At 38.9% G+C, this 72,089-nt stretch overlaps 1 long non-coding RNA gene and 2 pseudogenes across 1 annotated transcript; 2 read left to right on the plus strand and 1 right to left on the minus strand.

Moving 5' to 3' along the window:
- The first annotated feature begins 884 nt into the window (after window positions 1–884).
- LOC138833448 (uncharacterized) lies at window positions 885–12,465 on the plus strand. Its single transcript, XR_011373918.1, has 3 exons — window positions 885–1,153; window positions 7,163–7,213; window positions 12,287–12,465. It is a non-coding gene; the product is annotated as an uncharacterized lncRNA (long non-coding RNA).
- A 2,398-nt stretch (window positions 12,466–14,863) lies between these two features.
- On the plus strand, window positions 14,864–14,963 carry LOC138833455 (U6 spliceosomal RNA; annotated as a pseudogene).
- A 48,756-nt stretch (window positions 14,964–63,719) lies between these two features.
- LOC138833443 (histone-lysine N-methyltransferase PRDM7-like) lies at window positions 63,720–66,612 on the minus strand (annotated as a pseudogene).
- Window positions 66,613–72,089: the final 5,477 nt, after the last annotated feature.

The following is a 72,089-nucleotide window of genomic DNA, read 5'->3' on the forward strand; positions in this document are numbered from 1 at the left end:
CAGACCATGAGTTCAAATCCCAGTCCTGGCAGAAAAATAATGGAACCTTTATAGTATGATTGGCCCAATTCTTAGGTATTTCATTATGCCTCCATTTTATGAATTTGATTGTTTAAATGCTTAATAAAGTATTAACTAAAATTGATTAGTGTCCTATAATATAATTGTGCATAATTTTATCATAGAATCATTCAAGGGCTGCCCATTCAATCATGACATACATAATATTCCATTGGGTATCATATAGATAGGAACAAGTTTCTTAGGATCTCCTGCCATTTGGAGGTGGCAGGATCACGATTCGAACTGTGGGCCCCAGCTCCCACCATTTCACTGCGAGAATAAGGTACTCACCAGTCTGTCCAAGAACATCAGCAAGACCAATGATTAGGCAGGCACCAGTGGATCTCAGCAGTCCTCCTTAATACTTACAAGGCTGTGAAAGGAGGATCATGGTCAAAGTCACCCAAGCCAAGAAAGTTCTTGAGACTCCTTTCCAACTTCAGTGCCAACATATCAAGTGTGGAGGGCCAGCCTTGAGCAAAAGCAGCTCACAGACTGTGTCCAGATCTTGAGTTTAAGGACCAGGATTGGCAACAAACAGACATACACAACAATCTGTGCAGCCATCCAGCTAAAGCAGGTTACTCTTTTGTCCCCAACTGCATTGGACAGAGTTCCCTGGGAAAAAAGGCTAGGCGAGCCGCTGTCATCTTGCTCTGCCCATACTGCTTGCATCACAGGATTACAGCCACACCCCATTCTTTCATATTCCTTTCTGACCAATGAGATACAAGAATGGTGACCACGCCCGCATTCCATGATGCGGGGGAGCACCAGGATTCCCTCTGTTTGTTTACAACACTACCAGAAGTTGAGGAAGGTAGAGGTGGTTGAGTGATCAGCAAGAGACTTGAGGAGAGTTTGGAGTATAGTAGGAAATTGATGCTCCCACCAGCACCCCACCTCCCTCCCCACTTCTTGCGGTGCTGGGTTTCAAACCTCAGGCAATGGAGCACTGCCAGCAGTCATAAGGCCCCAACCAGGTCCCTGCCCCTGGTCTTCTGCTCTGGGCCCATGTATCCACAATGCCACCTCCATCACTGCTCTTCCCACCTGGCACAGCTGCCAACAGCTTCTCTGAGCAGCACAGGTGAGTGGCTGCCCCAACACTACCCCTGCCGCTGGTCAGACACTCCACTGGGGTCCCCCTGACCCCCTGCTTGTTTCCTCTCCCTGGCTCTGAGGAGCCACCTTTCTGTCTTGGGCATTTCTGAGAAAGAGACTCAATAGAGACTCAGGCTGTGCTGGATCAGGGTACTCCTATCTGTGACAGGTATGCTCCACCAAGCATGGTCCTCTGTAGTTGGGATGGTAGACATGTAGCGCCATGCTCAGTTATTGGTTTAGATAGATTATCCCAAACTTTTAGTCCATGCCAGCAGATTCTTGACCACAGATGAAGTTCTGGATAGTGCCGAAACCATCAGACTTCAGTCTCCTCAGAGGACAGTTGTGAGGAAACAAGGGATTTATACAGAGGGTTCTGTGGAGCATGGCTAGGCACAGAGGGAGCATCCTTCAGATAAGGTTCTCGGCAATTCTGTGAGCATATGACAGGAAGATACCCGGAAAAGGCTCAGGTGGGGTCTGTTATTAATTGTGCAACAGGTGTGGGATTATGAAACAAAACATGGCTCTCATCATTACCCTATCCCCATGAGGAAGGGGATCCTTCACTCTGTTGAGTTTTGCAGCTGAGGAAACAGATGCACGGAGAAGCTGGGTGACCTACTTATGACCTCAAGGTCACAGGAAGCTCAGCCTGACTTCTCTACCATGCTCCTTGGGACAATGGGTGCTATTCAGTCCACTTGATGTGGTGGGAATCACTTCTTGTCAGTTGTGGGTCTTGAACTCTAGGCCTGGGCGCCGTTCCCAAGCTCTTCAGATCAAGGCTAGTGCTCTACCACTTGAGCGCACTTCCGGTTTTCTGGTGGTTGTTTGAAGATAAGAGTCCCACAGACGTTTCTGCCCGGACTGGCTATGAACCATGATCATCATATCTCAGCCTCCTGTGTAGCTAGGATTAGAGTTCTGAACCACTGGCACCCAACTTAAGCATAATTCTGATTTTCTTTCTTCGTCTCTCACATAGTAACTGGTTGAATGTTTTCTGGATGAGGTGGCCCAGTGTCCCTATGTGCCTGGAACCCAAGGTAGCCCTCTCATTCAGGAAGTGGGCTGTGGGTCAGGAGCTGTCTAGCTCAGACTGTTGAAACAGCTCCATGACGTAAGCCCCTCTGTGCCCTGGCTAGACCATGATGGTTATTCATTTTCCATCCAACCTTTCTGGACTTATTGTATTGTATTGTTTTTTACATCATTTTCTAGCACCTGGCCAAAATTATGATATAGTTATGGAATGAAAATGTAATGCCATCTTAAGAAAGTCATTTAGGGCTTTGTGAATGTGGCTTCATGGTACATTGATTGCCTAACATGCATGAAACCCTGGGTTCAATTCCCCATTACCACATAAACAAAAAAAACTGGAAGTGGTGCTGTGCCTCAAGTGGTAGAAGGCTAGCCTTGAGCAAAAAAAGAAAGACAGAAAGACAGAAAGAAAGGAAAATAGAGAAAGAAAGAATGAAAGAAAGAAAGAAAGAAAGAAAGAAAGAAAGAAAGAAAGAAAGAAAGAAAGAAAGGAAGGAAGGAAGGAAGGAAGGAAGGAAGGAAGGAAGGAAGGAAGGAAGGAAGGAAGGAAGGAAGGAAGGAAGGAAGAAAGCCCTGGGTTTCCCTTATTTGCAATAACTAGTGTATGTCTGAGTCAAGCAGAAATGATCAGATAAGTTGCTGTTAGGGAAATGAACCCTAAGATATGTATTTAAATGTTTTTTTCTTTCATGTGATTTTTTCTAACACATTTACAAAATTATTTCTTGGTTGTTTTGTATTTCCCTCACCCAGAGTATAACCCTTGCTTTCACTGTACTTGATAATGATATAATTTGTGGAGGGGAAGGGAAAAAACACGTCATTTAAATAGGGATACAGGTGGACCCATTGCAACAATGAGATATGCAAGTCGTTATGTCAAAAACGAACTTTACAACTTTGGTGGGGGGGATGGGAAGGAGGATTGGGTCTGGGGGCAGGTGGAGGATGGGAGGGGGTCAGAAGGGGAACCAAAGGAGGAGGATACAATGCTTGATAAGAAATGTACTCATCTTGCCCCTGTAATTGTAACCCTTCTCTACAGTATTTTCACAATATAAAAGAAAAAACTAGTAAATGCAAAATAAAGAATCCCTACTTTGAATATATAATTGCTCCTTCCAAACTGAAACCTGACAGTAGTCCCTAATTCATGAATTTTACTTATAATAATGTTTTGATAAAAAAAGGTTTGGTCATTAGGTCACAGCAATTAATGCCAGTAATGTGCTTAGATTTCAGGTGAAGATTAATTCTGGAAATTCAAAGATTCCAGGATTTTGTGTGGTCACTGCTAATCACAAAGAGAAGTGTAATCTAAGTGACATTTGGAAACCTTTTTGGTCAGTGACTGCAAAAAAAGGCAGAGGCTAATTAACAGTTGTGACACAAGAGAAAAAATAACTCCAGATGGAAGGAATAAATGATAGTAACTAAGGTATATCAGAAATTGTTCTTGAAAACAATTTTGGTTATTGAAGAACTAGTTTTCAACTAGGCTTATTCCTCATTGCCTTTAGCATTCTAAATCTCTTAGGCTAGTTATTAATCTCTGTGTGATAAATGTATCTCTTTCTATGCTGTTCTTTCATACTCGATATCCTTTGCTTTCTAAAAATCTGTCTTTCTATATTTCTCTATGAACATTTCCTGATACTAAATACACCAATACAGATGGTAGAGGATGTTAATGGAGGGATCCCATAGCTAATGAGTCATTAATGTAACAGAATGGAAAAGGAGGACATATTATTGCTACCTCAAATTTTCTGAAAAGCTGCAATGGCATCATTTGGTTCAAATTTCCATTGTTTGTCTACATAGTGTCATTCAGTGCACATAAATGCAAATATGAGCCAGGTGCTGGTGGTTCACGCCTGTAATACTAGCTACTCAGAATGTTGAGACCAGAGGATTGTGGTTGAAAGACAGCCTGGTCAGGAAAGCCCATGAGACCCTTATCTTCAATTAAGCACAGGAAACCCGGAAGTGGTTCTGTAGCAAAAGTAGTAGAGCACTCAACTTGACCTGAAGAGCTGATGGACAGCGCCCAGGATCAGAGTTCAAGCCCCATGACCAACAAATAAAGTGAAAGATGACTTTGTTTCCCCCAAAGGAACGACAAAATTAATAATTTTCCCAAGCAGAAAAATAAATTCCAAAATGATTCAATGCACCTACTTTTGCTGAATTACTTACTTTATGGCTTCTTTGCTGGACATATTCTCTACTTTTAAAAATAGTCAAATATTAGCTTTACAAAAAAATTCATCAAATATTAGTTATTTCAAAAGAGAAGTCTATTCAGTTGATGTCACTTAGCTTTCTTACTATCTTAGTTCAAAGCTAACCCAGGCAGGATAGTCTCTCAAATTCATTTTTAATTAAACACCAAAAAAGCACAAGTAGAGTTTTGGCTCAAGCAGTTGAGTACTAGCTTTGGGGGCAGGTGGGCAGGAAAGAAAATTGTTCAGGGACAGGGTCCAGCTTCTGGGTACAAGCCCCAGAACCAGCACAAACGAACCAAACAAGCAAACAAAAAAACCCAGATATTTCTTTGGGACCCTCCTTAAAGGAGTACTCAATTGATAAGAGGCTCCTTTTGGTGATCATACTCACTGGATCCTGCTTTTCTGGAATCCTTATTGCTCTGGAGAACTCAGGACCAGACTAAAGAAATTGATAACTGACTCCTGCAAATAGAGATTCCTCTCAGGGGTGAAATATCCATCCATAAAGCATTTTAAACCTCCATGTCTTTGTTTCTTTGCAGTAGAACACTTTTTAAACAACGTTATTTCCTTTTGTTCTATGATGGCTTTCAAATGGCACATTATTTTTGTAATACTCTCAACTAGAACTTTACAGAAAAGTTTTATATGAGTAAAGAACATATTCGAAAAAGTCAAGAACAGAGTTTCCTTCAAGCCTTGGGATTCTTTTCTTGTACAGTAAAAAGGAAAGCACAAGTTAACTTGAACTTTGTCATTCCTCTATGTTCCATTCCTCTCCTGGGATCAGTTTCCACATCCAGTTACCATTACTTCCAGTAACAATTGATGGTGCTGCTTGAGGTATAATAAATGTTTACTGGCTTCACTGAAATAACACAAGGACACCTTTGGACATGAGGTAACACGTGTTTCAGACAAAACTTAGTAAAGAGAAAATATGAAAATTATATTGCTTATAAATATATTATCCATGAGTATATTGAGTTCAAACTTTTTAAGGTCTCTGTAAGTTAAAGTCAATTGTAAATGGGAAGAAGGTTCTCAGATCATTCCTTTTGTGAGTGTATGTACAGCACATTATTTCCCGTGTATATGCATTAACAGTAAGGGAAACTATAGCAATAATAGGAGAAAGAGAAGTTCTGTGTTAAAGAATATGGGTTCAATACACTATAGAAGACTCTACAAATAAGACAACATTGAAACAATAAAGCCAAGTCCAGTATGTAGATTTATGGGAGTGATGTAGAGAAAGCATTACTCCTAGGTGGAACACGAAGTATGAAGCCACTCCCTTTCTAAATCACACTTGTTAATCACACAACTCTGTAGAAAGTAGAATGGAAGTATAATTCTGGTTCCAATGCAAGTCAGATATAAAAGCATGGACTTAAATGGAAAAAAAATCCATCTTGAGAGAACAGGGCTTATACTAGCAATGAACTGCTGGCTAAGATGATATTTCTTTTTCTTTCCTTATATATTTATTGTTGTTGGTGGTGGTCTTGGCACTTGAACTCTGGGCCTGGGCACTGTTCCTCTGCTATTCAGCTCAAGGCTAATGCTCTACCACTTGATCCACAGTGCAACTTCCAGTTTTCTTGTAGTTAATTGCAGAAAAGTGTCTCCGGTACTTTCTTACCCGGGGTGGCTTTGAACCCCAATCCTCAGATCTCACCACCACTCAGCTTACGATCACATTTCTAACAGTGTACACTCAGGATATGTAATGGGTATATTAATCTATCTTTATTTGAATTCTTGAGTTAAAAACCTCGGCTACAGCATAGACTTTACACTCACAAAAATGTTTATAGCTTAAAAGTTGATACTTCTGGAGAAATAAAACCTAAGAATGTAATGGAGTCTGGGAAGTTCAGTTTGCAACCAGCTAGGCTAGAACAGTCTTTGCAACAGTACCTATAATTGAGGAGCCAAAAGCTGTATTGGAAGAATGGCTCAGGTGATGGAATACCAGTCATGAGCAAGATTTATGAATAAGAGCTTGAGGCTTTTGTGTACATATATACAAACATACACATACACACAGAGGCACTTATATGTGCACACACAAATGCACAAATGAAATGACTCTCATAATATGTAGAAAATTACAAAACAATAGAAAATATGTCCTGAGTAAGACTAGAATTATGTGATAATTTTTAATATTAGAAAGTCCTCAAGTTACTTTTTTCAAAAGTGTTTGAGAATATTACATAGGTAGGGACCAGAGATAGTAAGAGAGTCAAGTAATCATTATTAAAGGTATCGGATCCATTGAGGAATGAATCAGAGACCCCGCAGGTGCATCTGAAAATGTTCATATCCTGTGTCAAATGTTAGAAAATATTTGAAAATAGTACAGGAACAGTCTGAGCAGTGTAGTGGGTAATATCACTGGAGAAATTCAGAATTGGTAATCTGTATTTAGATTAAATAAAACAAGAAACTATGGCAGGGCAATGTGATATAAGCCTAGAATTCTAGCACTCAGACTAAAACAGAAGATTGGAGAGTGGAATTACATAGTGATACCTTCCCTGGACCAGGTAGTATAATTTTGTCTTAATAAAACAAACCAAACAAGAAAGGAATACACAGTTGGAATGCTGGGCTAATTTTGTCATTTTTTGCGAAGTCAAGTTTCCTATTGAAATGCAACTCATATATAATCCTCACTTGTGTTTTAAATTCTCTCTCCATTACAGAACATTCCTAGATGCAAAATGACTCATGATTACCTTCCAAAATTTGAGAAAGTAAGTAATCATCATTCTGTTGGATTCCAAAGAAATGATAAAGGATTACAAAGGCTTAAGCCTGGAGAAATAGCAAAGTTTATCTAATGTAGGACTTTGTAAATGTTGCTAAATTAGAATTGAGATTTAAAATAAATATTTTGGTTTTGTTTGTAATTTCATATTCTATTAGATATTTCAAAATTATTTTCTTTTTTTGTCAGTTGTGTGGCCTGAACTCTGGGGCTGCACACTGTCCCTCAGCTCTTCAGCTCAAAGCTAGTACTCTACCACTTGAGCCACAGCACCACTTCCGAGTTTTTTCGCTTATGTGGTGTGGAGGAATCGAACCCAGGGCCTCATGCCTGTAAGGCAAGCAGTCTACCACTGAGCCACCTTCCCAGCCCCAAAATTATTTATTATTTTTTTTTTTGTCGGTCGTGGGGTTTGAACTCTGGGCTTGGGCGCTGTCCCTCAGCTCTTCAGCTCAAGGCGAGCGCTCTACCACTTGAGCTACAGCGCCACTTCCGGTTTTCTGGTGGTTTATTGGAGATAGGAGTCTCATGGTCTCTCCTGCCCGGGCTGGCTTTGAACCGCGATCCTCAGATCTCAGCCTCCTGAGTAGCTAGGATTACAGGCGTGAGCCACCAGCGCCCGGCTCCCAAAATTATTTTTAAATAGATGGTTTAATTGACAAATTCACAAATGATTCTTGCAGTCTACTTGCCTAGAATATTCTTTCAAGAGAGATATAATTAGAAATTAGTTAATAGATAATTCCAACAATTCATGTATAAAATGATAATGTGAATAATGTAGACAGAGTTGCCAAGAAATGCATGATATTAATTTATAAATTTATCAAAAGCAATTTTTTGAAGCTTTGGTATAGCATAGTATGAGGAGAATAATTGTGTGACATCTTTTTCTTCTACCTATGTAACACAGGAAGCAATTCCCTTAATTATGTGCCTCTGTATACAATGAGAAAAATGCTAGATTGGGGGTTTGTTTTCATTTTTTTGTTTTATTGGTTTGTCCTAGTGCTTGAACTCTGGTCCTGGACACTGTCTCTGAGCCTGTTCATGCTCAAGGCTTGTGCCCTACCATTTCAATCTCAGTGCCACTTGTGTCTGGCTTTTGCTGAGAAGTTTATTGGAGATAAGCATCTAAGGAACCTTCCTGCCTGGGTTTGCTTTGAACTGTAACATTGCGCTCTTAGCATCCTGAATATCTATGGTAATTAAAAAAAAGTATAAATATAAATAATATTTGCAAATGGTCTGATCTCAAGAATACTAGGGGTGGGAAAATGATGCAACCCAGTTTATTGTGGTGTTCTTTCCAGAACATGGAGGGCATCACATTAGCAGAGGTGTAGTATTTTTCACAATAAAGATAAGCTATTAGTGTTGTAAATTAAGGGAACCTTTGAGGTGCACCCTACACCTTGGAAACTGTTGGGATATGATGACTTTATGGCATAAGTCTTCGGATTGATGGTCACATAAATAATAGCTTACCCTGATAAACAATTGCTTACTCTTGAAAAATTAATTATTACAGATGCTTCATAGTTTTATCCTTTACCAGAATGTGGCTATTTTTCTGTTTATTCCTCAATCTGTAGCAACCCATTGGAATATGAATCTATTGCAGAATTACATAACATGCAAACAGGTATTCTTTTGAATCTCTCAGGTAGGAATGTTCAGAATTTGAAAATGAGTAGATATTAGTCATAGGAATTTTGAAAAACACATATATTCTGTCCTCTTAACAACTTATTTACTTTTAAAAGTTATGGGTTTCCATTGAATGAAACTGTTTACTGTTTTTGTATGAGAAAGTTTAAATTTATTCTTTTTTCAAAATATTGGCAAGTATATTGTGAAAATATTGTCTAGTTGGATAACATTCAAGTTGATGGCCCTCTGATTAAAAAGGTGTAATTAATTCAAATTTAATGCCAAATAGTATTGATTTTTAAAAGTTACTAAAAATAATAATATTTACTATACCAATACAGTGAAATTTTATTTCATGTCGCTTATTTATTTAATTTAATTTTCTTGTCAAAGTTATGTACAGTGGAGTTACAGTAATTGTAAGGTAGTGAATACATAACGTTTCAAACTTGTTATCCCCTTTCTCATTTTTCTCAGTTTTACGTCACCACAATACCCCTCACAAGTTGTAATGTACATTTTCATCATATTGTCTTGAGAGCATTGCTATTGCATTGGTTTGCCCTTTGTCGTATTTCTCAACATTTTGTTGTTCCTATTCCTTTCCGTAATTAAGGTAAATGTATACCAGTACACAGGGTATCCAAATCAAATACAGCAGGGAATAAACCATAGGGAAAAATGTCAAAAGAAAATAGAAGTCACATAATACATTAAAAACAACAACCGCAAATAAAAATCTCTGTTTCCATATCTTGGATTTTATTTTGCTTAGCATCAGCATATATGGTCATATATATAACATAACAAAGTCCCTGGAAAATAATAGTTGCATGGACATGATATCATGAAAACAACATTTTAACTGTTTAATATGGTAAAGATGGAATTAGGATTGGTGAATTCGCGATTCTGTTAAAGGAATTTCAAAAGAGTTTTAAAGTTATGACAGGTAAATTTTAATTGTTCAAACTTTTTAACAATTTAGCCTATTAAAAAAATAAAATTGCCTGGGAGAATAGCCTTTCATGCAAAGAAATCCATGGAGACTTAGCTGAGAGGGAGTGATGTGGGTGAAGATGGCTCTTTTTCACACTAAACAGACAAACCTCACAAACCTTGCTGTAATTCCTGTAGGTTACCTTGAGAATTTTCCTTACCCAAAAAATATACTCTTACTGTGTGAAACAAGGTTGTAGTGGAATTTAAATTCAAAGTTCTTTAAAAAAAGACATCAAAGCCGGGCGCTGGTGGCTCACGCCTGTAATCCTAGCTACACAGGAGGCTGAGATCTGAGGATCGCGGTTCAAAGCCAGCCCGGGCAGGAGAGACCGTGAGACTCCTATCTCCAATAAACCACCAGAAAACCGGAAGTGGCGCTGTAGCTCAAGTGGTAGAGAGCTCGCCTTGAGCTGAAGAGCTGAGGGACAGCGCCCAGGCCCAGAGTTCAAGCCCCACGACCGACAAAAAAAAAAAAAAAAAAGACATCAAAATTGTGATTTGACCTTTACTTACTAAACAGTAATTCTCTGAAAAAGATAATTGTGTTCAAACTATTTAGGGGAAAGTGCCCTCCACAATGAAAGAAGATATTGGGTTTACACTTTTCTGTTTATAATACTTTCCACAATGTCTTTGCATATAAAGCACTGAAACACAGAAAAAAAATCTGATTGGATACTTCAAACGAATGATTTCACATTTCTAAGTGGCTCAAAAATATAATATCATTATTAACATGAGACTGTGAAGACTTCTCTTATTACATAAGCCAAAAAGTTTTGGGATCAGAAAAGAAGAGCAAATGGAAAAAGTAAGAAAACAGTATTCTTCGAAGCCCTAGATAAGCGTATTAGCTTCAGCAATGGAGGGAGGCCAAAACTTTTTAAAATAGATTGTCTTAATATTTTACCTACATAAAGTGGTTTTACAGAGCCTATTTGTCTCACTTCAATGCACACTAGATCGAATGAAGACATAAAAATAAGTTCCACATCCAAATAAAATAGTTTTAAAAGAGAAACCATGAAGACGTAGCAGTGGGGGAGGTCTTATAGTCATTCCACTTCACTAGACTTTAACCCAAGAAGCTGTGATTAATTGGAAATCAGGTAAGAGCTAAGAGGAGGACATAGAAATAGGTCATCGAAGTATTGTCCTTTGTAACAGACACTGTCATCCAAGGTATCGGTGATTTAACTCTATTCTTCTCCATACATCTTGTTAAGCAAATGCAAGACCAAGAGAAAAATAATCTATTGAAGTAATTTTGAAAAGAATAACTTCACTGTTCCTGATATGGTATCTAACGAGAGTCTTAAGTGAGAAGATAAAAGTGGAGTATTCTTCGGTTTCCTCTAAGCATCTTGTTAGCAAATTATATCTTTGAGGTTAGAAGTAATTGAACCAAAAAGTGGTGGAGTACTTATTTTTGTGGGCACTTTAGACATAAGAATACTTTCAAGGTAAAAGAAAAAACAGTATAGCTAAATATTTGTGATCACAGCTTCTTGGACTGTTTTTTTGGAGAAAAGGTTTTACCTGAGAGTTTGTCCTCATTATCATAGATGTTGGGTTTTCGTGGCAACCAAATGCAAGAGGGAAGTTTAATGGACTCGCTTGGACAAATAAACAGCATAATAGAAAAAATGGCAAATAATCTTTAGTGAATTACTTTGACCGATTATTTTGCCAGAACAAAGAAGGAAAGATATAATTCAAAATCACTTGACTGAAAAGTATGAAAAAGAGTAGTAAAGAGAGATGAGAGAAAACATAGAGGACTGTTTTCTCTCCAACAGAGTAATGGGTTTTGATCTTGTTTCTTCCATTCTATATTCACCAGCTATCAAATGTATCTCAGGACTGGAATATCCAGTTCAGACAAAGAGATCTCCCATTAGAAAATATTTGCTGCAGATGTAGGTGATTTATAACCTTAGACAATCTATTAAAATCTGTTCAAAATTCTCCCCTACCCCAAACTGCCCTCTTTGAACAGTTGGTTTGCTTTTCCCATACTGCCCTTGATTAACTATTTAATATTTTGAGAGGTCATATTCATACTCTGTAGAGTTTGCTGTTTGGTTGTGATTTTTATGTGTTTGATTTTTGTTGTGCTTTTAACTAAATTTCAAAAGGTTGTGCAATTGTGTTACAATTAAATATGTCCATGTAATTGTCCAATGCTCCTGGATCAGAGTCACTCCTTCTATCATTCTCAACCAACTCCTTCTCCAAGATTTATTTCAGATTTACCACTTCCTTTATCACATGTGTACATTGAGTATTCTAGTTGTGCTTGCCACTTTTTCATTTTTCATTCATTCTGTTTTTACTAATATTCTTCTCTGGTTTCAACTTCTTGATAGTCATTCTGTTAAATTGTCTGTTCATACTTTGACAGGTTTATATACATTCTATGGCATTTCAATCCTGCATATACTTGAACTGATATCAGCTTATATTTCCATAATTAATCCATCTGCAATAACAATTTGCAAGACTGGAGACGTGAAGCACCTAGACATGATTTTATTCTCATCCATTTGGAAGATTAATCTTTATTCAACAAGAAAGTTTAAAAACGGCTTAGAATGTTTTCCTAACTACCAGTTTTTATAAATGGCTTTGTACAATGGTTTGTGATTATTTTACTTTACATGGGATAATATTCTCTACTACGTATAACTTTTGGGAAAAGAAGAAAACTAAAATTTATTACTGTGGAGGAATATGATAGAAATAGAAGACAGATTTTATGTTTGTCACATCTCTCATGAGTACCCATATTCAAGACTTAAAGTCAAATTTCTTAAGGAAAACATCAAACAACATGATAAGGCAACTATTCGTGATCTTTTAAAATGTACTTTATTATTTGATGAAATTTACTTTATTAGCTAATGTTTAGGCTTGAAATATGGGAGGCTGATCTAGGTAACACATTTCTGGAAGGCATCTACTGAACAACACAAATGGTCGGGGCTACTATTTCTATAATTTAAGGAATGGTTGAACCTGTTTGGTATTAGTGCAGGATAATAAATCAACTCTATTGTAACTTGTTCCTTCCACTTGAAAAACTTGTAATGTTACTAAGTATCTAATCGTCAAATGTCATTTTGGCGAATGTGCCTTTAAAAAGTTTATTTGAGGGGCTGGGAAGGTGACTCAGTGGTAAAGCACTTGCTGGCATGCATGTTTTTCTGAATTATATTTGACTTCTAAGTCAAGTTTTCCTATCCTTGGTAGAAAAATTATGGATCTATCCTTCCAGGAACTATTTTTTGGCCTATTTATACTGGACTGAAATCTTTCATTAATCATTAGGAGAGGGGTATTAAAAATATTCTTGTGACATTTGTGATCTTGTTCACTAATATGGGCTGGTCATCTGTAAATTGAAAGTGTGAATTACAGTAGTTTCTCTCAGATTTTGTGATCTCATCTTTCATTTTAAGTTGCCTTGCATTTCACAATTGCTTACTGCTAAATCCTGTGTAATTGGGGCCCTGAATTATTATAGGAAATGAGGAGTTGAGATGAGTCTTCAATTACTTTCTGTTGGCATGTGGCATGGGCCTAGGTGTGAATACTTGCCCTTCTTATCTGATGATACAGATAACTAGGACCTAGGATCCTAGGACGTGTGGATCCTGTAGAAGAATAATACCTTTTGGACATCATATCAGCAAAATTTGGGTATGATCAGAAATATGGGGAAAACCATTCTGAGTCCAGCGAGTTAAAACAATATACAGAGCAGCAGAGTAAAATCCCTTACAGATTAAAGGAAAACAACATTTTTTTTTACCATGTGAATTCAGGAGACTAAGAACACTTAGAAGGTATCACAAGTTTATATCGAAGACATTGCAATGATACTTCTTATATTCTAATAAATATTCTAAACCTAATTATTTATATTCCTATCTATTTATTGTAATAAATATCAAATTATTTGTCAAATTATCGATTAATTCTAGCAAGTTTCATTGTGTGAAACATAAAATTAGCACATATAAATATAAAATATATAACTGTATGTAATCTAAGGAAATGTTTTTCATTGTTCTGTTGTGGTTAGGGTATCAAAGGCAACTCTGTTTTACAGTATTATTCCATTATCTCTACCTCAGAGTTTGGTAGAGTTAGACCTAAAGCTTTACCATTTGTAGATTTACAGCCTAGAGGCAAGAGGAAACACTGTGATTAAAACATTACCAATTTAAGGCCTAATATCAAGGAAAAATATGGACTTCTCCTGGAGCTATGGAAATATTTGGCGATAGAAATTCAGTAGTGTAAGTTCCTGCCTGGTTGGATGGTAGACAAGTCAGGACATTAGGTAATCATGCATAAGAACAATTTTTTTTCACCTTCTTGGCTTTAGCTACTTTTGAAATGGTAGGTATAATAAACAATTATATTTTGATAAAATACTTTCTAGTCAGAACTGTTTATTTCTCTCTGATCCCTTGTAACTAAGATTAGTTTTTTTTTCCAGTAAGATAATCTTTGCTGTCAGGGTAAGATATTCTGGTTGGTCTGTTACTACATGGAAGAAGGGTAAAGGGTCAGTAGACATTTGTGCCAGAAAGACCTCATTTGGGAAATTTTAAGCTGCAAAAGTTTAGAAGTAGCTCTTCAGCAAGGCTTATTTTGAATCCATTAGCTCCACAAAGTTAACTCAGTTGATAAATAAGTACTTGAAAAGCCATATCTTTGAACCAAGCTATAAAGGCTACAAAATATGATGAAATTTAAAATGAAAAAGACTTAAAATAGTCATTGGCAAATAATTGCAAGTGTGAGCAATCTACCGAACAATATGTTTTTTCCACTATACACAGAATTTCAGAGAAATAAGATAAATAGCATTGTTAGTAACAATAAGGTTTCCTTGTTACAAATAGGCAACCAAGGATATATGCCTGTATAAAGATTACATCATTAACTACTTAAATTTACAGGATACTACATGCTTCGGCAGCACGTATACATAAATTACAACAATATAGAGATTAACATGCCACTTGGACCGGGATGATATGAAAATATGCGAAGTATTCCATATTTTTCATCCTTCAGATGCAAGAAATGAAAAACAGTTATTAAAAAGTTGATTACAAAAATACAAGTGTAACAACACATGCAATTCATATAATTAAAAGTTAGTTTTTTCACAATGATTTATTTTCTCTTTTCCATTTTTACTATTCTAAATTATTCTAACTGGAGAGTAGAGAACTGATAGAAAGCAGAGGAAAGATTTTCCTGTGTATTAAAAGGTACAGACTGAAAATGAGGACCAATGGTGTCTTCATGTACAGCTTATTCTAGGAATGAGAAAATAGGAAATAATACCTTCTATGTAAATGATTTGGGAAATGGCAGAGCAGAAAGTGAAATGATGCAACCAAAAATATAAAAGCAAAATAATTTAGGATAATTATGGAGCAATCATATTATCTATGAGAACCATGAAAGAGAGAGAGGAAGAGAGACATGTGCAATGAACTAACTAGCCACAAAATCCATGCCTCTGATCAATTTATAGAGCAAACAATTTTATTTTTAAAAGAGATGGAAATAGAATTTATAGTGTGTCTCTTTATGATGTGCAATGTAATGTATTGATATGCATTGTGTTGATCACTTTTCTGTTACTGTGAGGAAAATACCTGCAAAGAACATTTCTAAGGAGGAAACTATTATATTGACTCATGGCTTAAGAGAACACAGTTTAAGATAAAGTGTCTCCATTGTTTTTAATTATATTTTTATTATCTTAAATAATTGTACAAGGGAATTTCCATTCAACAAATCAGTTTTTAAGTACAATGGATCTTTACATAACTTCACCACACCCTTCCAAATATCACCCCACTTTAATTTTTTCTACTGTCATACTATCTGTATTGAATATTATGCCTTCACTCTTTTCCTCCATAACTCTTTTTAATCCTTCCCTTTGAATTCCCCTCATATCTTAAGTGATAGTTTCCTGGTATTCATTTTGTTGGATTAAAAATTCAATTTTATAAGAAAATACACCTTTTAAATTCTCTGCAAATAGATTGCTTTGGTTGATATTGTTGTGAAAACTTGTATAAAGTTCTATCTTCCAAATATAAGACAGAACATGGGTCCTTTGTGTGTGTGTGTCTCTGACTTAGTTTACTTAACATATTTTTAGATCTATCCATTTCTTTGCAAATAATGTAACAGTCTTCATAATGGATGGGTGCAATACAATTGTGTATATGTGCCACACTTTCTCTAACCATCCCTCTGCCAAAGGGCATCTGGGCTGTTTCCATAAGTTTTCTACAGTGAATAGTGCAGCAGTGAACATGGTTGTGAAAGTGATTTTACTGTAACCTTTTGGAAGAATTCATCACTATCTTTCTGGGAACAATCTTCTAGGCAGTTTTCCAGAATAAGCACATCCCTCTCTTCATCTCCATTAGAACGTATTGCAAATCCTCAAAAACACACTACCCCCTACAGGTCACAATAAGCTAAAACCACATGGTGCCCATATTTTTTCAATAGTGTTTTTCATAATTGTACATATTATTTAGTGAGAACTTTCTTTTTTTTGGTTATTTATATTTTATTTATTTATTTTAATTTAATTTTATTTTATTTGTGAACATACTGTACAGAGGAGTTACAATTACATGGGCAGGATAATGCGTTTAGTGAGAACTTTCTATGAACTTTTCTAATGTGGGAATGAGGGACATGACAATAGTGTAAAGGTAAGAAATATGCAATTTAATTAGCTATTATCATATTTAAAATCATTTTCAGCTCTAACTCATAGCCTCACTTACTATTATTTTAATCTTTATTTGATTACTTCATCTATCCTCTAACTTATAACAAGTGAGTTAAATGCGAAGGCAGAAACTGTGGTTTGATTTTGACACTCATGTGTGAAGATGCACAACAAGGGCAAATAGATGAATTGGATTTAATAGTTATTATCCATTTTGTTAAAGTAGAGATGATTTTGCCACACTGATTCTCACAATTCATATTATATTGAACAACAAGAAACGTGTGACAATTCCCTGTGTTTTGCTCCTTATTAACTTTTGTTTCCATTTAATTTTATTTTTATTTATTTATTTTTCCTCTGTCGTGGGGCTTGAACTTGGGCCTGGGTGCTCTCCCTCAGCTCTTCAGCTCAAGGCGAGCACTCCACCACTTGGGCCACAGTGCCACTTCCGGTTTTTGAGTGGTTTATTGGAGATAAGAATCTCTCTGACTGGGCTGGGAAGGTGGCTCAGTGGTAGAGCGCTTGCCTTGCATTCTCAAGGCCCTGGGTTTGATTCCTCAGCACCACATAAGCAAACAGAAAAAAGCCGGAAGTGGCACTGTGGCTCAAGTGGTAGAGCGCTAGCCTTGAGCTGAAGAGCTGAGGGACAGCGCCCAGGCCCAGAGTTCAGGCCCCACGACCGGACTCAAAAAAAAAAAAAAAAAAAAAAAAAGGAATCTCTCGGACTTTCCTTTCCTGTCTGCTTTAACTTGCAATCCTCAGATCTCAGATCTCAGCCTCCTGAGTAGCTAGGGTTACAGGCATGAGCCACCGGCGCCCGGCTACCATTTTATTTTATAATGAAGGATTATTTCACAAATCTATTGTAGATACAAAAATATGTTAAATATTTCTATCCGTATGCATTGATATATACATACACACATATATTACACAGGTTATAAAGATAATATATAACTTCTGGAACTGCACAATTTACTAAATTATTAAAATCATTGATGGCTCATGGCTGGAATCCTGGTTACTCAGGAGGCTAAGATCTGACGATTGTGGTTTGAAGCCATCTTGGGCAGGAAAGTCCATGAGCCTCTTATCTCCAAACAACCGACAGAAAATCAGAATTGGAACTGTGGCTGAAAGTGGTAGCGTGGTAGCCTTGAGAGAAAAAGCTCAGGGACATCACCTAGGCTCTTAGTTCAAGAAGTGCAATCTATCCCAAAAAATCTATTTAATTTACCCCTGTGTAAGTAGAGTATTTCCGTCACCCAAGTGCACATCCATACCCATTTGCAAGGTAACTGTTTTGTCTGAAGTACCACAAAACATTATCACTTAAGTAGAAAGTATTGCAATGTGGGTTCATTCTATCTCTCTCATGGATTTTTCTCCACTCAAATACTCAAATCTTACATTTATTCCAATTATTTAAAATCATAGTTTTTTCTTTAATACCCATAATATTAAAGTTTGAATTGAGTGTCTTGTGCCCCCAAAATGGTTGTTCTTAACACTTTGTCATGTCCTCAGACTTAAATTATCCTGATTATTTTTCAGATAGAATCTGGCTTCCTACTTGTATCTGATTTTGGGCTCAGTACACTTTATGTTATTCTTCCTGGAATTTAAAATAACAGGTGCATGGCATTGTCTACAGATCTTTCTGTCCAGTCTGGGTTTTAAGCACTATCCTTACAACAGTTCACTCCCATGTAGTCAGGATATTCATAAGCTTGTCATAGTTTTTTTTTATTTGCATTTTCTGCAGGTTCTTGAGTACTGAATTAATTTGTGTTTTCTTGGGTTGTTTTGTTTGATTTGAATATATGGATTATTGTTCTTCAATTTTCCTTTTGTTTCTTTCACTCATGTTCTTACCTAAAGTGCTGAGAAACCAATTCTTCTTTCTCAAGATAGTCAAGATGAATATTATTTATTCCAAAGAAATTTCAGTAATATTTAAACACCTCATACCTGTGAATAGTATACAAATGCTAAGTTCTGAGAAGGATCTTTTTATTTGCACAGCAGTCTTTGGCATACACAGACAGATCATGAATTTTATGAAGTTAGTAAACTACAGATGCTCGCCAGGTGGAGAAAAACCTATTATTAATTGTTTGACAGGGTCTTCCCTTCTCGTGAAAGAAATATGCTGCTTGATGCAGGATTACACAAAATCATTTTCCTAGGAGGAACCTAAAAATCATCTAATACAACAGACTTGAGAGAGATGAATTGACTTCCTGAATAATTTACTTTTGGGTCAAATAAAAGCAGACTTCCAAAGAGAGGGTAGACTTTAGAGAAACATGAGTTGTATGTAAATAGGTGCTTAGCTGATTTTGTTAATTTGTGAACTAATACAGGGAAATAAAGTACAGCAAGGTTAAAATTAAAGAACTTCACATTGAAATACTCATTTGTGTGTGTGTGTGTGTGTGTGTGTGTGTGTGTGTGCTCATGCATACATTCATTATTCTTGAGGCTTGATACTGAGTAGGCATTATTCTTAACCTTCTGTGCCCAAAGGTAGTGTTCTACCACTTGAGCCACTGTTCCACTTTTGGTTTTTTAGAGATAATCGCATGTATTTTCATGATTTGACTAGCTTTGAACAGTGGCCTTCAGATCTCAGCCTCTTGAGTAGCTACCTAAGCTGATTCAGCCTCTGAGTAGCTAGTTAAAATTCTGTCTGTCCTCTATGCTTCACTGCTCTTTTATTCTTTTCCTGAGGTAATCACAAGCGTAAGTCATGTATATGTCTAGTTACTTTAAAAAATACTCTTACTGCTTGGCACCAGGGGCTTCCACCTCTACTTTTAACTACTGAGGAGGCTTGAGAATAGAACCAGGCCAAAAGTTTAGTGGACCTCCTTCTCAATCGATAGCTGGGTGCATTGGATCATTTCCACCACACTGCACTATCTACAGGCTAAGAATGGAAGAACTGCGGAATCCAGGCCAGCCAAGGTAGGAAGCTAGACAAGTTGGTATGCAACTCTGATGCCATTGATGATGGGAAGGCTAAAATGACAGATCAGGTGCATGTTCTTGTGGAAAGGGAACCCCTATCCTAAAATTAACCACTGATATGACGCCTGCCTAGCAAGAGCAATAACTCAAGTCGAAATCCCCACAATTTCCCACAACCAAAATAAGTATATACATTAACATACAAAAACTTAGTAGAATCTGTTCTTTGCTCTAATATCAGCTTTATCTGATTATCATATGATGTGACAGAATAGGTTCTTTATTAAACTTAAGATATATTTTAAAAGACCTAGAAAATTCTTTCTCACTTATTAAGTGCAAATGTATGGCAAATTGTCTCATTTCTTACATATTTGACTATCACTATAAATTCAGCTTATGATTATTATGAATAGTAACATATTCTGATTTATTACTTTGTAACAGTTTTTACACTTTTTGCTTCTCTACTGAAGTTTAATTATTAAAGTAGCATCATCAAAATATATTCCTTGGGTACTTAGTGCAGTTTTTTACAAAGTTTTTAACCAATGGTTTATATGAATCCTTAATTCGTATATTGTTTGGTTTATTTTTAATTTCAATTTAATTTTATTGTAAAGGTAATGTACAGAGGGGTTACAGTTACATAAATAAGTACATTTCTTATAGAAGGAACATTGTTATCTCTTCCATCGATTTTTTGTATGCTCAAAAAAAGAACTACTGATTCTTTTGCTGTTGCTATTAATCAATTGGTACTTTTTCTTTCTTTGTTCATGCATTTTTATAAGAAAATTTATATGCAGAGGGTTTACAGTTACTTAAGTCATCTAAAGAGTACACTTCATTTTATTTTCTAAATTTCAAATTTTGAACTTAAATATTTTCTTTTGTTTCTTTAGGGTAATTCTTTTTTCAGAGTTGTAGGTTTAGTTAATATAATTTCTTTGTTTTTTCACATGTAAATTATTCAGACACATATATTTTGCTTTTAAAATATTTATGATGTGAATATTTAAAATTATTTTTTGAATTTTTATACGGTTGGTAAATTTAAATAAATTTATTTCTTATAGTTATAAACATATTTGTCCAGGTAACAAATGCTGTATTTTCAAGAAGCACATACTTTATTAAGAAAAGTTACATTACCTGGTGACTTTTTGGAAATATTTGTACTTAAATTAAAAAAAAAAGTTTGAGCTGGGCATGGAGATTTGTGGCTGCTATTTTCTAGCTACGGTGGGAAGTGTAAATAGGGTTTGTAATTCGGGAGAGACAGAGCAACTATAATACCTTATTATAAAAATATTCAGAGTGAAATGATTAGAGATATAGCCACCCCTAGCGAGATATAGAGCACCTGGTTATAATATTCTAAATCTTGAGTTAAAACACCACTAACATCAATTTTTTGTCAAAATAAAAGGATACATGTTTCAAAATGTTTATTATTTAAAACTTATTTGAAAAGGTTCTCATGTCTTCTATTGCTTAATTTTCAGTTTACTTAATCTATAAGAATCCAAGTGTATTGTGATTATTTTATTTCTACTAAACATTTAGATAGTACGAGAAATATTCTTATTTCATATATTAACCTACATTTTCTATTTGTGATAATTTCCTCTGTTTAATATGATAATATCAATATTCCAAATGTGTGTATGTGGTGTGTGTGTGTGTGTGTGTGTGTGTGTGTGTGTGTGTTCATGTGGTTTTTGTGTGTGTGCTTTGTGTGTACTTTGTAATGCTTAGGAGATCACACCGTTGCTTCACATATGCTTGGCCAATGTTTTACCACTGAGCTATACTGTCTAGTTATAATCCAAATAGTGTTTTAATTTTGACTTTTAAATTTTCATTCCTAGTAAGTTTTTTTTCAAAATTATATATGACAAAATGTGATCCATCTTCTATCCATGTTAGCAATTTTTATTATTTAGAATATTTCCACTGCTTTTCCATTTCCAAACTCTTGTGTTTTTAATTGATAAAGGATTTACTGCTTCTTTTCCATCTTCATTCTTTTTCCCTTTAGAGTTGACCTATTCTTTCTCTTCCCCAGATGTCAGGCCACATTGAGGCTCCTGCAACCCACAGCCTTGCTCCTAGTATAGTCATCAATAGGCCAGTGTCCCAAGGATCCAACACAGACTTCTGACTTGGGTAAATAAAGAGGCTGTGCTTGAGTAGCCCACAGTCAGCAGTCAGCAGTCCTGGCACATGGGCATCTACTAAGGCCACCCTAGTAGCTATGGAGACTCCGACCTGAAGAAAGAGGCAGGCACACCCATGCATGCTGACTTTGGAGAAGCTCCTCTTCCAGGTGTAGCATGGTGACATTTGAAGCAGAACATGGCAGTGCACACACTAGTAGATCACAGCACACACTAAAACAACTTGGTAAGCAATGGTCCTGTGCTCAGAGAGCTGACAGAGGCAGGAAATCAGAAAGAGGGAGAGAGAGAGAGAGAGAGAGATGGAGAGAGAGAGAGAGATAGAACTCAAGGCTACCTCTGATTTGTACTGGTTTCGATATCCTTGCCGAGAAATGCATATTTTCACCAAGAAATAAAAACTCCTAAGTCTAACTCTGATGGAGTAGCTGAGATCAATCTAGACTTCCTACCATAAACAATCACAAAAGTGGAAGTTATGTGAAAAAATATATGTATATAAATGTATATATAATATAAATATGTAGGCATATATATGTATATTCAAATATACAATGTGAATATGTATTTTATGTACAATGTATAACATACAGTGATTAAAAAAAAAGAAATACATAGTATTTGAAGGAATAATGACCAAAACCTTCCCAAATTTGATTGAAAGCATGAACCCTTCTATGCAGGAATCTAGCAGCTTAAAGAAGACAATTAACATAATTACACAGGTCCACACTAAGACACATTCTAATTAAACAGTCAAAGACAGGAAACCTCCCAAAGCACAGAGACACAACTCATCACACAAAGGATCTTCAATCATATTATGACAAATTACTAATCAGACACTAGATTAACAATTAGACATCAAGAGCAACAAATTTAAGGTGTTAAAAGGACATATCTAATACCAACCTTTCTAACAAATATATATACTTCCCCCAAATGTGAGAAATGAGCTAAGTAACTAACGATAGCTCAGGCATATAACCTTACCTACTCCGGAAAGTGAATTGTGAGGATTGTGGCTCAAAGACAGCCTGGGCTGGGTGCTGGTGGCTCACGCCTGTAATCCTAGCTACTCAGGAGGCTGAGATCTGAGGATCGCGGTTCAAAGCCAGCCAGGGCAGGAGAGACCGTGAGACTCCTATCTCCAATAAGCCACCAGAAAACCGGAAATGGCGCTGTAGCTCAAGTGGTAGAGCGCTCGCCTTGAGCTGAAGAGCTGAGGGACAGCGCCCAGGCCCAGAGTTCAAGCCCCACGACCAAAAAAAAATTTTTTTAAAAAGACAGCCTGGACCTTGTCCCCTCAGGAGCAAGTTGTAGGAGAGCTGTCCTTGAGAAGGACGGAGATCTTCTTGCCATGTCATTGCTGGAACAAATATAGGATAAGGTGGCCATCAAGAATGGAGGCTATTGGACAGTGTCTCCACAGAAGCAATTTATGAGATTCAGGAGTCCTCTACAAGATCAGAGGACTTTGACCACTGTCCTAGTAGTTTCAGGAATGGCATAACAATGACCAGAGCAACCTCAAGCCCACATGGAGTCCTTAGCAACAGTCTTTGAAGCTTATGGGCTAGAGTATCAATGCTGGCAAGCTATGATTGCTCCATTTTCTCTGACTTCACTGGCCCAGACTCTGATTGGTCCATTTCTTCTATGATGTCACTATGATGGGCTGTGATAGCTCCGTTTTGAGAGGTCATGCAGGGTATATAGGAAGCCACTGTGCTCCAACCTATGTCAGTTAACACATCTAGGAGCTCTTGATTGGTGAAACGCTGGACTGATTCAAACAAAATTCATTATTTTTCTGATTTTGGGGGGATGAGTTGTCGTTTGGTTTTGCTATTTCTTTTTTTTTTTCTGGGTTTCCATTATTTTATTTAGTTGATTTTAGGTAGACTTGCTACCCACCATCATAGCAGAAGAATGGAAGAATACAAAGAATCATCCTCCATATTCTTGCATGAAGAGATCATCAATCAATACCAGATGAAAGAGGTCATCGACCATGATACCAATAGACAAGTGAAGCTGGCCATCCACACCTCACACACATGGAAGTGGCAGTTAAAATACTCCTGAAGGGATGAAAGGTGACCACTTGTTGCTTGTTCCTGTCTAGCAAAGCAACACGTGGTGGTAATCCAAACATCTGGTTGATTGTGTGCCTTTATAAGACCTGCAAATCCCTAGCTAGGGGCTCTCCTCCTAGGCTCCACTGTGTAGCAGTGTAGGACAAGGCCCAAGCTGCAGCCCATTTAAATAAAAAAAGCTGTAGAGTCTGACTCTCGGTGGTTTTTTTGCTGGGAGTGTCCTGCAACCATGGCATAACATATTAGTGGGGTTCATCTCGGATAACCCCCAAAGACCCCCGAGACCTCAGACTCCAAAGGTAAAACAGGGCTGTCTTTGTTAATTTGTCTTGTCCTCTCATTTGTCTGTTTTACTTTCATTTTCCCTTGTGAGGATATCCCCTCAAATTTGTAAAGGTTTGTCAAAGTGGACCCACTTGCACGACAACCCTGGAGGAACTGGGAGACATCCCAGATCCTCTTCTGGGGAGGGGGTAACCCTGCTGTGTGGAGCAGGGGTCCTTGGAAGCCCACTGTGTGGGGCGGGGTCCTTGGAACCCCGCTGTGGGGCGGGGGGGTCCTTGGAACCTTGGCATGTGAATTGTGGGGTGAGGATTGGTTTGGTGTTGGGCCGGAACTGACCAAGAGAGCCTCCTAACAGAGGCCCAACTCGCCCACCATGGGACTGCTTCTTCTGCTGTGGGGCATGGGTATGGAACCCCGCCATGACAGGAGTCAGCAGACCAATTTGGGAGATCTCCACTTTGTAAGCTTTTTTTTTTTTGTAACTGTCAGGCCTGCATGTGTTTTGTTTTTGCTGTTTATTGTTTTTTGGACTTTATGACTGACAGGACTGGAAACCATGGGCAACACTCCATCTAGCCTCCTAGACTTACAAAAAGAAACTAAGAAAGAGGAAAAGAAAGTGTACCCCCTGGTTTTTCAGGGAGATAACTTGGAAGAAGAAATGTTTCCTCACCCATGCTCCCCTTCCCAGGTTCCTTTTGCAGAACCTGAGAATTATCAAGAGGAGGAGGGAGCTATAGAACACTTGGCACCTGCCCTTAAAGTTTTTGAGGGGCCAGTCACTCAACGCTGCAGTGGGATCACGCCCCATCCAATGCAGCTGATTTTTCCTTACATGCCATAGGTACTGTGGATGTGAATGGTCAACAGCAACCCAATAGTGTCCATTTTCTACCAGTGATCTATAAAATCGGTGCATCCAAAATGCCCCCTTTACTGAGAAACACCAGGATTTAATTCGTTTGCTTGAAACTATTCACTTTACTCATCAACCCACTTGGGATGATTGCAGTCAGCTTTTACAGGTTCTTTTTACCACTGAAGAGAGAGAACGTATCTGAGAGGCGGCCCAGAAACATATCCGTGGCCCCACAGGAGAGCCCATCAAGGATATCCTGCCCTGATCGCTGCCTATTTTCCTGAGATCCAACCAACATGGGACTACAATATAGTTGAAGGTAGGGAGTGACTCCTCATCTACCACCAAGCTCTGTTGGCAGGTCTCAAAGCAGCGGCTTGCCAACCTACTAATATGGCCAAGGTTTATGATGTAAGACAGGGAGTAAGTGAAAGTCCAGCAGCATATCTTGAGCGTCTCATGGAAGCTTTTAGTCAATATACCCCATATGAACTTGAGACCAGGAGTCGACACAGATGATTATGTTTGCCTATATAGATCAAGCTGCACCAGACATAAAGTTGCAGGCTCTAGACAGCCTTGGTGAAAAGTCTATTAGGGATCTAGTAGCCACAGCAGAAAAGGTTTACAATAAGAGAAACAGAGGAGCAAAGTCAGGAAAGGAAGGACAGAGAACGTAAAATGGAGCATGAAAAGAGAAACTGGGCCAAGGAAAATATGACAGATTTGTTGGACTCGCCACTATCACATGCTGTGCATACCAGGTTCACAGATGGCAGCAGTTTCATTCGAGATGGAAAAAGGTACGCAGGCCCAAAAGTCACCACGGACACTGTAATAGTGTGGGTAGAAGCACTGCACCAGGGAACATCTGCCCAAAGAGCAGAGCTAGTGGCACTAACAAAAGCCCTACAAATGGGAAAAGGGAAGAGACTAAACATTTACACAGACAGTCGGTATGCTTTTGCCACCATGCATGTCCATGGAGCCATTTACCAAGAGAGGGGACTGCTGACAGCTGAGGGAAAGACTATTAAAAACAAACAAGAAATTTTAAGCCTCATCTGGGCCTTAGGGGAAACAGCAAATATTGCCATTATGCACTGCCCTCACTATCAAAAGGGAACTGATTCAATAACCAAAGGAAATAACTTGGCTGATCAGGCAGCTAAGGAGGCATCCCTCCAGCCCAGAGCAGAAGTAGTGACACTAGTAGAACTAGGGCCACAAGCTTTGCCTCCTGAGCCTCAGTATTCCCGAGAAGAATTGGAGTGGATAAAGAAAATTCCCAAGGCCTATAAACCCCCGGGCAGAGAAGGAAACAAAGACTGGTGGAAAACTGGTGAGGGGAAACTTACCTTGCCAAAAAGATTGGGCAAGGGGATTCTTAAGAGAATCCATCGGGTCTCTCACATGGGAACCTGAAGAATGCAGGACTTGCTCCGACACTCAGAAGTAAAAATTAGTCAAGGGAACCAACTCATTGAGGACATTGTTAAAAATTGTAAAGCCTGTCAGCTCACCAATGTCCCCAATCAGCCGGTTACAAAAGGAGCTTGCCTCCATGGAGATAGGCCAGGTGTGTATTGGGAAGTAGACTTCACAGAAATTAAAACTGGAAAATTTGGATATAAAAATTTGCTAGTTTTTGTAGACACCTTTTTCAGTATGGGTTGAAGCCTACCCAACAAAGCATGAGACCACAAACGTCGTGGCTAAGAAGATCCTGGAAGAAACTCTACCCAGGTATGGCTTCCCATCCCCCAATGGATCAGACAATGGACCGGCCTTTGTCTCAAAAGTAAGTCAGCAAATAGCTGTGGCATTGGGGACGGATTGGAAATTGCACTGTTCTTATAGACCCCAGAGTTCAGGGCAGGAATGAATCAGACTCTAAAAGAGACCTTAACTAAATTGGCCTTGGAGACTGGTGCAGACTGGGTGTCTCTCCTTCCTTTTGCCTTGTTTAGAATAAGAAATTCACCCTATCGGCTTGTCTTTAATTGCTTGCTAATTTGGATGATACTAAATTTCTGTGTAAGCTTGACTATTTACAGCTGGTGCATAAGAGTATGTGGCCCCAGCTTAGAGCATTATATGATTCTGCTTCTATTCCTACCCCACATTTGTTTAAACCAGGGGACTAGGTGTTTGTTCGAATGCACAACTTGCGATCTCAGGAGCCACGATTGAAGGGACCTTACATGGTGCTACTGGCTACACCCAGTGCCCTTAAGGCGGATGGCATTGCTGTTTGGATCCACTGCTCCCATGCCAGACCAGCTGACCCCTTTTCCCTGGATGACCATGGGGAAACATGGGAAGTCTCCAAGCATCCTACCCAATCCCTCTGCATACGCCTCAAGAAAATAAAAATGGGCTGATTGTTATTGGTATACTCATTCAAGATCAAGTGCTGTTGAAGTTTAGTTTTGGGCCAGAGCCACAAGATTGTGGCTCAGGACCATAAATCAAGGGGTAGGGGGGAAATGAAAGGTTAAAGTTTGAGACAGTGACCACTTGTTGCATGTTTCTGTCTAGCAAAGCAACACATGGTGGTAATCCAAACACCTGATTGATTGTGTGCCTTTATAAGACCTGCAAATCCTTAGCTCGGGGGTCTCCTCCTAGGCTCAGCTGTGTCAAAGTGTAGGACTAGGCCCAAGCTGTAGCCCATTTAAATAAAACAGCTGTAGAGTCTGACTCTCGGTAGTCTTCTTGAGGGGCGTGGGGGGGTGGGATCCTGCGACCATGGCCTAACAGCGAGAGTCCTCCAGTCATCAGTTAAAGAATGAGGTGGACATTTTTAAGAAGGTATGGCACAAACACACCATCATGTTGTACCAGGTGATGGAGAAGGAAGAGTATGTATATCTCATCAATGGAACTGGCCAGTAGGGGATACCTTCTGGGGTGGATCTCAAAATCCTGCCGCCTATATGAGGATGAAACCAAGAGGCTCTTCACACAAATTGTAAGTGCTGTTCACTACCCACACCAGAACAGAATCACACACTGAGACCTTAATTCCAACAATACTCTGTTGGATACCAAAGGCAATATCAAAGTCAGTGGTTTTATCTGAGCATCTGGTTCACCCTGGGGCAGTTGCTATCAAATGTATGTGCTGCTGTGCTATTCCACCCCCCTAAATTTTCCTGGAGGAAAGAAATGATGGCCGGGTGCCAGTGGCTCACTCCTATGATCCTAGCTATCCAAGAGGCTGAGGTCTGAGGATCAGGGTTCAAAGCCAGCCCAGGCTGGCTCTATCATCTGACCAGAATCATACTGATACTAAAGACTAATTTGAGGTGGAGATGGCAGTGGATAGAGCTGGCTAGCAAATAGTTACAAATCTTCTCAGAATAAGCTGCTGAATGTGGGCCCAGGAACAGAGCAGTTCCAGACAAAGGGGAGAAGAACCCTAAGAGATATCAAAGATAATTTCACTTGAAAGCCAGAAGGCCCTGTTATTGAGATGGGAGAGATTTGTAGGTGGTGTACTAAAAAAAAGAGTTGTAAGTGGGATCCACGAATTGAGATCAAAACACTGTTTGCCTAGCAAAACCCTCAGTCCAGCCAAGAATACAAGTGCAACAACTGCCTTAGATTTCCTCAGGAGGAATTCCAGCCACGGGGCACCTTGTACTGCAGTGTAAACTGAATGTTGTGGTTATCAAAGTATGTAATTTTTGTGCATACAAAAACTACTTTGATTACACTTAAACTACAACCTAGTCATTAAAATTTTTGTTTGATTTATTTATTCTATGTTATTTAAGATGCAGTCTCATTATGTAGCCAAATCTGATCTTAACTTCATAATTCTACTGCTTAGTCTCCCAAGTGTTGTGATTACAGGTGTGTCCCTCTTTGTTGTCCATCATATTTTATCTGCATGCTTACTTAACTTTCAATACTTTATTTTATCCCTTGGCAGTACTGCGGTTTTGATTCAGAGGCTGGTGCTGTGCAACCTAGTGCTCTACCCCTTGACCCCTGCCCCTGGCCTTACTCTTCATTTTACTTTAGATTAGCTCTTATTGTATTATTTTTTGTATTGTATTGTATGTGCTTTGGTCAGAATCAGACTATGATTGTAATGTATTTTCCTGCTGAGAAGCTTTTTTGTCCTTTTTTATTTTTTGTAAATATAATTTTCCTTCTTAATAAAAAGAAGGTACACAGAGGTGTTACATTTATATAAGTCATTTTAAAATTCAAAACCTTATTTTAGAAGAGTAAAAATGCATATAATCACTAAATTTTATCTCTAGAAAAAATGGCTACTAGATTAAATGTTTTTGGAGGCTAGGTCAGTGGCATTTAGTATTGTTCTCACTTCAGTTCTAGAAAATGCTACATAGATCCAGGCCTGCGTGGCCTAAATCAAAACAAGTAAAAAGTAAAAAAAAAAAAAAAAAAAAGATTCTTTTGGGCACATCTGTGGAAGATTTGAAATACATTTTATTGACCATTTGTACATTTCTGTGCTGATGAAAAGTGATATAGCAATTATGGTACAATATGACACATTCTTCTAACATAACATAGCATTACCACATTACCCAGCAATTCCATTGCTCATTGCATAACCAAAGGAACTGAAAAGAAAAAAACTAATAGCTCATATGCCAATAATAGCAGCAAAGTTCATAATAGTCAGAAGCTGGAATTTCATGGAGAGTCTATCAGATAAACAGGTTTACAAAATATGAGGTATGCATTAATGGATTATGACATCCACAAAAATGCTGCAATTAATATATGTCTGTCACGGATGGACACAAAAATTAATCTACTATTTATGGGAAACATTGACTAAACCATTTTATAAGAGAAAATGGAAGATTAAAATTTCTGGGGCAGGTCATTGGGGTGATTATTACTTAATGATTGTGTGGATTTCATCAGTATCAAAAAGATAGTTCTCATATAGAGGTAATGGTGTGGATATAATTAATGTCACTGAATTTTATACGTGCCTAGTAAGCATGAAGCCCTGCATTCATCCCCAGCACATCCAAAAAATGCTAAATCTTCTTTCTGTTACCTACCTTGAGTGTTAGGTGCTTTTCTAATGTTTTGATTGTATTCCTCAGAAGATCTCTGGTGGATCTCTGATGTTTAGTCATGCTTTACAGATAATCCATTATTTTAATATTAAATTTGAATTTTTAAGGAAACCTCATTATTAAAATGAGGGCAATGCCTGGAGATCTAACTCAAGAGGCTAAAACAGGAAGACTCTTACACAGTCTAGGCTGCATAGAGAGGTCATGTCTAAATTTCCATGGTAGCTGCTGAAACTGGAGGGACAATTATTTGTAAGTAATTGCAAGTGATAGATAAGTGAGAGATAAGTTTCTGATCACATTATATTTTGGTCATGTCAGCTTGTATTTAATATTTACATGAATTTTTAAATTTTTCCCTTTTCCCTTACTCTCAGCATGTCATTTTGAAACTTTATACTATGTTCTCATTTGCTACGTTTAAAAAGAAACATAGTTTTCCTTTGTATCATATTAAACATAGTTTTTGATTTTTTTCTATATTATACAACTACTATTATTTACTTTTGAAAATGTTAGGGAAATGAACCCGAAGATATGTATTCAAATGTTTTTTTTTTTTTCATGCGTTTGTTTCTAACACATTTATAAGATGATTTCGTTGTTGCTTTGTATGTCCCTCCCCCACAGTATAACTCCTGCTTTCACTGTATTTGATATCGGTATAATTTGTGGAGGGGAAGGGGAAAAACAAATCGTTTAAATAGGGATACAGTTGGAACTATTGAAACAATGAGATGTACAAGTCGTTATGTCGAAAAAGGAATTTTACAACTTTGGTGCAGGGGAAGGGGGGTAACGGGGAGGATTGGGTGGGGGAGTGGGGGAGGATTGGAAGGAATGGGAAGGGGAAGCAAAAGAGGAGACTACAATGCTTGATAAGAAATATACTCATTATCTTGCCCATGTAATTGTAACCACTCTGTACAGTTTGTTCACAATAAAAAATAAAAATTTTAAAAAATGAAAATTTTTATGTTTTTTTCTGCATGTAAGGACTGGCCACTGTCTCAGAGATTTTTCTCAGTTCTGCCAATTGAGCCACAGATAAACTTCCAGCTTCATTCTTTTGACAAGTCTCATGCGAAGCCCAGCACAACTAAGGAGGCTGAAATCTGATCTTGGTCTGAAGCCAGTCTGAGCAGCAAAGTCTGAAATTCTTATCTCCAATTAATCACCAAAAAGCTGTGGGTAGTAGAGCTCTATCTAGCCTCGTGTAAAACAGGGCAAATTCAAGCCCTAGTATTGTAATTACATTAACAAGTCTCATGGACTTTCTTGCGTGGGTTGGATTTGAACTACAACCCTTAGATTTCAGCCTCCTGGATAGTTAGGATTTAAAGGCATGAGCAATGAACCGCAGACATTTTAATTTTTTTTTTTTTTTGGTCATTCGTGGGTCTTAAATTCTGGGTTAGGTGCTGTCTCTGTGCTCTTCAGCTCAAGGCAAACAGTCTACCACATGAGCCATAGAACCACTTACAGTTTTCTGGTGCTTTATTAGAGATAAGAGTCTCACAGAATTTCCTGCCTGGGCTGGCTTAGAACTGTGATCCTCAGATCTCAGCCTCCTGAGTAGCTAGGATTACAGGCATGAGCCACTGGTGCCCATCTTATTTTAATATTTTTAACCAGCTCTTTCTTGCCTTCAAACTCAGTACTTTTTTATTTTGTCCAGTAGACCTGATCTTTGGGCTACATTGCTGTTGCTTAGTTATTTTGAAAGGGGGTAGGAGTTGAACACACTGTCTTTGTGTTCTTCAACTTAAGGCAAATGCTCTACAGTCAGGTTATCTGGTGGTTAATTGGAGTACAAGAGTCTCATGAGCTTTCCTGACCAGGCTGGATTTGAACCATGGTCTTTATATCTCAGCCTCCTGAGATTACAGTGTAGAGCCAGCAGTGCCCTTCTGTTTCTTAGCTTTTTGACTCAAGGACGATGTTTTACAAATTCAACCACAGCTTCACTTCTAGCTTTTTTTTGTTTATATGACATAAGTTTCTAATGTACTTTTCTGGGTAGTCTAGCTTCAAACCGTGATCCTCAGGTTTCAGCTTCCTGAGGTGCTCCGATTACACACATGAACCACAAACCCACTGGTCATTTAAAAATATTAATATGTTTTTTCCACGTTATCTTGTTAAAATTTTCCTTGTTATTTTTTTTTTTTTTGGGTCCAGTCGTGGGCCTGAACTCTGGGCCTGGGCGCTGTCCCTCAGCTCTTCAGCTCAAGGCTAGCACTCTACCATTTGAGCCACAGTGCCACTTCCGGCTTTTTTCTTTTTGCTTATGTGGTGCTGAGGAATCGAACCCAGGGCCTCATGCATGCAAGGCAAGCGCTCTACCACTGAGCCACCTTCCCAGCCCTCCTTGTTATTTTTAACTTTTGTATATGTTCTAGTCCTGGGACTATATATCAGGGCCTGGATACAATGCCAGAGCGTTTTTTCTTCAATACTAGTGGCTTTGCACATAAGCCAAAGTATAGCTTGTGTCAATACTTTTTTTGTCTTTGTGCTTGAACTAAAGCCTTGGGTGCTGTACTAGAATGTGACTGCCCAGTTTGCATCTTGGGCCACAGCTCAACTCCAGGTTTTTTTTAACTCTTGGTAGTTAATAGGAGATGATTCTTATGCAAAGCCCAGCATGAATCAGTTGGCTGAAATCTGAGGATCACGGTTCAAAGCCAACCATGGCAGGAAATCCCATGAGACTCTTAGCTCCAATTAATCACTGAAAAACTGGGAGTGGTAAAGCTCTATCCTTGAACAAAACAGCATAAATTCAAGCCAAACATAACACACAGATGCACACACAGAGAAAGCCTCATGGACTTTCTTGCATGGGGTAGCTTTCAACAATGATTCTCAGATTTCAGCCTGTCTTCATCCTCTCTCCTTTGAAAATTTTATGGGTCCTGTGGCTTGACCTCTGACTCTGGGGCCTATATCTTAGCTTTTCCACTCAAGATTGGTGCTTTACCACCTCAGCCATAGCTCAAGTCTTTGTGCTGTGTAGCTGGGGATAAGAATCTCAAGCATGTTCTTTCCTAGACTAACTTGACTCTGCAATTGTCAGTTGTCAGCCTCTTGTGTAAAAAGGATTACACATATAACCATCAACATTTGGGTCATTTTAAAACATTAATATGTGCTTGCCTCCACCTGTTTTTCTTTTTTTTTTCTTTTTTACTTGTTCTGGGAGTGGAAATTGAAGCTCAGATGTTGTCTAAGGGCATATATGGGACCAACCATAACATTTGGCTTTTGTGGGGAGGTTAATTGGAGAGAAAAGAATCATGTATAGCCAGATTCAGGAGGCTAAAAATTGAGGAGAGTCCATGACACTCTTTTCTCCAATGAACCACTAAAATCTGAGAGTTGTAGATTATTGAGCAAAATAGTGCAAGTTCAAGCACCAGGATTGGCACACACACACACACACACACACACACACACACACACACACACACACACACACACACACACACACACACACATGTCTTATGAACACCTATACTTGAGCTGAGCTTTAAACAGTATCCTCAAATTTTAGCCTAAGGAGCTAGAATTACAAATATGAGTTCCCAATGCAACTTCTGTTACTTGGTCTTTCTTGTCTTCCTCTACACTTTTTTCATTTACTTCATTGTTTTTGTTTGTGTTAGTCCTGGAGCTCGAACTCATGCAAGTATTGGCCTGACTCAGGAGACTGAAATTTGGCCATCATGGTTTGAAAGGAGCCTGGGCAGGAAAATCAATGAAATTCTTATCTCCAATCAATCAACAAAAACCTATCCCCAGAGTGGCCACCACAAACAAAACAGTCTCCTGGAATTTCTTGATTGGGTTTGCCTTTACATAAGATCTTATATTTCAGCCTCCTGCATTTCTAGAATTACAGACATGAACAAACAGTCCTGGGTTCTCTACTTCCAACCATTTAATTTTCTTATTGTGATGCTGAGGCTGGATCTCTGAGTCAGGGCATTGTTGCAATTGGTTTTTCATTCAAGGCTGTTGCTTTACAACTACAACCTCAGTTTTATTTCTGGATTTTTTGCTGGTTAGTTGCAGACTTATGCACTTCCCTGTACAGGCTGGCTATGAACAACAACCTTCAGATTTCAGCCTTGTGACACTAGGATTACACAAATTGACCAAAATTTCATGTATTGCTCATTTTGAAACATTAACTGGATTTTCTCACAACATTTTTATTCTTTTTCATAATCCTGAGGCTTGAACTCAGGGCTTGAGCACTGTCCCTGAACTTCTGTTACTCAAGGTGAGAACTCTACTACTTGGGCCACAGTGCCACTTTCAGTCTTTTCTATTTATGAGGTACTGAGGAAACAAACCTAGGGATTCAAACATGGTAGGCAAGCACTCTGTTACTAATCCACATTCCCTGCCATTCTTAGACCTTTTTATTTGAATTTTTATTTCCTTGTGTATGCTGGTCCTGGGTCGAAAAATCAAGTGCAGTCCCAGAAGTTTTTATTCAAGATTAGAACACTAAGACATGAACCACTGCATAACTTGTGGCTATTACTTTTTGCTTTGTTGTAAGTAGCTACTTAGATTTGAGTCCATGAATTCTCCTACCAGGGCTGGCTTTCAAATGTGATCCTCATATTTGAATCTCCCAAGTGGCTACCATCAGAGGTGTGTGCCACTTATGCTTAGCTCATTTTCATCTCTGAAATTGTCTGTTTCTTATCCTACCTTCTCTACACTTATTTATTTTATACTTTGTGTGTGTGTTGGTGTATATCAAGGTCTGGATGCTGTCCCAGAAAAGATTTTCTCATTTCTGCCATTGGAGCCACAGTTCAATCACCAGGTTTTATTTTTCTTCTTTTTGGTGGTTAATTGGAGATGAGAATCTCATGTAAAGCCCAGAAAGACATAGGAGGCTGAAATCTGAGGATTGTAGTTGAAGCCACCCTTGGCAGGAAAATCCATGAGACTATTTTCATCAACTAACTACCAAGACGCTGGGAGTGGTAGTGCTCCTACATGAATTCAAGCACAAGGTTGACACACACAGATAAAAAGCCCCATAGACTTTCCTGTTTGGACTGGCTTTGAACTGATATCTTCAGACTTCAGCCTCCTGAATAGCTAAAATAATAAGCAAGAACCACCAGTCCCAGGCTTAAATTTCAAATGGTAATTTCTTCTCTTCTTTCAGTTTTGTTTTTGGTTGACTTAGGGCTGAATTGGGAATTGTTTCCCAGGTTTTTCACGGAATTTCAGTACTTTACCACTACTATCACACCTTCATTAAGCTTTTGCTGGATACTTAGAGATAAAAATTTCAGTCACTGCCCTACCCAGGCTGGCTTTGAGCTATGATCCTCATATTTCAACATTCTTAGTAGCTAGGAATACACACATAAACCAAAGGCTCATTTTGAAATTATAATTTTTGCTTTCTCCCATATTTTATAATTTGTGGTCTTTTTTCTTTCTTTTGGTAAGTGCCTTTTTGTAAGTGAATAACTAGGAATAAACATGAACCAAAACCCATACTCATTTTGAAACTTTATGTTTCTCTTTACCCATCATTTTTAGTTTCTGCTTTTTTGTTTTTTTTGTTTTTTTAATGTGTGTCTAGATTTTCAACTTAGGGCTTAGGTGCTGTTCCAAGCTTTCTGTTTAAGACTACGACTCAACCGCATGAACCAAAGCACAGCTTGTAACTTATTTTTGGTGCAAATTAGATATATGAGTCTCATGGACTCTCCTGCCTGGGCTGGTCATGAACCTGTGATCCTTAGATTTCATCCTCCTGACTACCTCGTATAACATGTGTGAACAACAAATGTTTGATTCACAACTACTGTCACTGACTCTTCCTTTTATACTTCTGTTCTCCTTTTATTTCTTCTGTGTGTGTCCTGTGACTTGAACTCAGGGTCTGGGTGCTGTCCCGGAAACATTTTATCAGTTTCGCCAGGAGAACCACAGCTCAATTCCAGGTTTTTTTCTGTTTTGATGATTAATTAGAAATGATTATCATGTAGAGCCAGACCTAATTCATGAGGATTCAATCTGAGGATCAAATTTTCTACCAGCATGGGCAGGAAAGTCCATGATATCTCCAATTATAACCACTAAAAAGCTGAGAATAGTAGAACCTTAAGCAAAACAGTACAAGTTCAAGCAACAGGTCTCACACACAGACACAGACACACACACACACACACACACACACATCTTATGAACTTTCCTACATGGTCTGGCCTTTATTATCCTCAGATTTTAGCTTCCTTTGTAACTAGAATTAGAGTTATGAGCCATCAATGATTGGCTGATTGGCTCACTGAAGCCTCGGTTATTGGTTCTTCTCTTCTTCTACCCTTCTTTACATTTAATAATTTCATTGTTTTGGGTGTGCTGCTCCTGGAGCAGGAACTCATGCAATTCCTTGTCTGTTTCAGGAGGCTGTGGTCTGACCTTCATGGTTCAAAGCCATGTTGAGCAAGAAAGTCTAAGATCCTTACCCCCAATTAACTTCCAAAAACCTGGGAGTAGTACAGTACTAGCCCCAGGATGGCCCACAAACAACTGTCTTCTGGACTTTCCTGCTTGGATTGGCCTTTATACTGGATTCCCATATTTCTGCCTCCTGAGGTTTTAGAATTACAGGCATGAGTCACCAGCACCAGGTTCTCTTCTTATAACTATTTTTATGATCCTGAGGCTGGATCTCTGTGCCAGGGTACTGTTTCATAGCTTTCTCACTCAAGACTGGTGCTTTACAACTCCAATCACAGCTTCACTTCTGTTTTCTTGTTTGTTTGTTTTGCTGGTGATTTGATGATGAGACACCATAACCCTCAGATTTCATCTATCTTTGTATCTAGGATTACACAAATGAAACAAAAATTCATGCTCATTTTGAAAATTTAGTTCGATTTTCCAACACATATTTTAATTTCTATCTTTTCTATTTCCACATGTATACTGGCTTGGGGTTATAAATCAGAGCCTATGTATTGTCCCAGTAATTTTTTTCTCGTCTATCTTTTTTATTTATTTATTTTTCTTTTTATTGTGAAAATGCCGTATAGAGGGCTTACAATTACATGAGCAAGGTAATGAGTACATTTCTTATCAAGCATTGTTGCCTCCTCCTTTGTTTCCCCTTCCCATCCCTAGCCATCTCCCCACCACACCTCCATCGCCCTGAAAACCACCCCCCTGCACCAAAGTTGTAAATTTGTTTTTCAACATAACATCTTGTATATCTCATTGTTGCAATGGCTCCACCTGTATCACTATTTTTTTTGCCCATCATGGGGCCTGAACTCTGGTCCTGGGCACTGTCCTTCAGCTCTTCAGCTTGAGGCTAGAGCCCTACCATTTGTGCTACAGTGCCACTTCCGGCTTTTTCTGCTTATGTGTTGCTGAGGAATTGAACCCAGGGCATGATGCATGCAAGGCAAGCGCTCGACCACTGAGTCAGTTCCCCAGTTCAGTCCCACTATATTTTTAATGCTAGACCTCTAATATGTGAGTAATAGCACAATTTGTGGCTTTGTTTTTAAACTGTATTTGCCTAATTAGAGTTGAGTCCACGGACTCCCCTGCATTGGCTGGCCTTGAACACTGATCCTCAGATGTGAGACCCTTGAGTAACTACAAGAACAAGTGTAACCTATTTCAGTTTTGCTCATTTTAAGCTCTGAAATTGGCTTTCCTTTTTCTTCTTCCACCTTTCTTTTCTTTTATTTATTTTATTCTTGTGTACACTGTTCCTGGAGATTGATCTAAAGGTGTCGGTAATGTCCCAGAAATCATTGTCTCATTTCTGCCATTGGTGCCACACGTCACGCTCCAGCTGGGTTTTTTTCTTCTTTTGGGGGGTTCATTGGAGATAACAGTCGAATGGAAATAACAGAATGATTCAGGGAGCTGAACTCTGATGATCTAAGTTTGAAGCCAGCCTGCATAGTAAATTCCATGATACTCTTTATCTCCAATTAGCTGGCAGTGATTCCACTAATGAGATTGATAAAACTCCAGCCTAGAGTAAAGTAGAACAAATTCAACCCACATGACTAGCACACACAGAAAAATGGCCAATGGAATTTCCTGCTGGGGCTTACCCTTAAATGTTATTTTCTGACTTTATCCTCCTATGTAATTAATACAACATGTGAAGGCCACCAATGATTGATTAATTTAAAACTCTGTCACTCACTATTTCTTCTCTTCTTCTACACTTTTTATTTCTTTTGTGCTGTTCTTGAAGCTCGAACTCGGGGCCTTCGTGCTTGTCTTTTTATATGTTTTATATAACTTGTTTCAGTTTTGTTGTTCTAATGTTACGTTTGTTTATGTTGCTTTATATAACTTACTTTTACATCTCACAAAAGTAACTTTTAGCTTGGTACTGGTGGTTCATGCCTGTAATCCTCCTCAGGAGGCTGACATCGAGGATCACAGTTTGAAGCCAGCACAGGCAGAAAAGTCTGGGAAATTCTTATTTCCACTACACTACCAAATATACAAGAAGTGGAGCTATGACTCAAGTAGTCAATTGTTGCCCTTGAGCAAGAGAACTCAGAGCTCTGAGTGCAAGTTCCAACCCTGGACTGGCACAAAAATAAAACTTTCATTACCTTATATTATATTAGGATTACTGATGTCAGAATCAAGTCGTAGTTTTAAGGACCAACTTTTGTAGCAGGTGCTACTTTTGATTTTTTCCCTAGGAAATTTTATGCTTGTTTTTTCCTTGCCTTATATTTGCATTCCACTAATGACATTCTTATTTTTTGTTTGGAGGGACATTTCCAAAATTCAATGACATATAAAAAAGCATGTCTTGAATTTTTCTTTATTTTAAATAGGAAAGGGAAACGCTGATTCTGAATCCAGCAGAGAGTGAATGATGGTTTGATTGCAGAGCTGTTAAATCTATTCCTGGATGTGGGAGGCTGCGATTTGCAGTGCTTTGGTGGATGAGTTTTCAGGCAGCTTCACAATAATCTTCTATGATGTCACAGTCAACGTTGCCATTACAACAGATAGGTGTCAGCCACTTATCTCACCCTTACATGGACTTTAGATACACAAAGTAGGAAAAAAATAATTAGAAGAATGTACTATTAACCACAAGATCACAGCTTGATGAGCTTTCCTGACTGAATTCAGAGATTACATGAGCAGGGCAGTTTCATCTACACATGGCTACTAAGCACTAAGGACCAGGCAATGTTGTAGGCAACTAGAGAAACAGATGTGAATACAGCTGCAAGAGGCCTGGTCCATGAACCTTTCATGCTGAAGGAGAAAAACAGAAATTACAATGATAATGTCAATATTTCAGAAGGCTGGTAATGTGGGGAAACAGCTTCACATTGAGGTTGGGTGGAAGGTACATATGATCTAACAGCAAGGGACATCATCCATGCAATTATTGCTTTTCCATGCTGGCTCCAGTCTCAATCCCAGATCTCAGCCTTCTGAGTAGCAAATTATAGGTATGAGGCACCTGCAGTGAGCTATTTTATATAAATATCTATAACCAATTTTTGCTAAATTTCTTGGAAGTTTCTTGAGAGGAAGGTTCAAAATTAAATATATTATGTGTTTTAAACTTTCTTTTCATTATCTTCTAATTATTTGAATATGAGCTATCTTCCTCACTTTTGTGAAAAATCAAGGCATTTTTTTTTTCATTGTTCAAATCCTGGTGAGGGAAGGAAAACCACAGTTTCTTTGCCAAACTAGAAAAAAAATTGTGAATTCAACTTACCAGTTTTTCCAAATATATGTCATGTCCTTGATGGATTTCTCATCTTCAACAATGTTAGATGAGTGAAATTATAAATGGGAGAAAATCAACCACATAGTTGCAAGTTTATCACAATGACAGATATAAGCTCTCCACTTTCTACTGAATAAATCATTTGCCACAAGCATTAAAAATCTTGAATAAAAACTTGGAGATTCTTTCTCTTTATATAAAGTTGGATTTTTGTTTTGTTTTGTTTTGTTTTTGGTTCGACGTGGGGCTTGATCTCAGGGCCTGGGACAGTCCCTCAGCTATTAGATCAAGGAAAGCACTCTACCACTTGAGCCACAGCACGACTTCTATTTTTCTGGTGGTTATTTAGAGATGAGCCTCACAGAGTTTGCTGCTCAGGCTGACTTTGAACTGCAATCCACAGATCTGAGCCTCCTGAATAGCTAGAAATACAGACATGAGCCACCAGAACCTGGCCAAAGTTGTAATTTATCAGTTTTGCTGGCTTGAATGAATATCAAGGAAAAAATAGAAACTAAAATTGTTAGTTTATGTTAAAATTTGCAATAGTTTTACCATGAAGAATAGTGAAATATTTAGAATTACATATTTTGAGAGTATATAACTGATTAAATCTTTTGTTGTAAAATAATAAAATATTTCTCTTTTTTTGTAGACACTGAAGTCTGAGTTCAGAACTTATACTTGTTGGCAGGCACTCTCCTGTATGAGCCACATCCTTCTGATCATTTTTAATCAATTATCTATTAATTAATTTGAAGCTCACAAGTCATCTTTTGCTAAGATTTAGTAAAATAAGCCTAAACTCCTGCCTTTTGAGTAACATAAGAAATCCTAATATCTAGATGTATAGACTCAAAAAATGAAATACCCTAAGAACAATCTTATCAATAAATAGGCTAGAAGATTAGATTAGAATGACTAGATCATTCCCAAAACAGATGTAGGTTTCTAAGGAATACATGAAAATATTCAACATCTTTAATATTCAAGGAAATGCAAATCAAATCTGTATTGAAGTTTCATGTCTACCTAAGCAGAATCCTTATTAAAAAAGAAAACAAAAATACTCATAAGGAAGTAGGGAAAGATACCCTACACAAATTTGGCAATTAAATGAATCAGTGCAGCAACAGAAACTAGTGTGGAAGTTCCACCCAAGAAATCCTACATATACACATGAAGAAGTGTAAGTCAGCCTTATAGTAGAGCTATCTGCACACACATATTTTATAGTAGGATTCAAATGATCACATTCCAGAATCGGCCTCCACAGGCAGAAAAGTGTGTAAAACTGTTATCGCCAAATAAGAATTAAAAAGATCTGTGAGTAGAGCTGTAGACCAAGTGGCAGAGTACCAGCTTTAATGGAAAAAATCCAATCAAGAGAATAAGGCCCCTGGTTCAAGCCTCAGGACTGGCAAACACACACACACACACACACACACACACACACACACACACACACACACACACACACACACAAACACACACACACACACACACAAACACACACACACAAAATGCTTCCTATATTTTTAGTAAGTTTCTTAATACCCTAAAATTCATGTACCTATGACAAAGCTTAATATAATGGGAAAGTGATATTTATAATGATAAACTCTTACTGAAGAACCCAGGTTTTTTTTCTTGATTTGTTTCATTTTTGTGCTCATTGGACTTGAACTCACAGCCTAAGTGCTGTGCCTGAGCGTTTTTGTTCAAGGTTGGTGCTCTACCACTTAGTTACTGTGCCACTTCCCAGGTTTGTGGTAGTTCGTTGGAGATAAAGAGTCTCAAGAACTCTGTCCTCCACACTGATTTCAAACTGCAATTCTCAGATTTCACATTCCTGAATCGGTAGAATTAGAGGCCTGATCCACCAATGCCAGGCTAGAACCTGAGTATTTTCACCACTGCTCATTGAAAGAGTTCAAATCTTTTTACTCCAGAATACTTACCAAGCACAATTCTCTCTGAATGGTAATTAAGCAAATACAGAGGCGCCCATTGTTCACACCTGTAAATCCTAGCTACTGAAAAGTCTGAGATCTGAGAATAGTTTTCAACGGCAGTCCAGACAGGAAAATCTGGGAGAAATTTAGTCCCAATTAAACAGAAAAGTGCCATATGTTAAGCTATGGCTGTAGCAGTAGAGCTCTACCTTAATCAATTATCTCAGAGACACCTCAGACCCTGAGTTCAAAGCCCTAGACCAGTGCACATGCGCACACGCGTGCACAATTTTATAACATAGTTCTCAAACCCAGCAAGGTGCCATATTAATCCCTTAAGGTCATGCTTTACTATGAGAATTGGAAAAGTCTAACCTCTGGCATGGGCTGCAGTCCATGCTGGTAAACATCATCTGGAGAGAGTAATTACCTCAGAGCCAGTCGGAACGACCCAGACTAGAAGTATGAGTGAGGTGGTACAGGAACAGGGCCCTACTCCACTATTCACCTAGACCAAAAGCAGGAGTATGGTGACACAGACACGCAACCCCCACTCACCCAGACCTGAAGCAGAAGTGAGGAAACATAGGTACATGGCCCCCACTCACCCAGAAATGAAGCGTGAGTGAGGTGAAAAGGGGATTAGCTTCCACTTATCCAGCCAGGAAGCCGTAGTGAGGTGGTGCAGGCACATGGCTCCTACCAAACCCTACCAGAATCAGCAGTGAGGTGACACAGGCACCATAGCCCCTACTCCCCTACTCACACACACCAGAAGCAGGAGTGAGGTGACACAGGCACATGACCCCCCACCCACCTAGACTGGAAGTAGGAGTGAGGTGATACGGGCACGTGGCCCCCACGCAGCCAGACCAGAAGCGAGAGTGAGATTGTACAGGCACACGGCACCTACCGACCCAGACCAGAATCAGGAGTGAAGTGACACAGGCACGCAGCCCCAACTTATCCAGCCAGGAAACAGGAGTGAGGTGATGGTCTTATGCCGCCACACCAGAAGAGCCTAGCATTCTATGGTGGCCCCCTTCTCTTTCGGCCTTTGTGAAGGGTGGCTGGGTTTCATGATGCACTCCAGATGTCAAGGGTCTGGAGCTAAGGATGCTGCCACCCTCCCCCAACTGGAACTGCACCTGCTGCAGCTATGGTAGCAAACTTAATTAGTTCTAATTCACCGAACATATACTATGATCTATGAGTTTCTTCAGGTACTGCCAGCCACTTGCTAGTCAATTAATATTATAGTTGCCAATGTCTAAGTGCTCACTGACTTGTAAATATGCTGGAATGGAAATCCTACTATCACTGCTGTCTTTTCATTTCTAGAAATGATGATTTGAAATGGCCCTTGTGAAGAGAAGAGGGGACATGGACCCAACTATTCAATAGCGCATTTGGGTGACACTATATTGGCCCAAGAATGAGTCGACACAACTGGTATCCCGGTGTTTTGGGTTAGTCTTTTGGGTCATGCTTTCTGTTTGGCCTTGGAGAGTCTTAGGCTTCTCATTGTAGACACAGAAGATGGGAAAGTAACTGCCAAAGGCTTATACATACAGGAGCCATTTACTTTCTGCCCTTCTGAGATGGCATCTTACTACCTATCCAAAATGGCCTTTAACCTACCAGGCTTCTGCTTAAGCCTGCCAAATGATGGAATTACAGGCTTACCATACCACACCCAACTATGTGTCATGGGCCATTTGAAATAGAAAATTCATGACATGTGTGCTGTATCTACTAACACACTTTTGCAAAGATCAAATAACTTACAACCCAGTTGTTAAGAATATAGACTCAGATTCAACTGAATTTCAAATTCAATTTTGGTTATTTACCTGCTTTTGGTTAAAGAGGAAGAGACTATATCACTGTGCTTTATTCACTTGAATAAAAATGTGGATGGATCCATGGACAGACGGCTCATGCCTATAATCTTACTCAGGTGGTTGAGATGGAAAGATTATGTTTCAAACCCAACTCGGGCAGAAAAGTCCCTATGAGATACTTAGGTCCAGTGAATCACTCAGAAACCGGAAGTGGGGGGCTAAGAAATTGGCTCAGTGGTAAAGTGCTTGCTTTGCAAGCATGAGGATATTGGTTCGATTCCTCAGCACCACATGAGCAGAAAAAGCTGGAAGTGGTGCTAAGGTTCAAGTGGTAGAGTGCTAGCCATAAGCTGAAGAGCTGAGAAACAGCGCCCAGACCCAGATATCAGGCCCCATGAACAACAACAACAACAAAATAAAACCAACACAGAAGTGGGGCTTTAGCTCAAGTGGTAGAGTGCTAGAAATTGGATCAGGGACTGCACCCAGACCCTGAGTTCAAGTACCACAAAGTACAAAAAAAAATGTGATTCGATAGTGGTATTTTCCATCTCCTAGGTTTATGATTATTCAATAATCAGAATTTACTGAGCATTTCCTATGGAAAAGAGGTATTTTTCCTCACCAGCAAGTGATTTATGATGCTGCAGAGCATGCAATGGATACCCTCTACTTCAGTGGAGAATTGAATGTAAATTTTGTGGGTCCTATTAGAATAGCAGCTCAGGAGCAAAACTGATAAGGATTCAAGATCTCTGTTAAACCATACTGTAGCCATTATGATTTTTTAAAGGAATAATTTATTTAGACATTGGTGGATCATGCCTTTAATTCTCACAGCTTAGGAGGCTGAGATCTGAGGACCATGATTTCAGACCAGCCCAAGCAGGAAAGTCCATGAGACTTGTCTCCAATTAATCAGTGATAAACCCAGAAAAAGAGGCATGGCTTAATAGAGTATTATTCCTAAGGAAAAAGCTCTATTTAAGCTGCCCTAACCCTTCAATTCCTATGTTGGGACATTCCCACCTACAATGCTGCTAGACCATGCCTTCCCTTGGTATTTTTGTCTACAGCCTATAGGCTGTTTAGCTCTTGACTTGGTAATGGCATGATACCTGTATGGAATATACTGCCCAGAAAAAACAACTATGATATAAGCAATGCTTGACAACGTGTTGAATCCAAAGTTGCAATGGTAAGGATGTTTTCTGTTTAACTTTTTACTTCAGTTAATTGCTTTGAAAAAATTATCTCCTTATTTAATTTACTCAAGGAAATCAAAAGTTAATATTTGGGACTTTTGCTGAAATTTGAAACTAGGCAAGTAAGAGCACCCATTGTCCCTAAATTCATCATTTAAAATTATTAAAACTTTCTTCATATGTTTTAGTCGTCAGAAATTTGAGCCAAGCATGGGAACTCACACTTGTAATGCTACCTGATGGGACTTCACTAATGCAGAGAGGACTATGATTTGATGCTAGCCCAGGCAAAACATTCACAATATTGGATCTCAATCAATATCTGAAACCAATGCATTGTGCTTTTTATTTCATCTACACAGAAAGGTTAAAAAGAAGGATTGTGGTCCATGATGGCCTGGTCATAAACATAAAACCTTAACACAAAAAATGTCTCAAGCAGAGCTGGATGCAGGTGATTCATGCCTGTAGTCTTAGCTACTCAGGAGGCTGAGATCTGTAGATCACAGTTCAAAGCCATCCCGGGCAGGAAAGTCCATGAGACTCATCTCCAATAAACCATTAGAAAACCAGTAGTGGTGCTGTGGCTCAAGCAGTAAAGCATTCGCCTTGAGCTGAAGAGCTCAGGGACAGTGCCCAGGCACAGAGTTTAAAACACATGACCAACAAAAACAAAAATGACTAATGCAAAAAAAGCAGATGTATGGCTCAACTGGTAGAGCACCTACCTAAAGTGCATGAGGCCCTGGGTTTAAGTTCTAGGACAAAAACGAGGGAAGGATGTGAACATATGGAAGGAAGAAAAGAAGGAAGGGAGGAATTATTCTGTATATTGTACTTGCCTAGTTATTTCATTAAGGTGGCTTCTCATTCCTTTTTCTTTTTTTTTCTGTCTGTTGTGGAGCTTGAACTCAGGTCCTGGATCCTGCCCCTGAGCTTTTGTGCTCAAAGCTAGTGCTCTACCACTTTGAGTTACATGGTCACTTATGGGTTTCAGTGGTTAAATGAAAATAAGAATCTCATAGATTTTCCTGACCAAGCTGGTGTTGAACCTTGATCCTTAGAACTCAGCCTTCTGACTAGCTAGATTTACAGGTATGAACCACTGGCTCTGAGCACTCACTTGTTTTCTTTCTTTCTATTTTTTATCAGTCATGGGACTTGAACTCTTGGTGCTGTCCCTGAGCTCTTCAGCTGAACTGAAGCACTCCACCAGAGTCCACTTATGGTTTTCTGATTGCTAATTGGAGATAAGAATCTCATTAGAGAGGTTCAGAAGCAGACGGCAGAGTAGAAGCTATAGGCTAAACAAGCTCCAGCATAGAAAGCAGTTTTAGTGTTCCTAAACACTGTTTAGTGAAAAGTCCTAGGCTACAGAATCACCCCAAGGGTGACATCACAGTACAGAGAGTTTGGCCCGAGAGGGAAAATGCAGGCAAGGAGGCAGAACTGAGCACTTGCTAGTAGCCAAGGCTGCAACAGATGCGGCAGTAGTGACACTGGCCATAGCGGCCATAGCTATAACAGAGAGATTTCTGGAAAGCAGCACCAGACACAGGGGGTGAGCAGATTCTATTCATTACCAGCAAGAACTGCCAAGGAGCAGATATCTTCATCCTGCAGATCGCACACCAGAGACGACTCAGGAACCAACACTCTAGAATGAGTAGAACCCTGAAATCCTCACTCATTCTCAGGGAGAAGAGGAGGGAAAGCCATCCCTTCCAAACCACCAGAGATCTCCATTTTCCATACTGACAAAGGCCCCGCTGAACAACTAGCTCCAACTCAGGCCTTGGAAGAAAAGAAAAGAGTCATTTAGCAGGTCACAAGAACCTTACCTAACCTGCCAGGCTCAGCTACACCCAGGGGAAATCACACAGTCCAGATAGAGGAAGATCTGTCTCCCACCTCAGGAGAGACTTTCTTTACTGTGTAAACACAACCAGAGGCTGCCCCTCCCTACAGCAGCTTAGAAAATCAACTAAAATTCAGTAAACACAAACCCTGAGAATGGATCCAGGCTGGGCCCTGTGAGTGTCTCTGGAGCTAGCCCATCAGGGCAAAGCTAGTTTGCTGAAAGGCTTCAACCCTACCCAGAACCTAGCCTCATCACAGCATCTCCAAACTAGAGGAAATAGACATCTCCCTCTTTTGTGATACAAAGCAGATCTCCCTCCCATTGAACTAGCCTGGGAAGAGGATCACAAAATCCTGGGTAAAGCAGAGCATTATTCTGCCTGCTCAAACAAACTGACTGAAGAATCCAATCAAGCCACAGGAAAACCAAACACCACAAGCAGACCAGAGACTCCACCAAGAGACTGGTTATGGACACAGTGGAGATAAATGACCTTCCAATCCCCCCTCCAAAAATAGAACTGTGTTTGTATCTTTTTAAATTTTATTTTCTAATTGCTTTCTATTAATCTTTTTTTCCTCTCATAATTTTTATTTTAGGTGTATATGTGTGTGTGTGCTTTTCTTTTATCTCTTCTAATATTTTGGTATTTTTTATTTTCTTTTTTCTCTTTCTTTCTTTTTTGTGTGACTTAATTGCTATTCTGCTCGTCCCCATATATATACCCGTCATCAATTATTAGACCTTATACCCCATGGTATACACACTTAATCCAGAAATTTATTACTCAATTCATAAGCTCTTAGGCTTAAATTCTTTAGTAGCAATATTATATATTTATACCTATATAATTTCCTGTTTATGTGTATTTTTTTTTTTTTTGGTGCTCATGGGGCCTGGGCACTGTCCTTCATCTCTTTAGCTCAAGGTTAGTGCTCTACCACTTTGAGCCACAGCTCCACTTACAGGTTCTTCTGCTTATGTGGTGCTGATGAATCGAACCCAGGGTCTCAGCATGCAAGGCAAGCACTCTACCACTGAGCCACTTTCTTAGCCCTAATCTTTTAATAACTAATTTTAAGCACTTTTATTTTTTAGTTTTTCATGTCTCCTATCCCTTCCCTCCTTTCATTGTATCCTTCTCTCAATATCATTTCTTTAAACTTACATAATTTTTGTGTTTCATTGTTTAAAGTCAAATTTTTATTTCCATTTTTCTTCTTTTCTTTCTTTTTTATTTTAATTTAATTTTATTTTATTTGTGAACATACTGTACAGAGGGGTTACAATTACATGGGCAGGATAATGCATACATTTCTTACCAAGCATTGCCGCCTCCTCCTTTGTTTACCCTTCACATCCCTTCCCAGCCTCCCCCCACACCCCACCCAATCATCCCCCCCCCGCACTGATGATGTAAAGCTCATTTTCAACATGACAACTTGTACTTCTCATTGTTGCAACAAGTCCACCTGTATCCTTAAACGACTTGTTTTTCCCCATCTCCTCCACAAGTTATACCGATATAAAATATAGTGAAAGCAGGGGTTATACTGTGGGGGAGGGACATACAAAGAAATAATCTTATAAATGCGTTAGAAACACATGCATGAAGGAAAAAAACATTAAAATACATATCTAAGGGTTCATTTTCCTAACATCACATTATCTGAACTTTTCTGCTTGACTCAAACATATACTAGATATTGGAAATAAGGGAAACCATGGGACCTATGTTTCTTTGAGCCTGGCTTACTTCACTTAACATAATTTTTTCCAAGTTTTTCCATTTCCAAACAAATGGGACGATGTCATTCTTTCTGATGGAGGCATAGAATTCCATTGTGTATATATACCACATTTTCTTGATCCATTCATCTACTGAGGGGCATCTAGGTTGGTTCCATATCTTAGCTAGGGTAAATAATGCTGCAATAAACATAGTTGTGTTGGTAGCTTTACTGTGGTCTTGTTTGTAAACATTTGGGTAAATGCCCAAAAGTGGGATTGCTGGGTCATAGGGGAGCTCTATGTGAAGTTTTTTGAGGAACCTCCATACTGCTTTCCAAAGTGGTTGAACAAGTTTACATTCCCTCCAACAGTGAAGTAAGGTTCCTTTCTGTCCACATCCCCTACAGCATCTATTGTTGTTAGAGTTCTTGATTTTTGCTATTCTAACTGGAGTGAGGTGGTATCTCAATGTTGTTTTGATAGGAATGTTGAGCATTTCTTCATGTGTCTATTGGCCATTGTTCTTTCTTCTTCAGAGAAGTTTCTCTTTAAATCTTAAGCCCACTTATTTATCGGGCAGTTGTTTCTTTGAGGATTTGTTGTTGGGGGATTTAATTTTTTGAGTTCCAGGTATGTTTTAGATATGAGAAACTTGTCCGTTGTATGGCTAGTGAAGATCTTCTCCCAATCCACAGGATTTCTATTGATCATGCTAGCTATTTCCTTTGCCATGCAGAAGCTCTGCAACTTTATACAATCCCATTTGTCCAACCTTTCTTTGATTTGTTGTGTTTTCCGGTCTCTATTCAGAAAATTTCGGCCTGAGCCAAGGAGACCTAGGGTTTCTTTTATTCCATCCAGTAATGTTTTCAGAGTGTCTGCTTTGACTTCGAGGTCTTTGATCCATTTGGAGTTGATTCTGGTGCAGGGTGATATATAAGGATCTAGCTTTAGTTTTCTACAAGTAGTTAACCAATTTTGCCAGCACCATTTATTGAAGAGGCTGTCTTTCTTCCATTCTATTGTTTTAGCTCCCTTATCGACGATTAGTTGGCTATAGGTCTGTAGGTTCATTTCAGGGTTTTCAATTCTATTCCTTTGGTCCTTAGGTCTGTTCTTATGCCAGTACCAAGCTGTTTTGATTACCATGGCTTTAAGAGTAGAGTTTGAAATTTGTTGTTGATATTCCTCCAGCAGTGTTCTTCCCGTTGAGGAGTGTTTTTGCTATTCTGGGTCTTTTATTGTTCCATATGAATTTTTGGATTGCCTCTTCTATTTCCTTGAAGAAAGAGGTTGGAATTTTGATAGGTCTTGCGCTGAATTTATAGATAGCCTTGGAAAGTATTGCCATTTTCACGATGTTAATCTTTCCAATCCAGGACCATGGGAGGTTTTGCCATTTTCTAACTTCTGTTATTATGTGCTTTTTCAAGTTTTTAAAGTTTTGATCATAGAGGTCCTTTTCTTCTTGCATTAAGTATTTTATTTTTTGTGGGTCTATTACAAATGGAGTTGCTTTCCTAATTTCAACCACGCTTTTCTCATTGTTTGCATACAGAAAACCCATTGATTTTTGAGGTTTAATTTTATACCCTGCTACTTTGCCAAAATTTTGTGATTTATTAATTTAAAACCCTTTCACTATTTCTTCTCTTCTTCTACACTTCTTTATTTCTTTTGTGCTGTTCCTGAAGCTTGAACTCGGGGCCTTCATTTTTATCTTTATATATCTTTTATATAACTTGTTTCAGTTTTGTTGTTCTAATGTTTCATTTGTTTATGTTGCTTTATATACCTTATTTTTATATCTCAAAAAAGTAACTTTTAGCTTGGTACTGGTGGCTCATGCCTGTAATCCTCCTCAGGAGGCTGACATCGAGGATCACAGTTTGAAGCAAGCACAGGCAGAAAAGTCTGGGAAATTCTTATTACAACTACAATACCAAATATACAAGAAGTGGAGCTGTGACTCAAGTAGTAAATTTTTGGACTTGAGCAAGAGCACTAAGAGCTCTGAGTGCAAGTTCAAACCGCTGGACTGGCACAAAAATAAAACTTTCTTTACCTTATATTATATTAGGATTACTGATGTCAGAATCAAGTCCTAGTTTTAAGGACCAACATTTGTAGCAGATGCAACTATTGATGTTTTCCCTAGGAAATTTTATGCTTGTTTTATTCCTTGCCTTGTATTTACATTCCACTAAAGGCATTCTTATTTTTTTTGTTTGGAGGGACATTTCCATAAGTCAATTACATTAAAAAGCATGTCTTGAAGTTTTCTTTATTTTAAATAGGAAAGGGAAACTCTGTCCGAATCCAGCAGAGAGTGAATGATGGTTTGATTGCAGAGCTGTTAAATCTATTCCTGGATGTGAGAGGCTATGATTTGCAGTGCTTTGGTGGAAGAGTCTTCATGCAGCTTCACAATAAACTTCTATGATGTCACAGTCAACGTTGCCATTACAACAGATAGGTGTCAGTCACTTATTTCACCCTTACGTGGACTTTAGATACACAAAGAGCAAAAAATAATTAGAAGAATTAACTATTAACCAAAAGATCACAGCTTGATGAGCTTTCCTGACTGAATTCTGAGATTACATGAGCAGGGCAGTTTCATCTACACAAGTCTACTAAGAACTAAGGACCAGGCAATGTTGTAGGCAACTGGAGAAACAGATGTGAATACAGCTGCAAGTGGCCTGCTCCATGAACCTTTCATGCTGAAGGAGAAAACCAGAAAATACAATGATAATGTCAATATTTCAGAAGGCTGGTAATGTGGGGAGACAGCTTCACATTGAGGATGGGAGGAAGGCACATATGATCTAACAGCAAGGGATATCATCCATGCAATTATTGCTTTGCCATGCTGGCTCCAGTCTCAATCCCAGATCTCAGCCTTCTGAGTAACAAATTATAGGTATGAGGCAACAGCAGTGAGCTCTTTGATATAAATATCTATAACCAATTTTTGCTAAGTTTCTCGGAAGTTTCTTGAGAGGAAGGTTCAAAATTAAATATATTATGTGTCTTAAACATTCTTTTCATTATCTTCTAATTATTTGAATATGAGCTGTCTTCCTCACATTTGGGAAAATTTTTTTCATTGTTCAAATACTGGGGAGGGATGGAAAACCCAGTTTCTTTTCCAAACTTGAAAAAAAAATAGTCATTTTAACTTACCAGTTTTGCCAAATAGTGTGTCATGTCCTTGATGGATTTTTCATCTTCAACAATGTTAGATGAATGAAATTATAAATGGGAGAAAATCAACCACATAGTAGCAAGTTTATCACAATGACAGATATAAGCTGTCCACTTTCTACCAGATAAATCATTTGCCACAAGCATTAAAAATCTTGAATAAAAACTTGGAGATTCTTCCTCTTTATATAAAGTTGGATTTTTGTTTTGTTTTGTTTTGTTTTTTGTTGGTCATGGGGCTTTATCTTGGGGCCTTGGGGCAGTCCCTCAGCTATTCAGATCAAGGAAAACACTCTACCACTTGAGCCACAGCACTACCTCTATTTTTCTGGTGGTTATTTAGAGATGAGCCTCACAGAGTTTGCTGCTCAGGCTGACTTTGAACTGCAATCCTCAGATGTCAGCCTCCTGAGTAGCTAGAAATACAGACATGAGCTACCAGCACCTGGCAGTAGCTGTATTTTATCAGTTTTGTTGGCTTGAATGATTACCAAGGAAAAAATAGAAACTAAAATTGTTAGCTTATGCTAAAATTTCCAATAGCTTTACCATGAATAATAGTGAAATATTTAGAATTACATATTTTGAGAGTATATAACTGATTAAATTTTATTGTTTTAAAATACTTAAATATATCTCTTTTTTTGTAGACACTGAAGTTTGAGTTCAGAACTTGTACTTGTTGGCAGGCACTCTCCTGTGTGAGCCACATTCTTCAGATCATTTTTAATCGATCATCAATTAAATAATTTGAAGCTCACAAGTCATCTTTTGCTAAGATTAAGTAAAATAAGCCTAAACTCCTGCCTTTTGAGTAACAGAAGAAATCCTAATATCTAGATGTATAGACTCAAAAAAATGAAACAACCTAAGAACAATCTTATCAATAAATAGGCAAGTGAATTGACTACATCATTCCCCAAAACAGATATAGGTGTCTAAGAAATACATGAAAATATACAACATCTTTAATAATCAAGGCAATGCAAATCATATCTATGTTGAGGTTTCATGTCTGCCTAAGCAGAATGCCTTTTAATCCTACATATACACCTGAAGAAATGTAAGTCAGCCTTATAGTAGAGCTATCTGCACACACATATTTTATAGCAGGATTCAAAGAATCATATTCCAGAATCGGCCTCCACAGGTAGAAAAGTGTTTAAAACTGTTATCTCCAAATAAAAATTAAAAAGATCTGGGAGTAGAGCTGTGGACCAATTGGCATAGTACCAACCTTAATGGAAAAAATCCAATCAAGAGATTAAGGCCCCAGGTTCAAGCCTCAGGACTGGCAAACACACACACACACACACACACACACACACACACACACACAAACACACACACACACACACACACAAACACACACACACACACACAAAATGCTTCCTATATTTTTAGTAAGTTTCTTAATACCCTAAAATTCATGTACCTATGACAAAGCTTAATATAATGGGAAAGTGATATTTATAATGATAAACTCTTACTGAAGAACCCAGGTTTTTTTTCTTGATTTGTTACATTTTTGTGCTCATTGGACTTGAACTCACAGCCTAAGTGCTGTGCCTGAGCGTTTTTGTTCAAGGTTGGTGCTCTACCACTTAGTTACTGTGCCACTTCCCAGGTTTGTGGTAGTTCGTTGGAGATAAAGAGTCTCAAGAACTCTGTCCTCCACACACTGATTTCAAACTGCAATTCTCAGATTTTACATTCCTGAATCGGTAGAATTAGAGGCCTGATCCACCAATGCCAGGCTAGAACCTGAGTATTTTCACCACTGCTCATTGAAAGAGTTCAAATCTTTTTAATCCAGAATACTTAACAAGCACAGTTTTCTCTGGATGGCAATCAAGCAAATATAGAGGCGCCCATAGTTCACACCTGTAAATCCTAGCTACTGAAAAGTCTGAGATCCGAGGATAGTGTTCAAAGCCAGTCCAGACAGGAAAATCTGGGAGAATTTTAGTCCCAATTAACCACCGAAATGCTATATGTTGAGCTGTGGCTGAAGCAGTAGAGCTCTACCTTAATCAAATATCTCAGAATCACTTCAGACCCTGAGTTCAAGGCCCAAGACCAGTGCACATGCGCACATGCGTGCACAATTTTATAACATAGTTCTCAAACCCAGCAAGGTTCCATCTTAATCCCTTAATGTCATGCTTTGTTATGAGAACTGGAAAAGTCTAACCTCTGGCATGGGCTGCAGTCCATGATGGTAAACAGCATCTGGATAGAGTAATTACCTTAGAGCCAATCGGACCGATCCAGACTGGAAGTACAAGTGAGGTGGTGTAGACACATGGCCCCTACTCCCCTGTTCACCCAGACCAAAAGCAGGAGTATGGTGACACAGGCATGCAACCTCCACTCACCCAGACCTGAAGCAGGAGTGAGGAAACATGGGTACATGGCCCCCACTCATCCAGAAATGAAGCGGGAGTGAGGTCAAAAGGGCATTAGCCCAGACTTATCCAGCCAGGACGCAGTCGTGAGGTGGTGCAGGCACATTGCTCCTACCTACCCCTACCAGTATCAGCAGTGAGGTGACACAGGCACCATGACCCCTACTCCCCTACACATGCACACCAGAAGCAGGAGTGAGGTGACACAAGCACACAACCCCACACTCACCTAGACTGGAAGTAGGAGTGAGGTGACATGGGCATGGGCCCCCACGCAGCCAGACCAGAAGCCAGAGTGAGGTTGTACAGGCACACGGCAACTACCGACCCAGACTAGAATCAGGAGTGAAGTGATACAGGCACAAAGCCCCAACTTATCCAGCCAGGAAACAGAAGTGAGGTGAGGGTCTCATGACACACCATAAGAGCCTAGCATTCTATGGTGGCCCCCTTCTCTTTCGGCCTTTGTGAAGGGTGGCTGGGTTTCATGATGCACTCCAGAGGTCAAGGGACTGGAGCTAAGGATGCTGCTGCCATCCCCCAACTGGTACTGCACCTGCTCAGCTATGGTAGCAAACTTAATTGGTTCTAATTCACAAAACATATGTTATGAACTATAAGTTTGTTCAGGTACTGCGCGCCACTTGCTAGTCTCTTAATATTATAGTTGCCAATGTCTAAGTGCTCACTGACGTGTAAATATGCTGGAATGGAAATCCTACTATCACTGCTGTCTTTTCATTTCTAGGAATGATGATTTTGAAATGGCCCTTCTGGAGAGAAGAAGAGGGCACATGGACCCAACTATTCAATAGTGCCTTTGGGTGACACTATATTGGCCCAAGAATGAGTCGACCCAGCTTGTATCCAGGTGTTTTGGGTTAGTCTTTTGGGTCATGCTTTCTGTTTGGCCGTGGAGAGTCTTAAGCTTCTCATTGTAGACCCAGAAGATGGGAAAGTAACTTCCAAGGCTTATATATTCAGGAGCCATTTACTTTCTGCCCTTCTGAGATGGCATCTTACTCCATTGCCAAAATGGTCTTGAACTTACCAGGCTTCTGCTTAAGCCTGCCAAGTGATGGAATTACAGGCTTACCATACCACACCCAACTATGTGTCATGGGCCATTTGAAATAGAAAATTCATGGGGCTGGGAAGGTGGCTCAGTGGTAGAGCGCTTGCCTTGCATGCTCAAGCCCTGGGTTCGATTCCTCAGCACCACATAAGCAAAAAGAAAAAAGCCGGAAGTGGAGCTGTGGTTCAAGTGATAGAGCACTAGCCTTGAGCGGAAGAGCTGAGGGACAGCGCTGAGACCCAGAGTTCAGGCCCCACGACCGGACCCCCCCCCCAAAAAAAAAGAATGTTCAAAAAAAAAGAAATAGAAAATTTATGACATTTCTGCTGTATCTACTAACAAAATTGTGCAATGATCAAATAACTTACAACCCAGTTGTTAAAAATATAGCCTCAGACTCAACTGAATTTCAAATTCAATTTTGGTTATTTACCTGCTTTTGGTTAAAGAGGAAGACACTTTATCACTGAGCTTTATTCACTTGTATAAAAATGTGGATGGAGCCATGGACAGATGGCTCATGCCTATAATCTTACTCAGGAAGTTGAGATGGAAAGATTATGTTTTAAACCCAACCCGGGCAGAAAAGTCCCTATGAGATACTTAGGTCCAGTGAATCACTCAAAAACCGGAAGTGGGGGCTAAGAATTTGGCTGAGTGGTAGAGTGCTTGCTTTGCAAGCATGAGGCCCTGAGTTCAATTCCTCAGCACCACATAAGCGGAAAAAGCTGGAAGTTGTGCAAAGGCTCAATTGGTAGAGTGCTAGCCATAAGCTGAAGTGCTGAGAGACAGCACCCAGACCCAGATATCAGGCCCCCTGAACAACAACAGCAAAAAATCAACACAGAAATGGGGTTGTGGCTCAAGTGGTAGAGTGCTAAAAAATGGATCATGGACTGCACCCAGACCCTGAGTTCAAATACGACAATGAACAACAAAAAAATGTGATTGGATAGTGGTATTTTCCATCTCCTAGGTTTATGATTATTCAATAATCAGGATTTATTGAGCATTTCCTATGGAAAAGAGGTATTTTTCCTCACCAGCAAGTGATTTATGATGCTGCAGAGCATGCAATGGATACCCTCTACTTCAGTGGAGAATTGAACGTAAATTTTGTGGGTCCTATTAGAATAGCAGCTCAGGAGCAAAACTGATAAGGATTCAAGCTCTCTGTTAAACCATACTGTAGCCATTTTGATTTTTTAAAGGAATAATTTATTTAGTAAACAGTCCTACACTACAGAATCATTCCAAGTGTGCCATCAGGTACAGAGAGTTTGGCCAGAGAGGGAAAATCCACACAAGGAGGCAAAACTGAGCAATTGCCAGTAGGCAAGGCTGCAACGGATGCAGCGGCAGTGACAGTGGCTGTAGTGGCCATACCTATAGCAGAGAGAATTCAGGAAAACAGCACCAGACACAGCGGGTGAGCAGATTCTACTCATCACCAGCAAGAACTGACAAAGAGCAGATATCTTCATCCTGCAGATCACACACCAGAGACAACTCAGGAACCAACACTCTGGCATGAGTAGAACGCTGACATCCTCATTCCTTATCTGGGAGCAGAGAAGGGAAAGCCATCCCTCCCCAACCACCGGAGATCTCCATCTTCCATACTGACAAAGGCCCCTGTGAGCAACTAGCTCCAACTCAGGCCTTGGAAGAAAAGAAAAGAGTCATTTAGCAGGTCACAAGAACCTTAGCTAACCTGCCAGGCTCAGCTACACCCAGGGGAAAATCACCCAGCCCAGACAGAGGAAGATCCGCCTCCCACCTCAGGAGAGACTTTCTTCACTGTGTAAACAGAACCAGAGGCTGCCCCTCCCTACAGCAGCCTAGAAAATCAACTAAAATTCAGTAAACACAAACCCTGAGAATGGATCCAGGCTGGGTTCTGTGAGTGTCTCTGGAACTACCCCCTCAGGGAAAAGCTAGTTTGCTGAAAAGCCTCAACCCTACCCAGAACCTATCCTCATCACAGCATCTTGAAAGTAGAGGAAACAGCCATCTCCCTCTTTTGTGATACTCAAAGCAGATCTCCCTCCCATTGAACTAGCCTGGGAAGAGGATCACAAAATCCTGGGTAAAGCAGAGCATTATTCTGCCTGCTCAAACAAACTGACTTAAGAATCCAATCAAGCCACAGGAAAACCAAACACCACAAGCAGACCTGAGACTGCACCAAGAGAGTGGTTATGGACACAGTGGAGATAAAGGATCTTCTCATCACCTCTCCAAAAAATAACTCTTTTTGTAGCTTTTTTTAAGTTTTATTTTTTAATTGTTTTCTATTAATCTTTTTATTTTCCTCTCATAATGTTTATTTTAGGTGTATGTGGGTGTGTCCTTTTTTATATCTTCTGATCTTTTGGTACTTTTTTATTTTCTGTTTTTTCTCTTTCTTTCTTTTTTGAGTGACTTAATTGATATTATGCCCATCCCCATATATATATATACCCGTCGTCAATTATTAGACCTTATACCCTATGGTATATACACTTAATCCAGAAATTTATTACTCAATTCATAAGCTCTTAGGCTTAAATTCTTTAGTAGCAATATTATATCTTTATACCTATATAATTTCCTGTTTGTCTGTTTTTTGCTAGTCATGGGGCCTGAACTCTGGGCCTGGGCACTGTCCCTCAGCTCTTCAGCTCAAGACTAGTGCTCTACCACTTTGAGCCACAGCACCACTTCCAGCTTTTTCTGCTTATGTGGTGCTGAGGAATCGAACCCAGAGTCTCATTCATGCAAGGCAAGCACTCTACCACTGAGCCACTTTCCCAGCCCTAATTTTTAATAACTAATTTTAAGCACTTTTATTTTTTAGTTTTTCATGTCTCCTATCCCTCACCTCCTCTCATTCTATCCTTCTCTCAATACCATTTCTTTAAACTTACATAATTTTTAAGTGTTTCACTGTTTAAATTTAAATTTTTATTTCCATTTTTCTTCTTTTCTTTTAAATCACTCTCCTATCATTCTGTCTAATCTATTTCTCTCTCTGAGATAAGAACTTGGTTAAATTCATTCTCCTTTTACCTCTCCATAGCCCTCTAATCAGTGGTATTTCTCTGAGGAATTACTGTCAATGTTGCCATGTGCCCATCCAAGGCCTCTCACAAAGTCTCCTAACCCAACCTGTCTGTGCCTCTGTGTGAGTTAATCATCATTGAACAACTGCGTTCCATGGTTTGTGAGACATTCGCTTCTGTGATCATATGCACATGAGGGCCCAAGAAGAGACTTCCCTGGAAGGAATGTCCTAAAATGCAAAACGTCTACTAGGGCAATGGAAACCCATGGTTGGGCATGCTTAATTTTTAACCTGTGCACTGAACTAACAGGAACACATTAAGACACACTAAGAAACCCTGATGTAAAGGATCAGAGGGCTGAGGGGAAGGGAGCCGCATGCTCAGGAATATAAATGGAGCTTACAAGCCACTGCAGGCTCTGACTTTCTATGTTGAAGTTAAGATTAACAGGCAGCCCAAGTTTCTAAGAACTCATTGTCTAGGCTATATGCCTCTTTCAGAACTTCTTTTCCTCCTCCTGTATTTTGAAAACAACAGTTAGTACTGTGTTTCTCTCTCCTAGGGGCAATTTTTCTCTTCACACAATGCTTAAAGTAGATAATAGGAAGCTGAAATTAAAGTTAACAAGTATGAAGTAGCTCACAGTGCTTGTCCTGAATTCCTGGACCTAAAAAGTTCCCAATTCTAAGCACAAAGTGATCATGGGTGTATCCTAACAACCTCCACTGAATGGATAAATTTGAACAATTTTCCCAAGGCAGGTATTGTCCAGTACAGTAGTTACCACCTATAACCCTTGTTATTAGGATGGTTGTGATCTACTAGAACAATAAACTTGAAACTGGGCCAAGACGAGACAACTTATCGTTGCTAGAAACGGGGGAAGACAACTAGGAGAATGTTTCTCTGGCACAGACATGGATATAATTACAACAAAGTTCTAAATTGTGGCTCATCAGTAAAGACTATCAAGTCATACATCAATAAAGGTAATAACTAAACATAAAAATTAAAAAAAAACTATTTGGGTTTCTGTACTAACATCTTTTTAAAGGTGTGTGTGTGGTGTCTGAGATTTTGTATGGGGCAGCATTGGTTCTTAAAAATCATCCTATTGGCACTATCTTTAGGTTTCCCATTCAAGTCTGGTGGCATTCTAGCTGTACCACTTGAATCACACAATTCTTGACTTCTGCTGGTTAACGAGATAAACATGTAAGGTATATGTCAACCTTGGTTGGTTTCAAATTATGATCTTCAGATCTCATTCTCTGGAGTAGGTAAGGATATAAGAGTGAGCCACTATGCTCAGCCCAGTATTTCCAGTAAGTTACTTAATCTTTCTGAATCTCAGCTTCTTCTTGTGTGGAAAGTGAACAGAATTATTTTGTGTATCTTAGAATCTGGTGGGAGTTATGACTAGGTATAGGAAGTATAAGTGTTCGGGATGTGCAGACAGAGCCTGACAATCTCATAAAACTACTGATGTTTATATTGAAATGAATTAAAGGAATTGAAAACGATGGATTTTTCTTTTTTTTGTTTATCCATTTCTGGGCAGTGAGGGAGCCACAGAAATTCAAGGAGAACAAGGAAACAAATGCAGCAGTGATACTCTGTAGATATTATGTTGACAATCAACTATACCACTTGTGGGCAGGGAAAGGAGGGAAAAACAGAGAGAGAGCAAAGAAGTGATTAGATTTTCGAAAATGAAATGAACTCATTATCTAAATTACAAAATGGTGACCCGTATGTCCACTACATTAACAATAACAATTTTTTAAAGTCCAGGTTGATGATTCTCTCCTCCAGTTTTAGTTAGAGGACCTTGAGACTCAGGCCCACCTATAGAGTTTTCGAAGGTCAATTGATATGATAATTAATATAGAGCCAAAATCTCTTAACAAATGTTATAAAAAGTATTTCATTCGTAGTACTTCTTTCTGTTTGAATGGAGATTCTATATGTTATTGGCAGAGCTATGTTTTTTACTTTTTGTTTTCAGTATTTGTCAACTGTTGAAATCCTTCTTGAAGCTTTGGGACAGAGGTCTGCTATATCTTGGCACCCTGCCCCTAACTAAAATAGTAATCAACCTTTGAAATTAATTTACTTGTGTATGAGTTTGTTTTATTTCTTTATTCATTTATATATTTATTTGTTTATTTATTTATTTTTGTCGCTGGTGGTGAAATCTGGGCCTGGTCGCTGCCCTCAGCTCTTCAGCTCAAGGCTAGTGCTCTACCACTCGAGCCACAGCACCACTTCTGCCTTTTTCTGCTTACGTGGTGAGGAGGAATCAAACCCAGGGCCTCATGCATGCAAGGTAATCTGTGTACCACTAATCTACCTTCTCAGCACCTATGAGGGGTATTTTTGTGCACGGGTCTATCAAGGAAATCTATTCAGAAATGTATTCATTTGCCACTACACATTAATTATGAATTATCTGATAGTTAAAGGATAAATTGTTATCATTTTTACTAGGAATTGTTTGTCTTCCCATGCTAAACACATGGAGGAGGGTATTTTAAACTAAAACTACAAAAGAAATTTAAGATCTTTGTGCTAACAAATGTGTCCAGTTATTACATTAAAAAGAAAATTCAAACTTCATGAATACAGAGCTCAAACTTCTTATACTACTTATTTCAAAATGCAAATTAAAGGGAAAATCAGACAGGGGATAAAATTTATATTGTATGTTAATTTTTAAAGAGGAAAATAAGATCCTAGATGGCAGATTAAAGGCAAAGCAATATCAGAGCCCTATCTGCTCAATAAGAAATAAGAAGCTTATTTGAACAAAAAAACTGCAAAGTGCACATCAGGCAAAGGCAAGCAGTCAGAGCTTACCACCAACACAGAAATACCATATCTCTCAGAAAAAGGAAACAAGTTCAGACCAGTGCTCATCCTTATCCCTGATTTCAATAATACATATACACCCCCTACACACACACACACACACACACACACACACACACACACACACACACACACACACACAATGAATGTATGCAACAGCTCAACCTACTCACATCCACTCAACATGAATCAAAGATCTTCCTGTAATATTTGAAACTTTAAGTTTCAAGTCATGTAAATAATTGATAATAGATGCATAAGTAATTATTTTCTGAATAGCGCTCTACTGTGAAAGTGAGAATTCATGATGATTATAACTACTTTAAACATCTCTGAATCTCAAAAAAATTAAACAACACACAATCCGGGACTGCATTTCTACCAGCTATTCTGCAAAGGCTTAATAAGAAGATACTTATGAGATTTTGTGTACCAAAAATTAAATACTAAATTCAATTAATACCTGAGTAAGTGAAGAGAAAGATGATCAGAGAGACCTATGCTGCCTCCAGTTCTCAACCAGCTGTACACTGTGTCATCTTTGCTGCTGCTGGACCTTAGTTGTCTTCTCCAGTGCAGTGGCCACACTGGGGTTGGATTGGGCGTGGTAGGGAGATGAGTTTGGCCACATGGGAGGCCACACTGGGGTTGAGGTTTGGGGCAGTGTGGAGGGGAGAGGAGGCCTTGGCAGAAGCTGGTGAAGCAAGGAAAGAGGCAGGAAGCCGGAGGCTCAGGAAGCAGCATGCCCAAAGGCTGCCTGGTTCTGGAGAGTGTCTGTGAGATGGGGTTGTTGGGGCGGATCCCATGGGGCCTGGTGGCCTGGTGAGAAGAGGAAGGAATCTCAAGTACTGCAAAGGAGGACAATGAAAATTAAGATCACAGTGGCTGAACAATTTCAACAACAAAGGTGAGGACATGGAGGTAAACTCTGGGGATGAGAGGACGGCAGCACTGGGCCAGTGGAGTTCAATCCTTTCTGGACATACCTGGAAGTGTGTGAGGACTGGCTCCACCACAGCTTTGGCCTCACTCGACTTGAACGGGCACCCGGAATGGTCACCTCAGCCTCAGCCTGCCCCAGAGAGCCAGACTGGCATAGATGCTGAAGACCAAGCAGTGGCTGGGAAGCTATGCGCAACAGGGTGGAGGAAGCAAGGCTGGTGGGTGCAGCTCCAGCCCAGCCAGGTCCAGGGCCAACGGGGAAGTTCAGACTGTAGATCTAGAGCAGGCAGTGTGCCCCAGACCAGTGGGACTTCCAGGGACTTGCGTGGAGGCCAACACGTGCATGCTGGGAACTTCATAAGCATGGCCCAGGCGTCTCCACGGAAAGGTGCATTCACTCCTGTGCCTCTCCTGTCTTCTGGACTCTCGCTGTCCTCCTGCTTCCTGCTGAAGTACTAGGCCATAGACCGCCCCCAAAGGCCAGCAGAGAGCCCTTGCCAATGTAAATGCAGGGGGTCTTTTATTACAGCTCGAGCTGGACTCACAAATCTTCCCTGACACAGCAGGTCAATAATTGTCAGTCCCAATCTCTTGGTCAGCAAGGTTTTTTTTATTTTGTATGAAGCAGGTGGAAGGATCATTACAACACTGATTTTGTGATAGGCCGGTGGTTCGTAGTAAATCTAGTCTTAAATTTATTGGTTGGGGAATGATCATTTCCAGTAAGGGCAGGGACTTTCTAGCTTAGCAGTTACAGGATAGGTTAAATCATACATAGCAAGCATATTATAAGTTGGGGTAGGTGGGGCCAATCACAGGAATGCTGAGGGCACTATTCCTGGATTATTTCCCGACCTAAATTGCTTCCTGATAGAGTTGGGAGATAATCGGTCAGGGCAGTCTGAGATTCCTGGACAGATCAGGGCTGTCTGGTTTCTTAGTTATTTTTACTGTTACATTTTCTTAGAACATGAACTGACACTCTTTTTCCAGTAGCAGATAACAGATATTTTCCTTAGAGTTTCTGAAATCACTGCCAACCTATTTGTCCTCTCACTGACACATCCAACTACAGGAGTCAACTTCTCCACGCCGATGACAGGCCATCTCGGAGATATTCACAGGGCTATGTTTCCTCCTCTATCTCAGGCCTTTCTTCTGAAAGAACATCCTTACTAAAAACTTTTTAGTTGTTTCTAGTGAGGAAGAAAAGTAAGGCCTAGTTGCAGCCATGGAACCAAGAATTGAGGGCCATGGCTAGAGCAAAATGCCCTGAGAAAAGATGGATTCATTTTTGTCAAAGACACAAGTCTCTATAGGAACTCTCATTCTAACTGATTTTCTTCCTAGTAATATATTCACAGAATATGTAGACTATGTAATGAATGAACAATGACATATGCATAATATTTGCGAATATGGAGGGAATTAAGAAAAAACTGCAATGGCCAGAAGTAACTGGTTCTTTGAAAGAGAGCTGGTAGGTTCTTTGTTTGGTCTCTACGCCTTTTAGCACGGTATTTTGTATTGCATTCAAACATATGAAGTTCTTAAAATGTAAAATCAGGACAAATAGTTAAAAATAAGGAAATTTTCCTAATAAAGTATACAAACTGCATCTTTAAATTCAGAGGTACTTAACTTGAAATTTTTCTCACGTTAAATTGCCTTTTGTTCCACCGAAGAGTTGATATTTGAAAATTCCTAAAGAGAATTATTTTTTTTCTTTTCTTCCTTTTTAAGGAACCATAGTAAGGTCCACCTGTTTCTGCTGTGAGCTCTTTCTTCCACTTACTGCCCAGTTGCTGTCAATACTCATCCCCATACGAGACAAGCAGCTCACATCCTGCCTTGATGACATGACAGGTTTGGTAGAAGATCTACCTCTGATACTGAAAGGCCCTCGGATTCTGATTCTCAGCACACCTGCCACAGTTCATATACCTAAAGTTGAAGCAGGCACAGGAAGGAAACATAAGAGGGTAAGTTTCTGCTCCCTTTGGATCTACTCCTAATACTCATCCACTCTAGAACTCTAAGTGCACTGTTTTCAAAGCTCAGTTCCAGACTTCTCTTAATCCTTATTTGTCACAAATAGATTGATTTCCAGATTCTCTAAATTGAGTTAAAGTTTATGTCATAGATTTTGGTGGGGACATGCATTCTGTTTCTAGATTAGCACACATAATTTGACATTTGGCCCAAGTAATTTTCCTTAGATTGGACTCACTCATGCACCTGTCTCCACTATGTTCCCATAGAAATTCAGAGAATCATTTGTCTTATAAAGACAATAGAGGGAAATTTGTTTATTCATGATGTTGTTTCCTGATACGACAATGGTTCCCCATGGCACAGGGCTGCAGGACATACCATAGAACCACTGCTTTCTGAACCTCACCACTGCTCCAACTCTGCTTCTACGTGTTTGAGTATACCCTAATAGACTAAAGTTCTTTCTTGTAGGTTGTTAGGGCACTATGTACTTTGCAAAAACTACGAAGAAAAATTATAGTTAAATACTCCTACAATGAAATTGTCCTTTCTATCTCCACATGTGTTTCGCAATTACTCAGGGAATATGATTTATTCAACTACTGAGGATAATTCTTTGACTCGTATACAGTATGTGCTTTACAGATGCAGGATCTATGAATGAAGTTAGGCGCTTTGGTTTTTCTTCTGATGTCTTAATTTTGTCTCTCATGGAAATTTTTATTTTGATACAGTACACATATTTATATGCATACATACATACATACATACATACATACATACATACATACATACATACATACCAGAGCTAATGATTGAACTCAGTAACTAAACTTACCTCTTGCAATACAAGCAGTCTACCACTTGAACCACTAGCCCTTTTTGTGTTGTTTATTTTTGAGGTATTTTTTGTCTGCCAAGGGGCATAAACTCTGTGCCTGAATGTTGTCCTTCAGCTCTTCAACTCAAGGCAAGCGCTCTACCACTTGAGCCACAGCGCCGCTTTTGATTTTCTGCTGGTTAATTGGAGATAAGAGTTTCACAGCCTTTCTTCCATGGGCTGGATTTGAACCATGATACTCATATCCGAGCTTTCTGAGTAGCTACTTACAGGTTTGAGCCACCAGTGCACAGTTTGTTTTTGAGGTATTATTTACCCTGCTGTCCTGGGTTGCCATCCTGCTTGTGCTTGCCTGGGTTGCTGGAGATACTTCACTTTATCCAGCCATTGTACTTCCACAGTAACTGGGATAACAAATGTGCACCAACGTGCTCAGCCATTGTTAGTAATCGGGGTCTTATAATCTTTTATGCTAGGAATGGCATCAGACTGAGATCTCATCATCTCTATCTCAAAAGTCCAAATTAAAGGTTGAGCTATGGAACCCAGCTATACTATTTATATTTTTATTTCTTGTCCATCAAATATTCATAATTTTGAAAGCACCAAGTACAGCAAAAGAAAAATGGAGATATGGGAATCCATATGTGTGATAATCAGGGTGCAAGTATTCTGAGGATAATATCCTCTTAGGAACCATGAAAATGACTGCTGGACTCACTCCAGTTGGCCTGGGATTTATTTTTTGCATCTACACATAGAAGTTACTCCTTTTTGTGATCTGAGTTTCAGAAAGACAAGCTAAAGGCTTTTGGGTAATAATCGGCAAAATCACATTACTTGATTCCAGTGATGCTCTTTGAGCCTGCATGGACTCAGTAGTTTTGAACACATAAGATGCCGTCTACACATCTGAGGGGATTTGTCATAGTCCTAACAGAGGCTCCTTAAGCAAGGATGCACTTTGCCTCTAACACACTCTGTTTATATGCGCTATACTTTGATCCTAAATCAGCATGTCCATGTTTATGCAGATTCCACAAACACATACAATTATTTTGTCCATGTCCTAGCAATGCTTCATTGGAGGCACAGGGGGACACATGGAGTTAGAGAAAGGGGGGAAAGGGAGGGCATTTCTTACCATCTAGGAGTACCTATTGTCTGCATCTTCATCTTCTATGATCAAGCCCTCATAGGGGCTGAAGTGCAAACCCAATGGCAGATCAGATTCCTCATTCCATACTCTAAGCCTAGCCTCAGGGTACTGTACAGACGAATTCTCAGCCCAGTGGGCAGACTGAGGACTGAATGGTCATAATGCCCCTTGTCCACCACATTGTCTCTTACAAATATAGGTGGCCCATGAACAGTGTAGCTGGTGATGAAGAAGTTCTGACACTGCTCACAATCTGAGGCAAGAGAAGCAAAAATTAGTCCTGAAATATGTACATTCCCAGATTTAACAATCATGAGAAAGAGCACAGAATGCATATCATTGTCGCTTAGTTCTTCATGTGAAGTTACTAGAGTAAACCAGTAATTGGGGGCCAAATGACCTGATGAATTATTATAAAAGCACATTTGCCTTCTGTTTGAACAAGCACAGAGGGTTACTTACACAGGTAATCATCATCCTGGGGTTTACGGATATCTTCATAAGCATAACTCTTTCTTTCCTGTAGGATGTACATGCTCATTTTTACCTCCTTTTTCCTACGTCCAAGTTGAAAAACAATGGTTATTTAAGTTGGGGATCAACAATCTTTGTCCCTATTTCTTCAGAAAAGTAAAATCTCTTACTACCAAATTATCATCTATTCTTCTCACATACTCTGGTCCCCCATTAACCTTTGACTCAGAGATACAAAGACTTCATTTGAACACTAACTACAGGTTTCTAATTCAATTTTAAGTTTTGGCCATTCCCATTTTCAGGTTTAATTTCGACTTCATTAAATTTCTTATAAAGTGGTATTTGATGAATTTATTCATTCAGAATATTTGTTGAGGGTATGTTAAGTATTGAGCAAAGACGAGGACATACAGGATTGAAAATGTGTGGTCACAGATTTATCAGACACTTTGCGTTTATCTGTTATTTTACCTTTTACTTATCATTTTCAGACAACATGCAGGCTGTACACATTTTTCTTGTCAGTCCTGGGGCTTGAACTCAGGGCCTGGCACTGTCCCTGTGCTTCTTTTGCTCAAGGCTAGCACTCAACAACTTGAGCCACATTGCCACCTCTGGCCTTTTCTGTTCATGTGGTTCTAAGGAATAGAACCAAAGGCTTCATTCATACAAGACACATAATCTACAACTAAGCCACGTTCCCAGTGCAGTCTGTGCATCTTTATCTATGTTCTTTAGATTAACATTCAGAAGTTCAGGGAGAATGTAAAATGTGTCATGGCCTAAGTGCCTCTAGGTGGATAATAACCCAAGTGTGTAACTCCATTGTGAAATTCTTATGTGCTGCTCATTGGAAACCTAATTACTAGTTCCACAGCTTACTTCAGCCTGTTTGAACTTTCCAAAGTCCATCTCACATAATCAGATTACCCTCAGCAACCTTGCTAGAATTACCAAAATTAGTAAATTTCCCAAATTATTTTCTCTTACCCAATTTTTGTTTGCAGTATTGTCCTTGTGTATTTGCTTCTCCAAGAGGGAACACTGGTTTCTGGGCCTCTTCTAATCCACTTGACTTTGAGAAATTTATAATTCCTGAGAACTTCTTCAAACTAGGTTCCTTACCTAAGGTTGTCTTGGGCATTCCCTTCAATGAAAGTCACATATAGAATTGGAATGTATTTCCTAAGCCTTCCATCTCCTATCAGTTTTCTCTCAAATCCATATAAGTTAGACTGAGGGAGGGAGAGCACTTGAGAATACAAACCAAAAAGCAAACAAGGTCTGTGAATGAAGGAAATGAAGCTTGGAAGAAGACATGACTAGTGGTGACATTTAATGAAAGAGAACACGGGGAAAGTGGAGAATTACAAAACTTGGTTGGAAAAAGGTATGACAGAGCAGTGAGAATAGGAAGAAATTATTGGCAGAAATCTATATGGACAATTAAGTACATTCAAATTGCAACTAGTTATAACAGATGACTTTGAAATTAGTTTGACTTTTTTCTATACAATTTTGCCTGAAAAAGTATGTACCATATAATAATTGTATAAATTGGTATACATGTCTGTTTTTGAGATGATAAGGTAAAAAAAAAATGTGATACGGTAAAAAAAGAAAATGTTCATCAGGCAGACTCTAGTGACTCGTGATTGTAATCCTAGTTATTCAGTAGGCTGAGAGCTGAGGAGTAAGCTTGGCAGCCAGCCCAAGGAGTAGTAAGACTCATATCCACTTAACCATCATAAAAGCCAGGAGTGGTATTGTGGTTCAAGTTGTTGAGTGCTAGCCTTGCTAGCACAAAAGGAAGGATCTGGAACAATGATTAGTCCTGATTGTAAGTCTCAGGCCCAGCACCAAAAAATTTAACAATGAATCTTGTGAATTCTTAAAATAAAGCATCAATGGGACTAAACATTTCTTTCTGCTTTTCTTTTTTCCAGTCCACGGCCTGGGCCCTTTCCCTGAGCATCTTTGGCTTGAGGCTAGCACTTTACCGCTTGAGCCACAGCACCATTTTCAGCTTGCTTTTCCTGTTTATGTGGTACTAAGGAATCAAACTAAGGGCTTCATGCATGCTAGGCAAGCACTCAACCATTAAGCTACATTCCAAGCCCCTAATTATTTGTTTTTGAGCCCTGATATAAATTCACTTTCTGTGACATCCCTAGTTGAAATAAATTAGTTGAAATTGAATTTGAAGACATTAACTTCAGTATTTCTCGAGCCTGTTACTTTTACTTAAATTTCAAAACTGATTAATTATTATATATATTGATTTTAACTTGTTTATCCTGAAAATATTGAGGGGGGTTCAGTTGAGACTTCAGACCTCTGAAGAACGATCAGTTATTGTCCAACCACTCAAAAGACTCACATGTAAAGGCTACAGCTAAACAAACAACTATGGAAAGTTCCAGAATCAGCTAACTAAAGCTCAGAAGAAGGGACCAATCCTCCTCTTCCTCACAGAATTGACATTTGAAATTAGCCTCAGAAGGACATGTGTCTATGTAAAATATTATGTCACTTTTTTTAGTTGTCAGTAAACTTTTCTTAAAACTTACAAATAGTGTGGATTTATTGTTGCATCTACCAATTTGTTATAACAAAATGAAAAGTGGTTGGAACAGAGATTGGAACAATCATTCAGTGAATGGTGTGAAGATGTGAATGGCTAAGATAGCTAAGACTTTATAATGCTGTGTAAGTATTTATGAATTTGTAAGTGCCTTTAGAGAAAATGTATTGGTAGACTTCACCACCACTAAGTGTGATCTCAGACACAATACATTTTTAGATTTCGGTTTTCTCATCACGTAAGTGATTATAGTTTACTATTTGCCTCATTATGTTGTTGTAATATTGAAATCTATTTGTTCATGGAACATTTAAAATAAAGTCTAAAATATTGTGAAAATAAAATAAGTGGTAGTGATTATTGTGGATATGAATTGAATCTTAGAATAAATATGATAAGAACAGAAGAGATCAGGAAAAAGAAGCAGATGTTCCTAGGGCTTCTTCTCTTACTTGGAACCATGAAGAAAGTTTACTCATCAATAGAATTTGGGAGACATTTATCTTCTGACGCTTACTCTGTTCAGTTCTGAAGGTCACCCAAGAAGGTTTGACTAAAAGTGATGAGAAATCTAGATTTTGGTTACAAAATATCTGCAAACTGTGGATTCTAATTTTTGACAGCAAATCTCAGCCAGAGAGAAAAGACTATATTTTAGGAAAATGTTTTCTGAATTATCATTAAGGCTTGTCCCTATATTTCTTTTCTTCAATTTCTTCAAACCTAGACAAAACCCATCTTTGCTTCACTCTGTGTTCATAAGCTATCTGTTATAATTTAATTGGTTTTTGATGACAAGAAACACTAAGCAAATTAGGAACAGGAGGGAAAGATTATTTAGTTAAATAGCATACATCATGGTCAACTTAGTTTCATTTTAGTGATGAAGGATTGTTTAACACACATAAATCTTTAAATGCAATGCAACACATAAGCTGATCAAGGACAAAAATCACACACTCATTTCTCTGGATGCAAAAAAAGCCTTTGACAAAAGTAAACATTCTTCTTTTTTTTTTTTTTTTGGTCAGTTGTGGGGCTTGACCTCTGGGCCTGGGTGCTATCCCTCAGCTCTTCAGCTCAATGCAAGCATTCAATCATTGAGGCACAGCACTACTTCCAGTTTTCTGGTCGTTTATTGGAGAAAAGTGCTTCACAGACTTTCCTGCCCAGCCTGGCTTTGAACTCTGATCCTCAGAGCTCAGCCTACTGAGAAGTCAAGATTACAGGTGTTATGCTAAGTTAAAGTCACCATTCTTTTATCATAAAACCCTTGAAGAAACTAGTGATACTGGGTATATATCTCGATAGGATTACGGGTATATGTGAAAAATTAAATCATTTCTGTTAATAGCAGGAATGACACAAATGTCTATTTTTTCACTCTTTTCCCGTATTGAATGCAATCAAGCCACAGAAATAAGCATAGAGAAAGAAATAAATATGTCAAAAGGGAAGAAACCATTTAAATTATGCTTGTTCACATATTACATGATCCTATATTTAAAAGATCCTAAAAATTTCCAGAGAAAAATTCTAGATCTGATAAATGCTATTGGAAATGTGCCAGAATAAATGATGAACATTTAAAATCATCAGCTTGTCTGCCAACAATGAACAGTCTGGAAAAGAAATCAGAAAAATCACAATAGTCTCAAAAAATTAGCTTAAGATTGTGCTTAACTAATGAAGTAAAAAGACTTCTATAATGAAAAGTATAAAACCTCAAATAGAACTGAAAGCCAACCTGGGCTGGTAAGTTTGTGAGATTCTTATTTCCAATTAAGCACCAGAAAATATGAAGTGGTGCTGTGGTTCAAGTGGTAGAGTGCTCACCTTGAGTTGAAGAGGTCAGACACAACACTCAAGGCAACTGTCAGGATTGACGACGATGATGATGAAGATGATGAAGATGATGATGATGATGATGATAATGATAATAATAATAAACTTAAAAATTGGCACTATGGATTGCATTTCATTCTTCCAAAATTATAAGTTGAATTCCCAATCCTCAAAATATTATTTGGAGATGGAGCGTTTGGTAGCTAATTAGGGTAAGATGACATCATGGAAGTGAGGCCCGAGATGGATTTAACTTTCACAGAAAAAAGCAAAGAAAGATCCTTTCCATCTCAACTGTTCCTCCTTTCCCAGTCATGAACATACCAAGATTTCATGTAGATACACAATGAGATATAGGCCATCTACAAACCTAAAATAGATCCTTCATCAGAACCCAGTCACACTAGCATACTGGTTTGAGTTTTCAAGCTTTCCGAACTATGAGAAATAAATTTTTATTTAATTAACTCACTGTATACTATTTGGTTATGGCAGATTAAGTTGAACACACAATGAGAAAAACACTGGAATTCACCGTTTTTACAAAGAAGATACATAAATTTTTGTATGTGGCTAACAAATGTATGAAAATATGCTCAATATTACTAAGCAGTAGGGAAATGTAAGTAAAATGTCAATGACTCCTTAGGATGCCTACCATAAAAATAAATAAAAAGATACTGGATGCTGGGCACTGGTGGCTCTCGCCTATAATCCTAGCTACTCAGGAGGCTGAGGTCTGATCATGGAGCAAAGCCAGCCTGGGCAGGAAAGTCTGTAAAACTCTTATCTCCAATTAAACCACCAAAACACCAAAAGTGCCGCTATGACTAAAGTGGTAGAACACTAGCTTTCAGCTAAAGAACTGAGGGACAGCACCCAGGCCCAGAGTTCAAGCCCCACGACCAACAAAATAATGGAACCTTTGCTCGCTGCTGGTAGAAATATAAAATAGTGCAGTTGCCTTGGGAAATAGTATGAAAAGCATTCTAAAAATTAAAAGCATAACTAGCTTATTATCTAGCAATCTAATTCCTGATATACATAGAGACAGGAAGGAAGGAGGAATGGAAAGAAGTAAGGAAACAAGGAATGTAAATAGATCC

This window comes from Dipodomys merriami, unplaced genomic scaffold, assembly GCF_024711535.1.
Source record: "Dipodomys merriami isolate MVZ:Mamm:240054 unplaced genomic scaffold, mDipMer1.0.p SCAF_208, whole genome shotgun sequence".
NCBI classification, from domain to species: domain Eukaryota; kingdom Metazoa; phylum Chordata; class Mammalia; order Rodentia; family Heteromyidae; genus Dipodomys; species Dipodomys merriami.